This window comes from Falco rusticolus, chromosome W, assembly GCF_015220075.1.
Source record: "Falco rusticolus isolate bFalRus1 chromosome W, bFalRus1.pri, whole genome shotgun sequence".
NCBI lineage: Eukaryota > Metazoa > Chordata > Aves > Falconiformes > Falconidae > Falco > Falco rusticolus.
Window position 1 is genome coordinate 15,288,118 of NC_051209.1, and position 66,928 is coordinate 15,355,045.

General features: G+C 40.0%; 1 protein-coding gene across 1 annotated transcript; it reads left to right on the plus strand.

Moving 5' to 3' along the window:
• The first annotated feature begins 42,780 nt into the window (after positions 1-42,780).
• LOC119140879 (GTP-binding protein Rit2-like) lies at positions 42,781-60,425 on the plus strand. Its single transcript, XM_037372534.1, has 2 exons — positions 42,781-42,969; positions 59,825-60,425. The coding sequence occupies exons 1-2, from the start codon at positions 42,793-42,795 to the stop codon at positions 60,101-60,103; spliced, it is 456 nt and encodes a 151-aa protein (XP_037228431.1). The 5' UTR covers positions 42,781-42,792; the 3' UTR covers positions 60,104-60,425.
• Positions 60,426-66,928: the final 6,503 nt, after the last annotated feature.

The window sequence follows — 66,928 nt, forward strand, 5'->3', positions numbered from 1 at the left end:
GAGTTACAATGAATTTATAATGCTGCTTCTTAACATTTATATTTGTCTACACTAAAGATGGAATAATTTATTAACATGTTAATAAATATTTTATACTCCTTGTCTGTATCACTTTGTAAAACTATCTCCTTAACCCCCTGATTCTTGAAAATATAAGAAGAACAAACATTAAACTAAAACAATGTTGTTTTAAAACCGGTGTGTGTTTATAGGCAGAATTTTTAAAATGTCGCACTTCTTGTTCATAATCTCTGCTATTGAAAGTAACTGAGATGTTCAAGTCATAAGGCAGAATCTCGTCTTTGATTGAATGTGTTGTGACTGATAGTTATTAAGGTGGGGTACTTTTTTAAAACAAATGTCCACATAGCAGCTATAGAAGAATTTTAATGCAGGCATTAAAAAAAACATGAAAAATTAAAATTATGAAATCGGCTTACAAATCAAGCAATATTTTTTAAAAATATGTTAGATCATGTGGGTTTTTTTTCCCTTCTGTTCAACTGGAATTCACCTGTTTCACTTCTGAAGGTCTTGTCGTCACATCTTTCAGTGTTAGGTAGATACCTTTACTTTTCAAACGAGCTTAATTTCAAACTCCTGAGGAAAACCAACAAAGATAACATAATTTCCCATGTTCTGATAACTGATGGTATTCCTGTGATCACTGAATACCCAAGCCTACTTGGGTGGTTATTTGAAGTCCATGAACTTTAGATGTCATGTTGGAAACATACGGGTTGGTCAGGATAAGAGAATGTTTCTGGCTTTCTACATAAATTAGATTTTCACTTCCAGAGTGCCACCTGTTCCAAATGATGCAAAGCAATATTCCTGAAGACTCATGACTTTCCTAAAATTTCTGAAAGCCGGTAAAACCCAGCTGTAAAAGTCTGTTCAGAAGAAACCAAGCTCTAGGTGGTTAACAGAAGAATTTGTCTGCTGCATCAAGTTTAATGTGTTAGGTATTCCTAAAACACACCAGAAATCAAATCAGATACTGCAGTTAGTGGCATTTTGTAACACCATGAAAACTTTTCTGAATCAGTCCTGTAAACTGAATTTTATGTTTTCTTTAGGACCAATTTTCATCTGTGTGCACTATCAGGTATTAACAATATTTACCAAGTGTTAAAAAGATGTAATGTTTTAATATGGAAATTGATAAAATGCAGTTTAAAAAGGAAGAAATTAAGATAAATAAATAAATTTAATTCATATTTTGCCATTTATCAGCTCTTAGTTATCACTATAATGTCAATGCGTTCTTGCAGCTGTAAACCTAAACCAGACTTTTGACTGACTTTCCAAGCTGATACTTGGATGAGTGAATTCTCTGCTTGTTCTTCTCCCTATTGTAATTTAAAGACAGCAATGTCATTCTTTTATCTTCCCTCTGTGTTTTTTCTCTCCAGCAATGCCAATGCAGTTCATAAGCCATCAGTTCCCTGACTATCATGATACAACTATAGGTGAGTAGAGATTATTTCTCTTCTTTATCCCTTTCAATCTCTGCCTGTTCAAGGTTGTCATACAGTGAGAAGCTGCTCCTAAATAGAACTTAGAAAGAAGCCAGATTTGTATACTTTAGATTAAACCTTAATTTTGTGTTGACAATTAGATTGTGTCATGGTTATACCATAGTTACTTCTTCCTGAAATGCTTTGTACAACAACAGATTTGTGGCTTCATGCCCTGTGCAATTATAAGCACAGAATACAAACCACAAACGTTACAAGATAGAAAATAGTCTTTCAAAACACTAAAATAATGTAAAAACTCCAGTCTGAAGTGTGTTTTTAAACATTTTGTTATTTTAGTACTGTTTTCCACTATTAACTTTCTGTAGAAAAATCAAGTGACTACTGAATTTAATATACTACATTTGTGCTCTGGGTTCACATACTCTGCTGACTCCATTGGGTTTACCTGTGTTATAAACAAGTAATGATAAATATTCACATGTATCTGCAATACACCGAAATACACTTTAGCTGCTGGCTGTTATGTGACTATATGGCTGGAGTAAAATGGGACAGTCTGAGCTGGAAGAAAGATCTGGGATTAATTCTAGTTGAGTGAGTTTCAATTTCTAAACCAGTTAATTCAAAAAGGCTGTGGCAATAAATGTGTCTCTAAAATAATTCAACTGTTTTTCTTCTTTTTAATTTGGGTACAAATTTGGAAAATATTTACAGGGAATAACCCCAAACAATTTAATGCCTTGAGCAGCCCTGGATTGCTGTTGTTGCATTGGTTATCATCTATGCACATCTTGCCAGACACCTGGTGAACACTAAGTTGAGCATGAGCCAGCAAGGTGCCCTTAAGGCAAAGAAAGCTCATGGTATCCTGGACTGCATTAGGAGGGTTGACAGCAGGTGGAGGGAGGTGATCCTTATCTGTAGAAGAATGGCTGCAGAAGCGTGGCCATAGAATCCCCAAAGATCTGCACAATCCAGGCCTGAAATTAGAATAGGCCTGGAATTAGAATTGTGCTGAAGTTGTGCTGAAGTTAACAAGAAAGTGGCCTTGATCTATTCTTGAATCCTGAGACCAAGTAACTTTGTTGTACTAACAGGCCTTGGCTGTAACAAGCTGCAGCTGTTAGGGAAGACAGGTGCAAGGCCAAGGGAGATAGGGAGCGGAATGGGAATAAAGGGAGTAACAAACCGCAAGGCTAAAACATAGCTAATGCAAATAGCTGCATGGATAGAATGCTTGTTCTAATCATGATAATTAGTGGTGTGAGAGCAGCACACGCTTAGGGGCTAATAACCAATTATATGTTTGCTTTGGGAGCATGCTTGTGTATTGAGGCTATATAAAAGTGTTAGAAACCAATAAAGATGAGCAAGATGCATAACTCATATTGAGTAATTTCTTGACTCTGGTGGACCCCTCTCCCAACACTTATCCTCTCTGCTCAGTACTGTTGAGGCCATATCTGGCTATGGGCTCCCCAGTACACGAGAGCATTGGCATAGTTTGGCCAGAGTCTGTGGAGCCTCTAACCTTGGAGATACTAACAACTGTATAGACATAGTTCTGGGCAGCTTGCTCTAGGTGTCCCTGTTTGAGCAGAGTTTTGGACCAGGTGACCTCCAGAGGTCCCTCCCAACCTCAGAAATTATGTGAATTTGTGATGTCAAGAATGGTTGTCAAAAGACTTCTGTCTATTGAGCATCATTTGGGCACTACTATAATTATTAATTGTAGTGCAAGGCCTCAAGGATGAGAGTCTGAGCACTGTTAGCCTGATGAATGGAATCCCCTGGCCTTGGAGTTTGTCTGAAATGTCGGAAAGGGCGTCACTTTGCTAATCAATGTCGATCTAAGTATGACTTTCAGGGACAACCGATACAGGGAAACTGACCGCGGAGCGCGGGGCAGCGACGCACGCAGACACAAGTGCCACAGCTGACATTTCAACAACCTCGGAGAGAAGTACCAACACCTCAAGTCTCTGTCCAGCAACCTCAGGCAGCGCCGGATTGGACCTGGCAACCTCCCACACAGTAACGTTGCTCGATTCCTCAGTTCATTTATTATCAACAGATGTCAAAGGACCATTACCCCCCAATACACAAGCTTTACTAATTGGCAGGTCCTCCACAACACTGTCCGGTCTCTTTGTTTTGCCAGGTGTTGTTGACTCTGACAGTGTTGATGAAATCAAAATTATGGCATGGACTCCATTTCCGCCTTGTACGATACCTCAGGGTAGTCGAATAGCACAATTGATTCTGATCCCAGCAAGGGTAGGCTCCCTTATCGCTGACCACCCTCCACAGAGGAAAGGAGGTTTTGGGTCCACAGGGTCACCCCACATTTTGTGGGTACAATCCATTTCTCCACAGCGACCTATGTATCAGTGTACCCTTATTTATCATGACCAACAAATAGTACTAAATGGAATCATTGATACTGGAGCTGATGTCACAGTAATTTCTCAAGCTAAATAGCCTCCACAATGGCCACTGACTAATGTCTCTCAGACACTGGCTGGGATTGGGGGGACGGGTAACAGCTGTCAAATTTTGGGACTAATTCGAATTCGGGGACCAGAGGGACATGTGGCTTCTGTTAAACCTTTTGCGTTACCAGTCCCTATGGTTTTGTGGGGACGCGATGTATTGTCACAATAGGGAATGTCTATCCGTACACATTTTTAGATGGGGCCACTGAAGTGCTCAACACCCTAAAAATAACCTGGAAAACTGATGCTCCCATTTGGGTGGATCAATGGCCCCTCCCTCTGGAGAAACTTTGCACACTCCAAAATTTAGTCTCAGAACAACTGTCCAAAGGACATATTGTACCTTCTACTAGCCCCTGGAATTCACCTGTTTTTGTTATTAAAAAACAAACTGGCAAGTGGCGCTTGCTCCATGATCTCAGAAAAATTAATGATGCTATGGAAGATATGGGAGCCCTCCAACCCGGGCTCCCGTCCCCCACTATGATCCCTCGACATTGGCATCTGACTGTCATAGATCTTAAAGACTGTTTTTTCAGTATCCCATTGCATCCAGATAATGCCCCAACATTTGCTTTCTCAATTCCAAGTGTCAACATGCAAGCCCCGTTGCAGAGATACCAGTGGGTTGTACTGCCACAAGGTATGAAAAATAGTCCTACAATGTGTCAATGGTATGTTGCGAAAATACTTAGTCCTGTCCGAAACACTATGCCTAGTGTGTTGTTGTATCATTATATGGATGACCATTTGATGGCAGCACAACATCACGAAGTCATGGAGCCCTTGTCACAGATGCCGTGAATTCGGCAGGTCTCTGTATAGCACCAGAAAAGGTCCAAATGTTTCCCCCTTGGAAATATCTGGGCTGGCGAATAAGGGCACAAACTATTGTTTCTCAACCCTTGCAGATCAATACCAATGTAAGAAACCTGCATGATGCACAAAAATTACTGGGAACAATAAATTTGGCTCGACCACTATTGGGAATTTCTAATACAGACCTGAGTCCTCTGTTTGAACTACTAAAAGGAGACACTAATCTTTGTTCTCCACGTAGCTTTAACTCTGAGGCAGACACATCTTTACAAAAGGTTGCCTCAACTATCGCTTCTCGACAAGCCCATCGATGGGCTCCTGAACTACCTTTTTACTTGATTATTTTAAACCCTGCTCGACAGCCTCATGCCCTGATATTTCAATGGGACCTTCAGAACTCAGACCCCTTATTAATCATTGAATGGATCTTTTTACCTAACCAGTCTACAAAAACTATTTTGACACAACATGAAATGTTTGCCTCTCTGATTGTTAAAGCTAGATCACGCCTGTTAACCTTATCAGGGAAGGATTTTGTTTGTATTTGTTTACCAGTAACGACAGTATACTTACAATGGCTTTATCAGCAATCGGGTACCTTTGTTATGGGCCTTGCCGACTGTACAGGTCAAATCACTTCTCATCCGCCTTCACACAAACTGTTTAATATTGACTTTCGTCTGATGTTGAAACCCAAAAGAAGCGATCAACCTCTACAGGCGCTTACTGTGTTTACAGATGGATCAGACAAATCACATAAATCTGTTCTTTTATGGTGGGATGATCAACAGAGACATGGGACTCGGACATAGAGACAGTCTCTGGTTCACCCCAGATAGTTGAATTAAATACAGTAGTTCCGAGTTTTTCGAAAATGGAATGTACCGCTTAATATTGTTACTGATTCAGCCTATGTTGCAGGCATTGTTACAGGAGCTGAAGCTTCTGTGTTGCGTAATGTTTCTCATTTGCAGCTGTTTACCCTGTTACAGGAACTTATCTTCCTTTTGGATTCTCGCTCTGCTCCTTATTTTGTTATGCATATTAGGTCTCACACCTCACTACCTGGTTTTCTTACAGAAGGTAATCGGCGAGCTGATCTGTTGACGTTATCAGTTCAAGTATTGCCAGACTGCATTGCACAAGCTAAACTAAGCCACTCTTTTTTCCATCAAAATGCTGGAGCTCTTAAATGACAATTTGACCTTACTTCTCAACAAGCCTCAAGTATTATTGCTGTCTGTCCTGATTGTCAAAAACATTCTTTCCCAGCAATTGCTGCAGGAATTAACCCTAGAGGATTACAAAGCTTGCAGCTATGGCAAACAGATGTTACACATTATTCAGAATTTGGTAACCTTAAATATATCCACTCCTCCATTGATACGTTCTCAGGTGCCTTGTTCGCCTCTTGTCATACAGGAGAAAAGGTACGAGATGTTCGTAGACATTTAATGCGTGCTTTTGCCACTTTGGGTATCCCCTCTAAAATAAAGACAGATAATGGCCCAGCTTATATTTCAACAACTATAAAAACCTTTTTTGCCCTATGGGGTATAACTCATGTTACTAGCATTCCTCATTCTCCCACCGGTCAATCTCTCATTGAACGGTCTCATCAATCTCTAAAACGTTTATTACAACAACAAAAAGGGGGAAAGGGAATGGCTATTCCTGAAGAACGCTTACAGAAAGCATTGTATGTTTTTAATTTTTTAAATTGTTCTTTAATAGATAACAACCCACCGATAGTTCGACATTTTGCTGCAAATGCCTCCTTCGAGGCATGGGTTAAAGCCCCAGTATTGGTTCAAGATCCAGAAACAGGTAAAATTATGGGACCGTATCCTCTTGTTACATGGGGAAAAGGCTATGCTTGTGTCTCCACAGAAAAGGGACCCAGGTGTATCCCAGCAAAGAATGTACGACCTTTCCGTGAACCTTTACCACAGACAGCTGACACCAACACCGACCCTACAGAATGAAATGAGAATCTGCCCTTCAACACCGCTGCTGTGGACCAGATTGGGCAACGTCTCAATGTCTACAGTTATATTGTTATGAACATGGACCATTCTGTTGACCGTGGATAAAGATTCATTGTGAAATTTGTGATCAGGATCGTTGGCAAGTTGTAAGACTAAAGGACAAATGGGGTCATTGGATATGTTTTGGGTGTAATAATCAATTGTTACGGTTTTATCATATGATTTGGGCTGAATGCTTTTTGGGAAAGACTCTTTTGAAATTAGAGGGAGTTATAGGGTCAGGTTCTGAAATTTTACCAGACTTAGCTTTTGCAAATTTTTTTATCATTAATTGGAAGCCAAGAAGTATGGGCTATTGCATGATTATTGTTAGAATTTATTATATCAGCAGGCAGATATCACATTATTAGTAAGAACGTTATTGTAGGATTAGTGTGGTCAGTCAATTGCAGTACCTCAGTCGTGGACAGTACAACTAGAGGACTGGCTGGCTATAAAACGACGATGGGAAAAGAAAAGGAGAAACAGGCGTTGATATCACTTATATGGATAATGATGTTCACACCTGGACCTTGGCCTACTGAAGGTAGTTCTTACCCCCCTTTTTTACCAAAGGTAAATGTTTGGGTCACATTGGCAAACTTGACTGGACAGGATACCCTGTGTCTTGCTATGGCCACTCCAGATCAGCCTTTTTCCACATGTCTTGTGGGCTTACCGTTAGATGAGTGGCCTATACCTAAGAACCTTCAGAATGTTTTTCCACCCAAAAACATATCAAAAAATGTGACAGACAATTGGGATGTATGGACACCCTGTTATCGATTTGTTAATAAGTTAAGATTGATTGACTTTATTTGATTGATTAATTGATTTTATAAAATCATTTAATAAAATTAAAATATAGAAGGATAAGAAAAATTTAAATGAAACTTATAGCTGCACAGTAAAAGCTGTTATGAGATCCTCTGTACATCCTGTACCAAGGCTAGAAGAAGGGGCTAGAACCATTGTTAAAACTTAGGTAATAACTTTAGGGTTTGAAAGGTTTCTTTGTTTTTGACCAGTCTTCTGTATGTAGAAGTGTATTGAAATGTCAGAATATGAGATTAATGGAAACTGGGGAGAGTCGACTGGAACAGCTTGTAGTTACCTGCCAAGAAATCGTGAACTTTAGTAAAAGGTAATTCCGGCAGGGGGAGATCGCGACCACCGACTCATATACCACCTACCCAAATCGTACCCCAGACCCATTTCTAGACCTTTCTAAGCTCTACTGCGCAGAATCGGATATAGGAGGAGAATATGTTAATGATTTACAGGAAATATTATGGTTATGCATGAACACTTAATGAATATGTATGAATAAGTTCTATGTATGGTGTCTAATTTTGAGACCTGGAGTGCGTTGATCGTGAGAGGACTCGCTCATGCACCTGGCCGTCAATAAAGAAGTGTCTGCTTATCTACATCACATTGGTGTCGATAAGTTCTTCATTCCGAGATTTTGGTAACAGCCCCATCTCCCACTGGCCACTTTGGAACCACAGGAAATTGAACTCCTCGGTTCAGTAAACAGGAAGGGGGAGATGTAGGGCAAGGCCTCAAGGAGGAGAGTCTGAGCACTGTTAGCCTGATGAATGGAGACCTGTTAGGACTTGTAGGGCATAAGCCCTTGGAACAAAGGAACAAATTAACAGCAGACTCTTGAGCCATAGCAGTTGAGATGCCAACCCTATGGACAAAAGAGGGACATACATTAAGATAAGGGAAGGGATAGTGCTGATAAGGAACTTTGTTATTCAGGAAAGTCAAGTAGAAAGAAAACCCCTAATCTTAGAATAAAGATTGATGCTAAGATAAGATAGACTAATCAGCACCTATTGTTTAAATGATGCGTCTTAGAAGATAGCCAATCTGTGTAGTTCACGCTTAAGATTTAAACAATCAGTGTCTAACATGTAGAAGGTAGAAACGTATATTAATGTAAAAGAATCACTAATAAATCGACATCTTGCTTGCATCAAGCTACGTCTCTTCATTCGCCACAAATTAATATAAAAGAATATGTGACATCAAGGTAGAGATCAGCAGAATTGAATGTTTCTTCATTTAAGAGTGGCTTTATTAGTTGTACTTATACTAAAAAGTCCTTGCATTTGTGACGTGCGGAATTAGACTCTATAACTCGAAAGTCATAAAGTAGGTATGTTTATTGCGCGCAGATGCACGGGGGATCGCTCCTCCACAAGCGTGCATACCCACAGTGATGAACCATCTCACATTTATACAATGAACAAATGAATATTCAATTAACGCCTATACATATTCGTTACCTAAACCCCGCTTCGTACGTTAATTAGCTTATCAGTCCTTTGCCTGGAATGTGGTGGTCTTGCAGGTTTGTAGGTGATTCATGTTCTTGTGACCATCTGATCTTCTTCAGGTGATTCATGTCCTTGTGACCACCCGATCTTCTTCAGGTGATTGTGACCACCCAATCTTTTCCAGCAAGGAGACTTAGCACTCCCTCCCTCTAGATAGCATTTGAATGTCTCTCATCTTTTCTCATTCTCTTTTAAATAGCCCCTTTGTTAGAGAAAGAAGGGCAGGCGTCTCCCCTTTGTTAGAGGAAGAGGGGCAGGCGTCTCCTCAAAACTGTAGTTGTCACTGCACCCATGACTAGTCACCATACCCACATTCCTTATCAGACACATACAATCACAATCCATGTCCTTTATCCCCATTTCACATTATTTCTCCATATCATTTGAATATATCCATGTGTAATATTTAGTTATGCCAAAGAGAAGATAGCAGAATCTGGGCCTGATAAGTGGGATGCACTAAAAATAGTAATATATACAAAGAATACTTAGAAAAAAATAGTTGATCCACCCCCCTCAGTCAAAAAGATTTTTTTTTATTTTTGAAATTTTAAAATATTTCAAACTAAGGTTTAACCTCTATAAAATTACTACTTTGCTAAATAGAGCATCTGACAGTACTATTTATTTTATTTTTTTATTTCTATAGTATTCCACATTTCCTGTAGAGTAACTCCTAGTAAATTGTAATATTTTAATGATGAAAAAAAAATAAACTCTTTGTGCCACTAGTAATTTTATAACCATTAAAAATATTGCAGAATAAAAAAGAGATGTGTCAACTCTAAAGAAGACAAAACTACTATGAAATTGCTACAAATTCATTTGTTGCACTCAGGAAAAAAACAATCATTACATCAAATTTGAAAAAAGGAACATTAGTAGTTACTGACATCATTAAGTTATGTACATACACCCATCTTTATTATTAACTATTCACCTGCCAGCTGTATTTATCCATATATTGTATCTTGTCATAATCTCCAATTTATCGGTCTCTAGAAACTACCACAATATGAATAATAGATAATCATAAAGAGAAGGAAAGCTTATGATGCATTGTAAGTACATACTGCAGGAATGCCTGGAGGACCTAGTCAGGATGAAAGTCTCCTTAAGTAAGAGACAGCCTCTGCTCAGGAAAATCAACACTCTAACGAGAGAAAAGAGGGGGAGATAAAGAACAGGAAATTAAATCTTGAATTCAAGCTCATACAGCTGGCTAGAGGAAGAACTAGAAGTATGACTTGAGTTTTCTCTGCTCAGCACTTCTGTCTCTCAGAACATGCTGAGGACATCCTGAGAAAAGCTTATTTGTTTTTGTTCTCTAAAACAGGTACTAAACAACAGAGTACAGTCTTGGGCTAAGTACATACATTTCCTCCTGGGTAAATTTGTGGTATGACCCCTCAAAATTGGACATTAAACCAAAAAAACCAGATAGAAGCAATCATTTGCTCTCTGACCTGTAATAACAAATACATTTTAAAGTCTCAGTACATTGAAAAAATTTATAACATTGAGATTACTTTTACTACTTTTCAGCTCTTAATCTCAAATCACAGAATTCATCTCATTACTTATTTGTAGAGGAATGAGGCCCTGGATGGAGAGGAGAGGAGAGGAGAGGAGAGGAGAGGAGAGGAGAGGAGAGGAGAGGAGAGGAACATTCTGGAACAAATGGATAAGAGCAATTTACACTCAGTACAGTCTTTGGCAATATCACAGAGAGTTAATGTGAGTAGAGTGGCAGGAAAGGAAGCATGACATAGTATAGAAACTGGACAGCCTCCAAGATGCTCTTTAACCATGTGACTAATCTTAAAATGAATACATAATGCAAACGAGATGCGAAAGCAGCTTCCTGTTTTTGTGAGATACCACTGAATGAGACTGTGTCAAATGAGCAGTTAAGGGCATTAAGGCTATGTCAATGTCAAACTTTAATTGAAATGGGTGTGGTATGGGAGGCACTCTAGCATTAAGCATATGAATTTCCATGAGGTTTCCTAACGAAGTAATGCATCCACCAATGCATCAAATAAAACACATTTAAACTCATCTTTAATAAGACAGTGGAAATGTGTGGGTGAATTTGAGAAAAAAGATAAAATGTGACTGAAAATATTCTGAGGTTATAAAATGTGTACCAAAAAATGTCTGTTATAAAGAATATTATAATTGTTTTCAAGGTACAATAATGAAAAAGGATAAAGCAAGGGAAATACAAACTCATTGGTAACGACAGAGTGAAAGAAGACAAAGATGGGACATACGTCCTAGATCAGGAGAGGGGCATCTTGCCACAAAAATACTATTCAAATACTCCAGTGCCATTCACGGGTTGAAGTGGTGATGACATGTGGGTACAGTCTGCCATATCAGTTGCAGTAACATTAACATATTCAACAGGTACAACGCTAGCCAATAGGTCTAACTCCTGCAATGGCAAATGATGTGGCTGATTTAAATTCTCAATAACCGTCTTCTGCCACGCTGCATTATGCATAGAAGGCCAAACATATTGCCCATTTGGACTCATACATGTACCATTCTGATTGGAAGTCAGATCCACTGCTTTAACATTCCAAAAACCATCAAAATTTGTTTCATTCTCTTGCAGGGGAATACCAATTAAACAAGTTCTAAAGGGGTTGTCTGCCTGTTGCAGACTTAAACAAAAGTCTGTTACTCCTGTGATATTTGCCCATGTCACCCATATGTTTGTCCTAGGCAAGGTGTCAAAAATACTTTGGCCAATGGGTAAAAAATTCAAGACCATAAGCCATGTCCACCACTCAAACATGTTTATTCCCGCAATTTTCACTTTTTTTTTTTTTTTTTTTTTTACATTCTACCCCACAAATCTGTGCTTTCATGGATTCTGATGATGTATACTGTCTCCAGTCAGCATGGTATTACACTAGTCGTATGTTTTCTCTTGCTTCATGCCCGGTTACTAATCAAACACATACACCCTTTACACCATTAACATTTAAGCTTTGGCTTACAGAACCGTTTTACCCCACATAGCATACATTGGCATAATACCCGCGGGTTACATCCCTTACAACATAGACAGTTTATTCTGTCTGCTCGCTCTGAGTCCTCCCTTCTGTCTTCTGATCTTGACATACAGGTCGCACAAACTTGCTAGGGACCCATATAGGTCCTTTATCTGTGGAGATAGAAAAAATAGCCTCTACCGATAAATAACACCGGATTAGGTCCTTCCCATGCACCTGAAGCCATATTTTTATGCAAAACATTCAAACCAGGAACTGTAGTTGTTTGGTTCCCTTGCGCTGTTTGGTGATGTATAACAACAGGTGGTCCCTCTCTATCCTCCGTAAGGGAGAGATAGTTTAAGGTAAACAACACCTTAGTCAACCGTTTAGTTACATCTATGTCCTGCGATACTTTCTGTCTCTGAAGATAATCCTTCAGGGTACGGTTTGCCCTTTCAACAAATGCTTGTCCCGTTGGGGAGTGAGGAATCCCTTTGATGTGTTTAATTCCCCAAGTTGTCATAAACCTAGCGACTCATTGACTACTATACACTGGACTATTGTCTGTCTTAATTTCTACAGGTACTCCCATGACAGCAAACCAAGACATTAAGTGTCTCTCCACATGTAATGCCTTTTCACCGGTTTGTGCAGTGGCCCATATAAAATGAGAATAGGTGTCAATTGTGACATGCACATACTTAAGCTTCCCAAAGTCAGGTACATGTGTTACATCCATTTGCCAAACCTGAAGTGCCTTCAGACCTTCTGGGTTAGTGCCCACCCCTAAACCAGGTCCATGATGACTGCATTGAGGACAGGAGCGGACAATACCCTTTGCATCTGCTATGGGTATTTGATACTGTCGATGTAAAGACTTTGCATTCTGATGAAATATCTCGTGGCTGTTACGAGCTTCTTCGAACTTATTTGTTGGAGGAGTTATTGCCAGACAGCTGACTGCTTCATCAGCTCTAGCATTACCTTCGCCAAAACCAATGGTCCACTGATGACTTCTAATACGCATAACACAAAATACATGTTTTCTCTGTCGAAGAGTACTACACAGTTGTAGAAACATTTCACCAAGGTGCTGGTTCTTTGTCTCTCTCAACAAGGCATCTTCAATGCGCTGTACTACACCAACTACGTACAATGAGTCTGATACTATGTTTACAGGTGTGTCGTTCCAGCTTCCCAATGCCCAACACACTGCTTTCAGTTCTAAGGTTTGAAGGTTGTCCCGTGGTTCACCGGTGATCACTTGTTTCTGCCACTGACTATCGGATTGCCAAAAACATGCAGCCTTCTTCATCTTTCGTCCTGCATCTGTAAACACCGTTGGCCCTTCAACCGGTCTTTTTGAGCATAATGGTCTCGCAATCCACTGGTAATGTTCTAACATCTTCCAGAGAGGTCCTTCTGGCTGGTTGTTGTGTACAACACCTGTATAACCCATCAAGGCTTCCTATATGGCTGTTGAATGTCTCAGGAGCCACTCATAATCATCACCACGGACTGGAATACTGATATCTGCCGGTTCAGTCCCATCAATTTCAACATTTTCCTGTCTCTTCCTTTTCTCACCAAGGCCGCTACTGCTTCAGGATGACTTAAAATACAATGTCTGGGTTGCAATGGCAAAAACAACCACTCTAAAACGATCGCCGTATTTTCCCCCTTTTTCTTTTGCCATTGCAAAATAAGGGCAAAAGGTGAAGTGGCAACATTACAAACCAAAAAAGATAACGGATGGTTTGCCATTCGGCGACCACACCAGCCAGATTGAATCTTGCGGGACACAACTTCTAGGGCAGCCCACTGCTCTGGTGAACAAGTTCAAGGACTGTTGGCTTCGGTGCCATGCAACCAGGATCGGAACGATTGCAAATCATCATTAGTGAGGCTCTTTGCGTGTCATCAGGGTGTAAGGGAATCGTGAAGAAACAGTCTTTCAATTCTATCACGACAATTTGCCAGTTCTGAGGGATCATCATAAAAGTTGGAAGACCAGGTTGCAACGCTCCCATCGCTCACATCTGATCATTAACCTACCGTAAATCATGTCCCAGTAATGTGTATCAAGATCATTAACCACTACTGGACAAACTAACGAGCTAGTCACCTGCCAGTCACCCTCCAAAACAGCATCACAAACAACACCAGACCAATGCTGTAGAATTGGATCTTTTCTCGAGTTCAGCATCGGAGGGGTAGTTGGGTTAACTGGAGGATCTACAGGTACTGAAGTAGTAGGCAGGTTCATTTCAACTCGCTTTTCCAGGTTTCTTAATTGATCTATTGCCTCCTGTAAGGATTTCTCTGTATTGTTATCACAAAGCTTCTCCCCGCCTTCCACCTCAAATTCGTCTGATGATGTTTCAGGAAGAGGAGGATACGACATCGGACAGCGCTTTTTCCCCCCCTGGTTTGACCTACGAGCTGTCGCCACCCTCCGTTTTGGCCTTGCTCCACCCACAGCTCCAATTGGTGCAGCATGACTCGCTGCTCCTCCTTCCTGGGGAGGCTCAACAGGCTCTTCCGGTTTCGGCTCAGTTACAACAGACCCCCGAGGAGAGTAACTTCCGGTTTGTCTGCTGTCTTATCTAAAAACTCCTGCACTGTTGAACATGCAGGGGCTGACATACCCTTCATGGGACGAGTATGCCCAACTCCAAAAAGTGTAGCCAAGAGAGAAGGCTTAGGCGAATCACCCTTCTGCTCTATTGGCTTTTCTACCACATCTCCTCCCAACGCTTCTATAGCTGCTGCCGCTACTTTTTTTTCCGCCTTCATAGTTTCCAGAGTGTTAATTATAGACCGCCACGTAGCTCCTAACGCTTTAGCTTCTTTTCCTTCTTTACCTCCCTCGATCGTAGTATCCCAGAGGCAATTTCCCACTCCATTCCATAATACTAAACAGTAATGTGGGCTCGGGAATCTTATCCTTTTTCGTGCCCAGCGAACTAAAGCCTCTACTTCTGTTTCTTTAGTGCTCTCACCTCTCTTAAAGAGGATACTAGTTAACAGTTTAATTTCTGCGTCTAATTCCATCGCTGTCTTCCTTAGTGCTCCCCCCTCTCACAGAAAGGGTATCAGTGGATAGCCCTGCCATGTTTCATTCGTCGCTTTTGTCTTTAGTGCCCTCCCCTCTCTCAGAGAGGGTATCAGTGGAGAGCCCTGCCGTGTTTTATTCGTCGCAGTCTTACATCTGGCAGGGCTGCGATCTGCAGCTCTACACCAAACTCTGGACTCCGCTTTTCGCCTTCCAGGTTCTGCCTGCCTCCGACCTCCAGCTCCCTAATCGGACAACTTCCCTTCGGGTCCGATGCACGGAGACTTCCACATTTAAGCGAATAGCTTTTAAGCTAAACCGCATTTAATTGAATAAATGGGTCCCTGTTCAGGCGCCAGATGAAGAGGGTCCCCCGTGGAGAGTCGGCCAAGTCACGACAATCACGCCAATATGGCTACATGCCGTGCTCACTTTATTAAACAAACAGGTCATATTTATAACTTAAACCAACCGCTCATGCAGCTCTACACACAGGTGATTGGATAAAAGTCTCTGGTCATGCGGGTGTCTGAGTCGCTGATTGGTAAGCATGCTGCATGTGCCTGATCAGAGTGTGCCAATGAGAGTGTGCTGATTCCGTGGTTCCCAGGACTTGCTCTGCACCTGGCTTCTTGTTTGTGCATAGCTTGTTTTCTTTCTCACACTGCTTCCTTCAAAGACAATTTGAAGTTGCTCTGCAGCTTCAACTAACAGGCCTGGGTTGTCCAACCCGGACAATGGTAACATATGTCCTCGGTCCTTTAAAAATCCCTCTACATAAAACCACATGGGGGAAATGGGAGCATAAGCGGGAATAATAGGAGAGAAGAGATCCTTTTATTTCTGGGACAGGCAATATGTGAAAACTGAGTCAAACATCTCATGCATGGTCACTGTTAGACACCAGCTCTTGATCTAAAATTTCTTCTCAAGTCAATGTCTTTTATCAAAAAGAATACCGATAACTATCTGTGCCAACAATTTAGATAACCATCAAGGGCTTTTGAAAACGAAGATTTTGCTTCCAGCTCAGAAAGTCCTTTGAGATGTAAATAACTCATAGATGAGAAAATATGTCAAGCAAAAATCATTGTGTTGGATTTCTTGGGCTATTGGTCACTCTCCAAAAGAGGAAAATGGTTTGAATGGACTGTTGATCTTCTGTGGCTCTACTTTTTATATTCTCATTTGGAGCATTTACCTAATCTGAATGACTTTAATTGATAATCTGGCCAGTGATTTGACTTCCCCTTCTCCCTTGTTTCAGAAAGCAAACAAACAGGTGAACAACTCTATCTATTCCTCAAACATCTCTTCCAAACATCTGCTTACCATGGCTAGAACATGAGAGAAAAGTGTTTCTCCTGTATGTTGCCATGAGACCTATGTTGCTTGTTCACATTAGCTCTTAATGGCTAATACTTATTATTTTCTATCCTCCATTAACTCTTTTTGTGTTAGAGGTAAGGTATATTCCTCACTTGGCCATTTTCTCTTTTCCACTGAATAAAGTGTCAATGGAGGATCAGAGCATGGTATATAACCCTTCTATTCCTCCTAGAAACCTCCGAAATTTAATTGTATGTCTGTTAAACAGAGAGAGAAGGAAAACAACCAAAAACAATCAACATGTGGCCTTGTGGCTGCTATTCTTATGCACTGATTAGCCAGCTGAAAATTTAGGAAGCGAAAAAAAAAGCCTTTTATCATAGCTGTAACAATATAAAAGCAGTTATGTGGTATATCTTTTAATAATAGAAATACTAGTAATAATGATAATAATGAAACAATTTTATGAGAATTATTTCATAATGATATCTATAATATTTAAAATATACAGTCCACTAAGATTATAAACCATTAAAAAATATTTTTCTGTCTTCTACACAAAATAGGCCATTTATTCTTTTTTCTTATCAGCTTCATACAGGTAGAAGACCTTAATCTCAGTAAGAGGTGTTTTTGATTTGACTCAGTGAAACAACCCTCAGTTCCCCGTGCTTTGATTCACCAAGTCTCTAATTGATCCACCTAATAAATTGGAGTGGCAAAAGGAGTTGAAGGGTGCTTCTTACCGCAGAAGAGCTTGTCCTCAGAGCAGAGCTTTTCATGCCTACAGTGATACTCTAAACATTGACGTATCATAGAGAATTGGGACAGCATCTCATTCTTAGGTTCTTAGCTATTGTACATTTTTAGTAGAGTTTTATATACATGCTCTCATTGAATTGAACCACTGATACAATCTGGGGAATTCAGCTCCTAGTCTATAGATCATGACTGGGTTTAAGTGTGAGCAAAGTGTCCATCTGGCTGGTGACATTAAGGCAGGAGAGTTTCTATGTTTATCTGGAATATTAAACCACAGTAAAGTCACATGCAGGTTGTGGGTTTTAATTCATAATGTAAATGTGCTGAAGTTCTATAGCATGATTCATCTCACCCTAACATCTGCATCTCACGTTAGTCAGATGAATAATGCTTTCAAATGTGAAATACTTTAAAGGAAAGCTTAGCTTCTTAGGGCTAAAACAGGGGTTATGTTATGTGGCAACTGAGGAGATTCAAAGATCCTAGGAATTAGATGACTGAAGTTAGGGTGAACACCTAAGTCATTCTGTGGCTTTAGCCCAGTAGTTCTGTCGTAGGTATCACAACCCACATACAGTGATGATAATTATTATTAGGATCCTGAACTTAGAAGGAGCTTGCAAGCCATAAATAGGGTCATCAGTGGAAAACATGCTTTCCTATTCCTTGTATATCATGATTTGTAAAAATATTCCTTACATGATTTTTGAAATTGTAAGAGGCACAGATACTATCGTTTCCTAGAGGTAGAGCAGGGGTCCTCAAACTACGGCCCGCGGTCCGGATATGGCCCCCCAGGGTCCTCAATCCGGCCCCCGGTATTTACAGAACCCCCCCGCCCCCCCGCCCCCCCCCGCTGGGGTTGGGGGGGGAAACCAAGCAGCCCCAGATGAATTCCTGCCACTTCATCCGCGCGCCGGCCTCCTGTTTAAAAAGTTTGAGGACCCCTGAGGTGGATGATTTATCGTGCTCAATTCAAAATTCTTCATCACAGGACAAATGTCTCCATTAACTTTTCTTTCATGGAAACCAGCAGCCATCTACACCTTACTAAATCCAAGGCACCATCCCTACTGATCCCCTGATGTATTCAACTTGTTAATTACTCCCCCTGACATGGTAAGAAGTGAAATCACATCCTCCCACTCAGTAGCACAATCATGGACTTGAAAGAGCAGTGAAATTGCTACCTGCTATTCTTGTTCCCCAAGATAAGGGTACTTGGACTCCTGTTAATTATCATGTTTTGATTAAACAGGAGTAATTTGTTCACTTTGTTCATGTACAACTTTGAAGCAAATGACATTTTTTTCTGGAAGCAGAGAAAGTAATGATATACCTTTATTAAATATTAGCATTATTTCAAGCGGTTTCTAACAGAAAAGCAAATGCCACAGCAAAGGTTTGCCTGAGTTATCTTTAGCCTTGATTTGCAAAAATGCTAACATTTGTAAGAAATCCTATTTTCTATTTGAGAGCTGGTTCTGAGAAAAATATTTGTTACTCAATCTTATTCACATGGGTGGGACACTTTATAAGCAACGTTTAGCCAGTTTGAAGGACTGCAGTACAGCCTAAAGAATAGCTCAGTGAAGTTTTTGGGCAGCAAGTCATATCCTGTGTATACACATTTAGTCACATCTGTGCATGTTTGCAGATTAAAATCATAAACGGTGGCTTTGTTGATAACAGCATTTGCGCCATGACTGATAGCTACTGTATTAGGCCAAATTATTCAGATGAATTTGTCAGTCTTTTACCCAATAGTTTGATGTATCCCAACCTCTCTACAGAAGCCCATCGTTTATAGGAGGTGACCTATATTACATCCAGGGGAATCCTACATTTCACAATATGTTATTATATAAGGATGCAATCAGCTTCTCCATCCACAAATCTATAGGAAGGAAGGAAGAGATGTGCATTATTTTCTAGACTTCTTCTTGTTTATATGAATTGTAGTTAGAACTTGATTAGAACTCCTAAGGATTCCGTTTTCATGGGCTCTTGTGAACATGCATTTTGCTTTTATTAATAATTACATTTTAAGGGGGGAAATGCATATTTGCAACTAGGAAAAAGTTGCAAATAGTAAAATATATATATATATATATACTGTAGTAATATAAAAATAGCCTACATTTCTATAGCAGAAGATATTTGTAGTGATTTTTTTGTGTTTAATTTTCAATCTGCTCCTGGACCTGATTTTTTCCAGGACTAGGTAAGTAGTTTGAGACATTGCAGGTACTCCACACAGGGATTCATTTACAATACTCTCTTCTTGCACATTGAGATACTCTTAGTCTTATATGCATCTTTGTGTTTGTATACACAGGTACATTCACAAACACATAAACCCCCACACAGATATATCTCTCTCTGTATATGGCTAATCACCCTACAGTGAAGCATCTCATGGGAATGGATAAATATCAGTACTCAGTTTAGAAAGATCTGTTGGCTTGTTGCATCAGAATACTGAGTTGGAAATGAAGCAAAAGAACTGAGGCATCCAAGTCAACAGTGAGAAAGTGTTCACTGTATGAGGGGTAAGTAGTAGGGGAGAGATGGTTCTTGTAGTCAGTATTGTTATAAACGATGGGTGAGCTTGGTTGATTTCTGTGGAGCATTTGCTACCATGAATGCAGGCTGAGGGTGTTATGTTCACATATACTGTTATAATTTATTTGCACCATATAAAAGCTTTGAGCCCTGACGACAGAGACCTGAAACTTTATATGTATGTATGTGATGTGTTTGCCTTGCTGGCCACTTAGGTCTTATATGTTTGACCTTCTTTGCCTGAAATTGGTATCTTACCTTGATTTTCTGTTGTATGTTGTGCTTTGCCTCCTTCTTGACAAGCACATGTAGATTAAAACCTCTTCCATGCAATACTTCACGCAACAAAATGATTCTTAATTTTGGTTCTTCTTGAAAGCCACTCAGGCCATTGCCTCCTTTTCCAAGTGTTTTGTTAGTAAACATCATGATAATAAGGACCCAAAGGGAGAAGAAAAACAAGATTTAAGTGACTCAAAAGTTCAATTCACTCAGATTTCTGTTCACACACAACCTTGTAGAGTGCAGGTGATGCTTCTTTTTTTGTGCTTACCACTAAGTGAGATTAAGTTGCTCTTGCTTCCCCTGCTTTTCAGCAGATAATGAAAGGGTACCACAGTAACGAAACTGCAAGCTGACATTGAAAAAGAGGTGCTTGTACACATCTATAGGTACAACTAGGGGGGGAAAAAAAGGAAAAAAAAAAGAAAAGAAAAAGAAAAGACAGCAGAAGTGCAATGGATAAGCGATTTTGCAGTTTGGAAGGCACTTTGTGCATTTCAGGTCACCAAGCAAGCTGCCACATAAGTACCCAAAGCTAAAAATCAATTAGGCTCCTTCAGCAGCTGTGTGTTATCAGTCTTGCCCTGCAGAGAGCACAGATCTGAAACATTAGGCAGCCCAACAAGAAGGAGAAACTTAATTTGAGAGCAGCTGTTTTAAGACAGATACATAATGGCATTAGAAGAGGAGGACTGCGGTGAGGTGAGAACCAAACAAAATGCTCATTAGGCTGAGGAAGCTTTTAGCTTTATTATTGTAACCAGATGCAGACAGGGTACAGGCAATGGCAGACAAAGCCTAAGTCAGAGGAGGGAGACAAGCGTATCACAGTGAAGGTGTCTCCATTAAAAACAACTAATAACAAATAGTCAGACTGCAAGGGACTTACTGGGCTTAAACTCAAATCTTTATTCTGGATGCTCAACTGGTAATTTTGCCCCTGTCACCTCCAGGTATTTAGGCACTTTTCCTTGATGGTAGCAGGATTAAGTGCAGAAGTTTATTTGAGCATCCAGGCATAGTCTAGTTATGCTTCTGCTTTCCACTGAAGATATTAGCAGTACTTATTTAAGGAGGACAAAATCAACTAAAAGTTATTTCAGTTGTTCTGCTCTTTTGTTTTCTGACTTACAAAATAGAAATACTTTGTTGTATTTCTGTTTGCATCATTATTTCTTGAAATCATGAATTATCTAATGAACACTGAAAGATTTATGTGCCACTGAAGATACCGGAACCTCTAAAACAGAACGCAGTAATTAGTTAAGAGCATGTCATAATGCTGAAGAAAAGCTAAATAAAGGAAACTAAGAATTGCATCTTCAACTGAAATTAATAAGGAGAATTGAAATGTACAACGGTAATATACATTTGAATTTAGCAGGGCCATTTGGAAACAATGTTACAGAATCTTTTCGGAAGACATATGTAGCCGAGACCTTGGTTTACTATTTTATCTGAAAATATGTTTATAGTAATTTGAATGCTAAAGTGAAACCTGAAAGATAGGAAGGGCTGTGTTTCTCATCATGCAACTGAATGTATAATGAATAAATATATAAATTCCTTTTATGATAAGCACTTAACATGACTAATGCTTTGGTTTTTCTTAGATTATTTTAATTTTCTCAAGGCCTTTGCTATAGTCTTTCTATAGGAATGAGGCTAGCAGAGAGGTACTATCTGCGTTAAATGCTGCATTACTTACCTCCTTTTTCATAGAAACAGTAGAGATGTTCAAAGTGTGTGGTTACTGAAGGAAGGGTTTCTGTCTGCATTTGGCAAAGCAGCAGTCATTTGTTCTCTGTTCTGAAAATCATCATCAAGATTCTTCTACCTGGAGTGATGATGTCTGTTACCATCACTTGTATAGGTGGGAGCTGGCAACTTCTTCTGTTAATGTAAAACTGAGCAAAGCCTGAAAGATCTGACAAAGACCTTACCAAACTAAACAACTGACAGCATAATGGCAAACATAGCTCAACACTAAGAAATAAAAAGCAGCAGCGCTGGAAAGAATAATCTGAAGTATCCTTAATTGCTGGTATAATGTCAAATTATGTAACACTACACAGAACTGGAAATGGGATATTTAAGTGTCCTAGCTACTAGTCTAGTACTAATTTTCCTACTTGACTCATTTTCAGGGATACAGCTATCTATGGATTTACAGAATACCAGGCAATCAAAGCTGCCAGTTCTACTATTCTAAGCCATTCGTTGCTTATAATGTGTGCATAGCTCATAGGAAGGCAACCTCTGTGACTTGGTGTCCTTGTCTGCAAAATGCTGATAGCAATGCTCACCCAAATTATAACATACTCGTACTCCAGGAAAATAATTATATGCTAAGGGAAATTGTAAGACCAATGTATTTTGATGGGCAATTCCTATGACTTATATTTTTATCTCACATAGAAGGAGTTTACGTGTAGTAGTTGGTACAGTGGTTTAAGTTGCTGTTCATCCACTCTCTTTTTATTTAATGATTCCTTGTTATAAATAGAAACAGCACACACCCAGCCAAAGGCGCATGATCATCCTACATTCAGGAGCGTCTCTGGATTAAAATGCGTATGTAGCAGATAATCTAAGCACATCAAGAGCTGGGTCTCCTGCTGTCTCTTTGGCACACAGAGAGAATAACGAGGCAGAACTCCAGGTGTGGCTGACTGAGCTTGGACTTCCTTCTTCTGGTTTGGCACCTCCTTAACCAAATAAAACATCTTTGGGCTCATCTACATATGTGAGAATCTGATTGGGTTTATCTGCAATTGATAGTATCTAAGAGAAGAAGAGAGAGTATTTATTTAGAAGGAATATAGAGTAGAATTAAGAAATGGAGGAAAGAGGCAGCTGACCTATATTTCAGGTACTGGAACATGTCTGTAATGCAGATGAAAAGCCCGTTCCAACTCCCCTTTAAATCATATACCATCCAAATCTATTTGTCATGAAGCAGTTACCTGCTCATAGCTGAAGAAGTGCTTTGGTATATTTTTTATGAATCTAGCTTCTCCAGCACTAAGATAACTGATTGCAACACAATCTTGCATTAATTATTGTACTTCTGTCTCCAGAATGATGTCCTATAAAAAAGGAAAGCTGAAAAACAAAGATTTATTCATTTTACAAAAAGAAAGCAAGATTAAAAAAAGGCTTAAGGAAGAAATTTTGTCTTTTTTTTCATAGTACTATAAAGGACAATCAATTAAAAAACCCACCTTAAAATGCTTTTTGAAAAAACCATTCTTTGTTGATTTCACTGAGATATTCAATAAAGGAGGAAAGAATTAATAATAATAAAAAAAGGTGCCATTCAGAAACCATTTGGAAGTCTCGGGTTTTTTTCCCATCTTGGAAAACAGTAAATGATCAGTAATAATTCAAGGCAAGTAGTATAATTTTTTAAGCTGAAATTTGTATCTCTTTTAATTTTTTTAATGTTTGTAAGAAATAAAATACTTAAGCCCATATTCTATATAAAAAAAGAGAATAATTATGTTTTAAAAAAAAGTTTTACCAGATATTTTAACTGTCCAGCTCATATTCATACATTTACAAATTATACAGATTATAGGGATGGAGAAGTTTATTTCAGTTTTATCTTTGGTACCCTAAAAAATGTTCATTCTTGTACTCTCTGTTTGAATCATAGTTATATCTTACGACATTATCAATAAAAACATTCCACTTTTTTTTTGTTTTGTTATTAAAATATTAAATCTTTCTGATACATTCTATCTAAACCAAAAGCTGCGATCTTAGTTAGACCCAGAAAAAAGAATAATACTGAACTTAATATAAGAAACATAGTTATTGTCTGATTTATTGACTGATGTCTGATTATTATTCTTGTCTCTTTTTATGTACATTATCTTAATGCTTTACTGAAATGGCAGCTGGAGTTTGGCTTTTTAATAAATTTCACTCCTATAGAGCTGCAGGATGTAAAGTTCAGATACACATGGCTTAGCAGCTCCCAATTAATTTTAAAGGGAACATTATATTACTATTATAAATTAATTAGGTGAAAGAAAATTTAATGTACTCAAACATTTTGACTAGTGTAAATATACCCGACAGCATTTGTAATAATGTGAATAATTTTTAAAGAGAGGCAATTAGACAGTGAGTTTGCTAGTGCTCCTGATGAAGACTTTCCTGCTGTGTTTTATATACACTCAGATGCCATTTCAGTGGAACATCTTCACTTCTGTTCTTCTCAGTCCATATGTAAAACTGTGTGTTTGTCTCAGATCTCAAGAGTTTCTGTTTCCTTAATGTGGCCATCATGTGTGCTATGTCTGGACTAAAAAGGCTAGCCACATAGTAGTCCCTTCTGATATCCTTAGGGAGTATGTGAAGTCACAAGGTTTCTGCTTAGCACTATAGCTACTAATTTAAAAAAAAAAAACAAACCACAAACAAAAAACCAAAACACACAACAAAAAACCCTGGATCCAACATACACACATACCCAGCTCTTGATCTCTAGGAGGCTAGTTTTTTTCCAGATTAATGCCTCCACTCCGTAGTCCAACAGTACAATAAAGATGTTTATGTAATCCCTCACTTAGATGTATTTCCATTACTTCCTGAGAGGAAATCATAGAAGTATAGAATTATAGAATGGTTAGGGTTGGAAGGGACCTTCAAAGACCACCCAGTTCCAATCCCCTGCCATGGGCAGGGACATCTTCCACCAGACCAGGTGGCTCCAAACCCCGTCCAGCCTGGCCTTGAGCACTGCCAGGGATGGGGCACCCACAGCTCCTCTGGGCAGCCTGTGCCAGCACCTCGCCACCCTCACAGTGAAGAATTTCTTCCTAATATCTAATCTAAATCTACCCACTTTTAGTTTAAAATCATCACCCTTTGCTCTATCGCTACAGCCCCTACTAAAGGTCTCAGTTTAAAAATGTTAACAGTAGACCAGAACTAAATGGTACAGCTCTTCCACTTCTCACTTGTCTTCTTGGTCCATGTGATGTGAGGTGGGAAATCTGCTTTTCCATTTATGCATCCCCCTTCTACCTCCTGTGCTGGAAAAATTCATTGTCCTAGTAGTCCAGGAGATGAGTGGATACACATGGTAAACAGAAAGATAGTGCCCCTCAAAAGACTTGGTTGTGTTTGAGCATTAAAAGCTGATAGGTCATAAATGGGTGTTATGGTCTGTTCTCTGGTTGAGGGTGTCTGCTTAAGATAACAATTCCCTTGATAAGTGTGGGCTTTAGGACTTCCTTTTAAATGAGCACCATGAGAAAAGTGGTCCTTAAATCTCCCATATATTTTCTATTCAAATACAGGTGGAGAATACCCCTGCTTGTCACACCCCAATTGAAGATATTGTTAAGCTTTTCTAAATTATCTGTACTATCCTGCTTTTTGCACATATGCAAAGAAAGAATATTGCAAAGGAAAGTCATATCTCCTTGTTTCATCTCTACATTTCTTGAGGCAAAGGCAAATCCTACAAGTGAAGAGCATCTTCCAAATAAAATTGCCTAGAAAACCATTTATATTCATGTGTTTGGTCAATGCTCAACAGAATGTTTTTCACTACCACCAACAGAAGATGTTAGCATATATTAATAATGAAAATGGGACAGTGATTCTGGCACATCTTTGTGGAAGTGTTTTAAGGTCAGTAGTTTGAGAAAACAAACCAAAAGAAAATAACACGTGTTTGTACATTCAGTGTTATCTTTGCAAAGTAAAAGGGTTATAAAAATAGCCTTGCTCCAGCTTTCAAGTTGAAACTTTACTGATTACAGTGGCGTGATATCAGGGTAAACCTGAAGTTGCTCAGGAGGGTATTAGATACAGATATCTTACATTTACTTACTGAAAGCTATGACTTACATCCAGAGGCCAATGGGTCTTTTAGATATAACTAACTCTGAACTCCCAATTAATTTCCTTAACAAATAAGAAGGATTTATTTAGGTTCCAGCTTCATTTTTATCCCAAGTACAAATGAAGTATACAAATGTCTCTCTGCATTACACTGTTTTAAAGCTACTGCATTAAAACTCACATCAGTTTAAGTAAAGAGAGAAACAGGACCATGGCATATCAGCTTTAAAGTATCCAGCTGCAGAGCCAAGAGTGCAGGCTAAATTTATGCAAGTCAAATGTTAATTATGTATGCATGAATTGAATGCAAATGGGCACTCACCTGCATGGAAATGTATTAATAATACCTTATAGTATTCATAGAATTCATATGAAGGAAATGTCGTATTTTACTTTACACATTTTCATATTTACTTTTTCATTTTTAGTTAAGAAAAAAGATATAAAAAAAATAAATTCTACTGCATGCATTATTGTCATGTCATAATAGATTACTTATATTGTAACTAGCCTAATTCATTCTATACAGTCCCTCTTTGGCACTGAGTTTCTTGTTCAGCAATCTCTAGAAAGAGGTCTATTGACTGAAATATATGTTGGTTAGAGAGATCTGGCTTTCTCAGCAAGGCAATGTATCACACAATTAAGTCTCTGGGTCATCCTATTATCAATGGGATGAAGTATTTGTTTGAAGCAAGTTATGTGCCTCTAATTTGCTGAGCTGAGTCACGTGCAGGACAACCAGAGGATCAGACCCAGCCAGCATGGGTTTGTGAAAGGCAGGTCCTGCTTAATGAATCTGATCTCCTTCTACAACAAGGTGATGCACCTGGTGGATGAGGGAAAGGTGGTGAATGTTGTCTGCCTGGACCTTAGTAAAACCTTTGACACCGTTTCCCACAGCATCTCCTGGAGAAACTGGCTGCTCGTGGCTGGGACGTGTGTGCTCTGCACTGAGTTAAAAGCTGGCTGGACGGCCGAGCTGGAAGAGTGGTGGGGAATGGAGTTACATCCAGCTGGCAGCTGGTCACAAGTGGTGTTCCCCAGGACTCAGTGCTGGGGCCAGTCCTGTTTAATGTCTTTACCGGTGATCTGGACAAGGGGACTGAGGGCACCTTCAGTCAGTTTGCAGATGACACCAGGCTGGGGGGTGGAGTGTTGATCTGCTGGAGGGCAGGAAGGCTCTGCAGAGGGATCTGGACAGGCTGGACCGATGGGCCAAGGCCAGCTGTATGAGGTTCAACAAGACTCAGTGCTGGGTCCTCCCCGTGGGTCACACCAGCTCCCTGCAGCACTATGGGCTGGGGGCAGAGCGGCTGGGGACTGCCTGGTAGGAAAGGGCCTGGGGGGCTGGTTGGCAGCCGGCTGGGCATGAGCCAGCCGTGTGCCCAGGTGGCCAAGGAGGCCAACAGCATCCTGGCTGGTGTCAGCAATGGTGTGGCCAGCAGGACCAGGGCAGTGCCCATCCCACTGCCCTCGGCACTGGTGAGGCCGCCCCTGGAATGGTGCGTTGGGTTCTGGGCCACTAGCTCCCAGACAGACCTTGAGGGGCTGGAGTGTGTCCAGAGCTGGGCAGCGGGGCTGGGGAAGGGGCTGGGGCACAAGGATGATGGGGAGCGTCTGGGTGAGCTGGGGGGGTTCAGCCTGGAGAGGAGGGGGCTGAGGGGAGACCTTCTCACTCTCTACAAATACCTGAACAGCGCTTGTAGGCAGGAGGGGTCAGTCTCTTCTCCCAGATAACAAGCAACACAATAAGAAAAAACAGCCTCAGATTGCACCAGGGGAGGTTTAGGTTGGGTATTTGGAAAAATGTCTTTATTGAAAGGGTTGTCAAGCACTGGAATGGGCTGCCCAAGGATGTGATGGAGTCACCAGCCCTGGGGAGTATTTAAAAGACATGTAGATGTGGTTCTTAGGGACATGGTTTAGTGATGGACTTTGCAGCGCTGGTTTAACAGTTGGACTTGATGATCTTAAAGGTCTTTTCCAACCTATATGATTCTATGATTCTGTGATTCTAAAGCAAGCAGGACAGTCACTGAAACTACTGTATGTGACTATGTCATTATAGACAGCTTGCCACTTGTGCAGGAGTGGGCTGAGTTTAGGCCATCCAGAATCCTTCATATCCAAATGCTTTAGTTTTTTCTTTGTGGAGGTAGGAAGCAGGTTTTTACATACTTTCATAAAGTGTCATATGATGATATGCTTTTTTTCTTAATTAGAAAAAGTTTTTTTTGAAATTTTTAACTTCATTTTTTAAATTAAAAAAAATGAGCGCAATCTTCAATCCCTTTGAAAGATTGTTTTAGATTCAGGAAAAAGATAAAATAACCCTATGCATTGAACTTTTAAGTAGCTGAAAATATTATGCTTTCCAATTTAAATAAAGCTCATCTTTTGTCACTTATGTTCACTTTTTAGGAAAAATTCTCCACAAAATTGTACAATTTTTACTTTTTTTTTCTTTTTACTTATATATAATTTTTTTATCATATACAACTGCTGGAACAAACCCTCATATTTAATTGGGGGACAGGATTATTGCAATATTATGATTTTTATCAGAACTGGGGGTTGTAAGGTAAGAAAAGAAATCAGAATAAAGCCATCAGTAAAAGCTGGTGAGAACAATGGTAGAGAAAGGCTGGAGAGTAGTAAGTTTTATTTCAAGAAGGGACCAAAACATCCATAATATGGCATGTAATGACTAGAGATTTTGGAGCAAGCAGAGACCCGTGGCAGCAGCACCACACTGCAGACCATCAGACCAGGACACCGGACAGCCTGGGTGTAGCTATTCCACTTCAAGGTCCAGTTTGAATTGATATGAGAAAATCTCTGCTTTAAATTTCCCCGTTTTTCCAGCGCTGACTGTCACCACTGAAACATGTCTCCGTGTATCTCTGCTAGGAAGATCTTCCCACATCCCTACACCCCTATTTTTCAGAAGCTGTCCATTCTAATCATCCTGGATTTAGCTGATTGTCTTTGCAGATGTCTTTGAATTTGCTGCCTCTCTTACCTACACAGCTCCCAAATAAATCAAGACCTAATAAATTCCCATTGAAGTCAACAGCTAAAATAGCCTCTTTCCTCACAGAGGGCTTAAAGGTGCTCTCACTGAAGTTCAAACTGAAATCTTGCTGGAACTTTGGTGACTCAGGGTGAAAATCGAAAGTGCCTAGTTGTGCTCATGATGGTGCGCTCTGAAGGTACATTTCCGGGTTTCATGTTAAAGCAGAGATGATGTTACAGCTTCTAAATCATGTAGTGGAAATCTCATTTCTCTTTGGATGTCCTTGCAGTCATAAATACTTCAAAGCAAACTTTGAATAATGACTTTAATCGCTTCAGAAGATCCAGGAGCTAAAACTGTAATTCTTCCCTATTTGGGAAACACAAGAAGTCAACAGAAAACTGACCAAATATTTTGATTTACTAATAATTAATATAGGGTTTTTTTTGTCAAGTCCAGGGTTAAAAATCCACATCTGATTTCACACCTAAAACTGGATAAAAATCTTTGCTATTTTAACTAATAGATATAGTTTGGAGCACTGAAACATAGATAGAACTTCAGAAATACATTTCTGGTTCTCAACTTTCTGAAGTTAAAAAACATTCAGACAAAGTGAAAACCAGAAATGTGAATAAACCATTAGTATTTCTTATCTAGTTATTGATCTTCTTCTTCTCATATGTATACATAGACACTATTAAATATGACAGATTGCTCCTCTCAGGAAGCAGCCTGATGTTCCACGGACTCTGGATAGATATTTTCTACATCAACATTTGTCCTCTAGTGCTCCTCCAATATTGTTTTTCCACTGCAGATACAACAGGAGGCACATTTTTAATGTATGTAGGGCTAGTGTAAGTAGTTACACTTCACTGAGCTCACTACCCCTGCTTTTCACCACCTGTTACCCCTGCCAGCAGGGTAGCCTGTCTCTGCTCACCACAATCAACTTCAGACAGAATAAGGTTACGTTTACATCAGAGAGTTTCAAGAGCAAATATTGCTGATGTAGCTGCTTGTAGCCCAATTGTCATAAACAGCACTTATTTGAGCAGTTCGTACCATAAGGCTTGAAAACGTGGTGTGCAGCAAGAAAGAAAAAGAACAAAAAATGGATGTTTGTTTTCTTTTTCAATGGCACAAGTGAATCTAAAAGATGTTTATCCTTAGCCTTGCATTTGCTTCTAGAAGATGCTATCAATGATGCCTTTGACTCTTGTTTAACCAGAAGTTCTCTTAAACCAAATAGTTTCTTTTTGTGTCTACATTTCAATTAAAACAAAATCAAAAAGTAGATAAAAACAAACAGAGAGAAAATGTGAGATTGAGCTTCAGGAGGAATTTTATGTAGTTAGTTTTTAACCCTCTAGGCTAGCTACAATTTAGCATGTGGAATAGAGAATAAAACCTTCATGGAAAACTATTATCCATAAAGCTTGAGCTTCCTTGTTCAACCATGTTGATGGGACATTTTTTGAATAATTCTCCCCTGAAATTCACCCATGAGCCTCTCTCTCTCCCTTAAGGTTGGGAGAGGTGTTGTGGCAGGGAGAGGTATTTCTGGGATGTCCCTTTCCTTATCCAATGTGTCATAAACCTCACCTGCTTTTACCTATAGTTGATTTAAACTAGTGTAAACTCTTTGCTTTCCAGGAAAGTTGTGGGTGCACATGAAACAACACTCAGACCTCAAGACTGTGTTCAGTTACGTCACAATTCTTCTCAGAGAGTGACAACCCCCAGCTGCTCCAACTGTGTACAAAAAAGCCTCCACACAGTTACAGAAACCTTCTGTTCACTCATTTATGCTTTCCCACTCTCTCGTCTCACTTAAAAATATGTTGCCGCTTCTGGAACCCAGTTTGAATTCCTCCTCATGGAGCAGACCCAGCAGTTCCCTCTCCTGCTGTATTTATAAACTGTTGACTGACACAGGCACTTTCATTCTTACACAGCTTTCCTCCTGACGACATGTTACCCAACCCCCCTATTTAGACCTTGTACCAAACTTTAAAAGAGCATCAGGGTTCCCTTCACCGAAAAACAATCTGAGATGACCCGATGTAGAAAAGGCAAAATCGTTCTCAGACACGAAGTAGGCAAGTATGCAGGAAAATGGATTTCTGTACCTGTCAGCGAGACAGTACATTTCAAGATTATTGCACCAATTTTTGCTTGTTAAAACATGAGCTTTTTATGATAAACTTAGTGCACCAGTATATTTCCCAGGTGTGAGCCAGAGACTTGAAAAACTGGTCTTAAAATGTGATGGCATGCCATTTCAGGGAGATTTTCCTTTGTCTGGAATGGTGTGCACATGAATTCATTTCCAGGCAGACACTTTTCAACCTGACAACAGTGTGCTCTGTAGTGAAATCCATCTCTCAAATTGCTAGCAAATCACAGGACACGTTTATCCTGCCAGCCTCCAGGACTATGATTTTTGCCCCCTGCTTCAAGCTTTGAAGAGGAACCATATTAGTCCCAAGAGCCCTTCAGACAAACACTCTTTCTCAGCCTAAACACTATAGTCCGATGACTCACTCAGGCTGTTCCCTGAGATCCTTCTGCTTATTATCTAAACATACCGCTCTAAACCTGAATCAATGGAAGTTGAATCTCAAACTACACTAGTGCAGCTTATCTCAAGGAAATGTAAAATGCCTTTTTGGCAGTAATTATATTTTAATGGCCCTTTACAGCATGTTCTATTAAGGGGAAAATAATTTTAGTGCGCTTTCTGCTAGGTGCTGTAGTGAGTAAATGAAATCCATTTTATTTTTAAAGAATAGTGGTAGTGAACTAAGTAGCAACCATTAACACTGTATTAGGTGAAGAACATGAATTTTATTTTCTTTATGTGTTCTTGTTTCACAGGCTGATGATGACATACTTAGAAAGTCAAACCGTAGCACTGAAAATGTGGTGGATTCTCAAGGCAAGCTGTTCTGTACTTTCTAGGAAGAACTAAAATCTCTGCTAAGTCATTTTATTTGGGAATGGACAAATTTTGAAGAAAAATTTATCTGGCACAGATATTGAGTGAAAAAACAGTTCCAGTAAATTCTAGATGAAATTGCAGATCTGACCCCAATTTCTTTCAGATTATGGACAAAATATTCTTTGGCTTCAGTGGGAAAGATCTAAGTATATACTGTCAAAAAAAGAATATATTAGTTTAGCAAGAAGAGGCAACTGGCAACTAAGATTCCCAAACTCCTTTCTGGTCCTTTTCAATGAATGAATCATGGGGTAATAAAGGATGAATCAGTTTGTATTTCTAGGTCTGCATTCTGATGAACCGGTGCAATAAGCTGTTGCAGAGAGCAGGCATTTAGGGTGAACATCAGGGTTTATTGAGTCTAGCGATGCTGAATTCCTGCCCCTCTCCACTGTTCCGCTTCAGTAAAGTCAATGCGAGTGGTTCCATATTGCAGGTGGAGGAATATTTTCCAGTGTTGGCTGTTCTTTCTCTATTAATTATTTTTTCTCTTGAAATGATTTCTCTCTTGCTGGTCTTTTTCTTTCTTTTACTAATTACTTCCAAAAATAGATAAATATACAGTGATACTGCTGAATGATTTATGACTTTTTTAATAAGAACCTTTAAAAGGAAAAAAAAATACTTTATTACAAATTCTGATTAAAGTAGCAAACTCCCTTTTTCTTCTTTCCAGGTCTTTCCTTGTAGTATTTCCTTGGGGAGGTGGGAGCTTGTGTTCTGGTGTACACTGTATGGAAAGCATTTATATAAAAAACATCCCATATGATTAAACTTCATTCAGATCCTCCACAAGACTGTGGTTATATAAATTTGCCTTTTTTTCTAACGTTATAAACTATATTGTATACTTCTTTCCACTACTGAATGGCACTGAAACCCTCTGAAGTTACTTCCAGCAGACGTTAGACATGCTATAAGTGTGTCCTGATTTTTATATATATATATATATATAACCATCCTAGATAATCTCACTAGGAATTCCATTCCACAGAGGTTCATCTATCAAAAGATACTTGTTACCAAGCAGCTGTACACAGACCAGGGATTCCAGTGGACAGAAAATTGTCTTCTACCTGTATCAGTTTTCACAAAATTCACATCAAAAAGGTATTTCCAGGACTAAAAACTTGGCTTGCATGCTGAGAAAAACAGCACATGTAACAGTGACCTCCTGGTGCCATTTGACTTGAAAATAACAAATGACCAAGAGAAAGGTCTTTTGCTGAGCAGGGTGTTAATGCTTCTCAGGAAAAGTAGGTTATCCCAAAGAACCATAATTTTCAAAACTTATTTCTCTTTTATGCTATTCTCTAGCTACTGGATACTCTACCAATGCATTGAATGGTGGTGTCTCCAGACAAAAACAAGAGAGCAAAATGTTGCAAAGTTTTATCTGAATTACCCAAACCTTTGAATTGCATAACTGCATATTTGGCTGAAATAGGCTTTCTAAAGATGCTATTTCCATTTCACACAAGCAAGAGGGAGTTGGAAACGCCTAAAAATGAAAGACATCTTTCATAGCTGAAGTTCCAATAGTTTTGCCCCAGAATCTGGAAATAGCATCACCCCCCAAAAGAAAAGAAAAGAAAAGAAAAGAAAAGAAAAGAAAAGAAAAGAAAAGAAAAGAAAAGAAAACTCAAAAAACCTACAAAACCAACAAAGAACGAAAAAAGTAAGCCTCAGTAAATTTTGAACTCCATTGTTTGTCACCTCTCCTTCATAATCTTAGGAATGTTAATGCATCTATACAAATTTTAAAAGGAGGAAATTAAGAACAAAGTAGAAATTGAAGAAAATACTTCAGTAAAATATGGAATATTTTGTTTTCTTTTTTAAACTGAACATATTTCAGATATGTATTTTTCTTACTTCCACAGAAGAAAGCTTGCATAGATTGCATAGATTTTTGTGCCTGCTTTTATTTTGTCCTAATGGCTGAGGAGAATAAATTGTTGCCATGGGAGTTCCATGTCATTATCAGAGCAGCAGGATGATGTGAAACAAACTAAGCCAGGGAGCAGTCTTTTCTTTTAAAAAGACAAACCCCAAAAGCTTAGCAGTAGCTGCATAGCTGTACCTGTGTAGGAAATCAGATCTTCTCTTACTTACAGTGGGGTACCTGACTCACACTGTGAAGCAAGCTGAAGAAGTCATATTCCACTGAATTTCAGAATTGCAGACGAGTTGTGTCCCTGTGCTGGACAGTCTTGGCATATCTCAGAAGCTACTCAGCATCTTTCAGGATCTATTGATCTAAGCTAGATACCTCATAAGTTGCAGTTTTGGAGCTCTTCCTTTGTCCTCAAAGCTTTTTTCTAAAAAAATAATAACTATTTCCCTGTTCTATAGGCAGGCACAGAGGCTATGGATCTGAAAATGGGTGTCATTTCCCCCACCAGAAGTGAATTAGCCTCAGTTAAATTATTCCTGATTTACTTTAAGGGCTGGATATTATAGAAAATGGCTCTGGATGCAATCTTCAGTGTATGTTGAATGTATGAAGTGATAATCAACTCCTTAAAAAGTTAGACATTCATTTGAATTTTTAGAGAAGAATTGGTCCCAGTCCCACTGAACATCTGATGTTCACATCATATGAAGTTACCTTAGAGACATTCTGTGAACTGCTCAGTGGCAGCGACACACATCCCTGCTATTTCAGCTAAGGCTCTGTTCCCACAAGCCCCCAGAAGGTCACTGAGAGCAACCTTGCAGGACTGTATATCTGTATATATAGATGTATATATACAGGACTGTATATATAGATGCCAATCCAGTGCTTATCACTGTGCATATAATGCTACCTAGCCATCTGTCTTGCACCAGAAAATACTTGTGCAAATGCAAAGAAAAAAGAATGGTGGGATCTCCTTCGTGCTGCCAGTCACAGGGGTGTGACAACTTAGCCCATTTGTGTCACAGAATCCTACCAGGTTTTAATATTGCAAGTAATACAAAATCAGCACAGCTGTAACAGCTGTTTTGCATTCATATTGGTGATGGTTTGTGTAGTCCCCAGGGAGCATATCCCTTAGACAAACACTGAACTAAATTTCAATGGCAGAAGAGAGCGCGTAATTGATTAAATGCTACAAAAGTCTAAAATAACCACTCGGCAGATTCTTTGCTTCTTCCCCCCCACCCCTCCCCTCTCTTTTCATATTCTTAGCTCATATTATATCTCTGGTGATGAGTAGGGCACAGGGGAGGGGAAAGAAATACCGGTGTTGTGGATTTTTAAGGTTATGGAAGTCATCATGAGATAATATATATGCAAGACAGAATCTCATTTGCAGTCATTTATCAGAGCAATAATGTGTCTGACTCCACAGTCTCTTGCTTCACGTCTGCAAGGCTGCACAAGCCTCACTGGGGAAGATGACAAGTCTGCAGTGCCCATGTAAGCTGACAAGAGCTTGTTTAAATCCCTGGTGAGACCTTGCTCGCAGCTGCAGTCATTACCTCTTCACTGGTGGGTTGTTGTCTTTTTTTTTTCCCCTCTCTGCTGTTTACTAAAATGTAATTACCAAGCTATTAATTCTTTCCCTTTACCATTTATGATGCATTTGTGATAAAAGGTGAACATTAGCTTTATTTTTTCTTGCATACTAATGAGGAGGGGGGAAAAGTGTTATATGGTGAGCAATAAACCAAATGCAGTTGGGGGTTTTAGAGGTAGTTAACAATGAAGTTTGCTTCAGTGCCTGCATTTAGGAGAAAATTACTAAGGTGTTTAAGAGAGAAACCATTAGCATTAATATGAAAGAAAAAGACAGTTCTCTGAGTTAGGGAGTGTAGCACTGAGGCATTTTTACTGGCATTGTGGAAAACTGATACGGTGATTTCATCCATATTTAGGGGTGTATGAAAAGTAGATATCTTCTCCCAGGTGATGGACTGCATATTTTCATTACAACATATGACAAACCATCTTTGGAAGAGTAGGATTAATAAAGTTAACAAAAGCACAGTTGCAACAAACTGGCAAATATATTATCACCTGAAGGCAGGAGGGCAATTGGAGTGGGAACATTGGGAACATTAGTGCAGAGAGGCTTCTCCTGGAGGGAGGGTCTGAGTGCCAGTGCAGGTTATTTAGTAGTTCTTTAGTGAGAGAGAAGGGTCAGTGTATGATGCTATTTTTGGAAGTCCCGAGTTATTTTATTGGGAGTTGATCTCATTTGTCTTTTTTTCCTTATTTATTTTTCTTTCCTTATTTTTTCCTACCAGGCTGATGTGGTTCAATCTCACTTCATAAGCCAGCCATGATGCAGAACAGTATGTGAATACAGAATAGCAAGTGCATGTAAAGTGTTCTGCAGTTAGCGAATGGGGCAGTGCGATAGTGATCCAGCAGCGTTCAGAATGTGAAGGAGCAACTACCCCTGCCTTTCATGGGACTTAATTCTGCACAGTCTGTGACTGTGAGCAATACCAGATACGATGGGGAGAGGTATCAGAGCTGAAAGGAGAAGTTAAACCTAAGCCTTTAAGCCCACAGGTGGGAAATGTCATGAGTTCACGAATGATGAAAACAGATTGTGTCCCACAATGATTTAAGGAAGTCAATAACCAAACTAACCTCACAAACTAGTGATTTTCAGAAAGGGTGAGAATTTGGATGTACTAATTCAGTCTCAGACTCATCTGAATGAAGATGAGACTAATGTCCTCATGAATTAACCAGATCTAGTAACTCAGATTAAGAAATTAAAGGATTTATTTTCAATTAATTCATTCTTTCTATTTAGGACTTTAAAGGTTCATAAAGTCTCTCCAGTAGTCAGAGATTAAAGATTTATTAACCGGTGTGAAAGGAAACCATCTCTTTCCCTGCAAATACATTGGTCTTCAGAAGGAATCCTGACCTGAGGTCTGGTGTAATACCAGCTCCTGTCTGGGGCTGAAGACTTGTTTCTAGAGGGAGCAGGTTGATGCTGAGGAATGCAAGTGTGGGGGAAGGGTAGGAAGGGGAAACTATTTTAGAAAGTTTTTGGCCAAAATGTTGTGTAAATTAGGGATGTATGACTCTGCTTGCATTTCATGTTCAGTATGAGTGTAGTCCTATTTCTGATTGTCAACGATCCATTCAGGTGACTCACTCAGCTTGGACCATCTCCTTGCCCATAGGCAAGGTTTTGAGCTGCTCCCTGTCATTCAGTCTACCTAGGTGGAGAGCTTATCTCCTCCATTTCCAGCCTGTACACTGACCCCCAGAAAACCCTGGAAACGAGCAGCTAAGAAGTAACGCTGCTATTGTCACAAAAGTGAAAATCATGCCTGTGTCTTCCAGCAAAGATCACCTCTCATGAATATTCTCCTTCTGCCTGTGTCCCTTTCCAGGTAAATAAATTAGCCTAAACTGGGAGTGACCAGATAAATAAGCACTGATTTCAACAGTGTTGATATTTTTGCTGCTGGTTGTTTTCTAAATTACAGCTTAATTTCAGTATCTCTCTCTGCTTTTTACTTGTACGCTGCCAGAGTTAAGCAAAGCCTACTGATTTTGTACAATGTGGAGTTCGAAATATTGCCTTGGAAGGCTGTCAGATTAGGTTCAGACAGGCACTAGTCTACTAGGAACATGGACCACATCTTTTATGTTATCTTTATACTGTGCCCATCATCAGTGATGTGCATTTTGTCCCTGGTATAAATTCACAGAAGGAAAGGGATATTGCTGTTTTATAACAGAAGCAAAGATTCCTTCCTGTAATTATAAGGCATGAGACACAGACTGATCATTAATCAAGGGACTGATTATAATAATAATCCACTTCCACTGCAGGTTTATGGGCTAATTCTCATTTATACTAATCCCATTTTGAACAGTTCCTGGATCATTACTAGAGCAGGCAAAAAGGCTTGTAAGAGAGGGGTTTGATGTACAACCAGAACAGTGTAGAGATTCAGTGCAAAGAAGAATCAATCCCTGTCCTCCAGTATTTAAGCCAGAGCCCTTGAATTTTCTTTGGTCTGTGTCTGAACTGTTTTTCAGCTCTCTTCCTTCCTCCCAGTGATGTGACAGATGGTTTAGGCTGGCACAGGTGGCTGGGTACTACCTGCTGCAAATTTTTCTGTATCTTTTGCTATATAACTCCTTTTGTTGCTGTTTGCAAAGGATGACTGGAAATAGGAGGGAAGCAAGAAGAGTGTGGAGTTATGCTGATATTGTTCAGTGTTTTCTTGTTTTCTGTTGTGTTGCTGGGATCCTACAGCTGATGCATGCTGGAATCCTGTGAGCAAAGGCAGGAGATTTGGAACTTTGACTTCTGAGATTGAAAAAGTGATCTTTACGCTAGGAGTGTAACACTTACACTAGGAGTTATCATCTCCTAGTGTAACTTATCGCATGCTGAGGGATAACATTTCCCACTGCTGAGTGTTGCGAATGGAAAAATCCTTTATTGGCTTTAGGCTTTAGATGTTACATCCTCCCGACCTTTTGAACTCCATTGGAAATAAAACTGCCTTGCAGAAACTAATGAAAAGTTTAAAATGAAGAGGAGAACAAGTGGGCTGTGGCTGATATTGTGGACCTCAGAGGATTTGTATTTAGTCTCTGTTGAGGTAGCAAGAGAGCTACACTACCTAGGAGTGACTTAGATGACTAAGGAAAGTCACCCCTCGCATCTTAAACACTTCTCTGATGATGGATTTAATTACTCTCTTGAGGTGATCATCTCTCTGTCCTGACTGTAGAGAATGACTTGAAGACTAATGTAGAACAGGTGACCACCTGTTCAGTGGCAGAAAACAGATGAAAGAAGTCCCACCCTTTGCATCTAGATTAGTAATGGTATTATGGTGGTTATAAGGTATAATCCACCCAACTTCCTATCTGGATGCTTTCTCATTCAAAATGTAACTGCTGCAGGTTTCTTGATGCTTCCTTTTACAGCTGATCTTTTTAAAGGTTACTTGCTTTTATACCCTTTCCCACCCCCTGCAAAAAAAAAAAAAAAAAAAAAGTGAAAACCAAATAATTATCACAGCACTTCTCACCAGGGTACTTTTCTTAGGTAAATCTATTCCAGGAGAGAAAAGCAAAGCAAAGAACACTTTATGACAAGCAGTGCCCAGTGAATGATGTGTAATACCAATTAAGTCAACTGTGATGTTTATGTGCACGAGACAATTTATTAACAAGGATATGGGAGGATTGTACTTTGGCTTTAAAAGAATCATTTGCTGCTAAAAATAATCTTTGACCATATTGGCAAAAACTTTCCTGAAGTAGAAAAAATTTGCAACATTTTTGTAAAAAAAATTCTTTTTCTTAAGTGAACAATGTATTTTCATATATTTCTTTTATGTTGTACAGTCTTTACTTTTGATTATCTCGCTATTTGAAATAGTTGTTTTTCCCCACTGAGTTTCATGTGTCCTTTTTGTTCATTTTACTCTTGTTTGTTCATTTTCATAGATGAACAATATACTGCCTGTTTCCAAGATCATAGCCACCCCCTCACCCCCTTCACCAGTGTTCACTAGAAATGTGAAAAAAGCCGTCATAATAAGAATGACCCCTGTGGTAATCAGGGAGACAGCTTTAATTAAGAACATCTGTTAGCAGATTCCCAGTTCTAAAGTCAAGCAGAACATAAGACAAGAAGATATAGAAAGTGGCATTTCTAAAACTGTGAGGCTGGTAACCGATGAAAGGCAAATGTGACATCTATTTAGGAGTAAAATAATTATTGAGACATTTTCTTGCTAAATTTCAACAAGCAGACATATATATAATCATATGAGGATTAGTATCAGGGGTTTTCTGCATTCAATTATAATGGAAAAAGGAAAAGGTTATGCTGCCTTCTTTCAACTTTTAGAAAAGTTTTATTTTGTTTCTATTCAGACTTGATGCTTGTTCTCAAGTATAACATCTCTCTCAAGAAGAATGGTGATTCTGTTTCAAAAGATTTCTTACCACACTTTTCAGTTAAGTTCTAGTCATAATACACAAGAGTATTTGAGACCGATGTCAAGCTGCAAAGTGCTATAAGCATGACAAATCTTCACTTTAATTTATGAATTGATTTCCTTTTGAGGAAGTGTGATTTCCTTCTGTCTCTTCCCTATGGCATTTACTGTCTTGGGAATGTTTCATATTTTCCCCTTATTAAGTAGAAAATGGCATCTAGTACAATTCCTGAATATTTTTTAAGCCATTTTTACATTAGGAAACAATTAAAAAAGATATTAGTGTGCCAGCTGCACAGATACACTGTTGCTTATTTTATAAGAGAACCAGGCAAAATATAAAAATGAAACCACTGTAAAATCTGTAAAACCTTTGGGCTTATCTCCATTTACCTCTCAACATCCACAAAACCCAGGTGAACTTGGATTTTGGTTCTGCTTACTGTAGATACACACATAAACTGTGAAATCAAGTAGGACTTGAATTAAAAAATGAACAAAGATTTAATTGCATCTTAGTCCTTTGTCTTGTATATATAATATGCATACATTATTACAAACATTATAGTATGTTTATTGGAAATTGTATTTTTTATTTTTTCTTAGTATGTTTTATGTTGGGGTTCTTGGTGAACAGAGAAAAAAACAACACTTTTTTTGAAATCCAAAAAAAGGGTTATTTATGTTTGACCTTGCAGACCTTGACTCTGTAATGAGAAATCATGCCAAGGGAAAAAAGCTGAGAAGTAAAAGTCAATATCAAAAAATAAGAATGGGAACGACTAACTGAATTAACAACAGAAAACCAAGTGGATGTCCCCAATCCCATTTCTATAGAATAATTAATACCTCTGAAAATGGATCACTGCAAACATGACACTAAAATATTTTGGCTGCTTAGTCTAATACATCAGCAGCAATAACATGTCATAATAAAAAATTGCAGAAGTAAATTAATTCATATCCCTAAAGTCATAACTATGCCCAGGCATGAACCAGAACACGTAGGTAAATGACTGACGCAGGAATGGCAGTGCCTAAAAGTTGATCACTTTGTCCCTTTGGACTGATTCAGTGTGTAAAATTAGGAACCCAGAGTCTCCTGGCAGTCAAGGAAAGCCATTAAGCATTCCTGTGAAGTGATCCGGGGAGTCCTCATGCTGCAGAAAGTCACTTACTGTGAGTGACTTAAACAGGGATATGTGACCCAATTCCTTCTTAGTTTGCCATCTATAAAGGAGTGTGTGAAGCTCTGAGCACTTCCTAGATCTTCTGCGTTTCTCCCCATCATTGCCCTACTTCTTACACATCCAGTTTCAAGAGGATGGGATAGAACGTGACTTGATCCACTCTATGCTATAGCTTGGTAGTTAATAAACTCTCCTGGGAGGCCAGTGGTGATAGTTTCGAGATTTTAAAATTCTTAGTAAATACCAAAGAAAAATCCTACCCTTAAAATGCCTATTAGCCTGCTATTTTGGAGCTTAGTCTATGAACTTTTTCCTGTAGCAGGTGAAATATTTTGAATGATATATGAGAAAGGCCTTGGGTAAAAGATACATCAAGAATAAATGATAATGGTCAACATGAAAGTCTATTCACAGGAAGTATTATCAATCAACACAAGTGACTATTGAGAGAAATTTAAGGCTGAGACTTTTAAAAGAGCATAAGCAATCTATTTCCCTTCAATTTTCAGCAAGAACTGAGGAGATATAGATATATATTTAACCTAAATGTTTAAAAAATCCTAGCATAAATTCTCAACTGAGTAAAAAATGCAGGACTTAATATTGCATCCTGCTGCTCATAGAAATGGTCCAATGTTGATATGTGTATTCCTTGCTTTATCAGACCTTCCTGCATCTTAATATCTCTGGAGAACTGATTCTGTCGAGAGGATTCTGATCCTGACTGACTGTTGCCATGGTATTGGGTTATTCTGGGCTGTGATCAAGAAGAGCAAACAAACTTGAAAAAGAAACTGGCTTTAAAACATATTCTCCATCCATAGTGCCTGAGACTAGTTTTTGAAAACTAAATCTAGATTTTTGTATAACGTGGCAGTTGTTAAATACTTCTGAAAAACCATACCGGTCACCAGAAGTGTTGCTGTGAAAATAAATACATACATAAATAGAGAAAATTGCAGGAGGAGAAAATTGGGCCAATTCTCACAGTATTTGAAATTTTTTGTTTTCATTTAGTGGTACTATCCCACACTGAACTGAAACCCCTCTCTTCTCTGAGAGCACTGGAAAGAGAAGGACTTTTTGTAGATTATATTCCTGTATTGCTAGGCACTATTCAAAAGCTGGTGGGATTCAATAAACGTCACTTTGATATTCCTGAGCTTTTGAATTGAGTGCTTAATAAGGAGTTTGTACCTGTCTCCGACCCATAGACAATAATATAGCTCTTCTTTTGCACCTGTTAGTATTAATTCAACTGCAAGTCATCGTTGTGTACCAAAAGTGCTGCAGAAGGTTCTAGAAATACTTAAGACAGTACTTTCTCTATGCAGGCACTGGCATAATAAGCTCATATTCTTAGAGTTCCCTTGATGGGAAAAGGGGAAAAAAAGGTCCTAAGAGAAATCCTGGTGATGTATTATGCAGGATGATGACCCCAGAAGGATGCACAAGTTTCAGCAAGCAGTATTTAAAACAATAAAACAAGCAATGTGAAATTATGCAGGGAATGGGAGAAGTTTTCAGCAACTTCTTTATTTACAGATGAATAATTTTGTTTGTGAAATTACTGAGCGTGTTCATCCTATTCCACAGGCAGAATTCACAGCCATGAGGGACCAATACATGCGAGGTGGAGAAGACTTCATTATCTGCTATTCCATCACGGACCGCCAATCCTTTCAAGAAGCTTCTGAATTTAAGGAACTGATTTATCGTGTCCAGCACACCTATGACATCCCCTTGGTGCTGGTGGGAAACAAAATAGATCTGGAAGAGTTCAGACAGGTAAGCAACTTATCTGCTGGTTTTGGCCAGATTTTCCTTGGCTACCTCAGAGGTTTCTGTAGCATATGTTGTAGACTACCGCTAAGAATCAGTAGCACAAGATGTGGTTTAATTAAAGAGCAACACACTACGATTGGTAATAAATTAATGACTTAACAGTATTTTTCATTCATATCTTATGGATCTTAAAGCAGCCTTGGCCAATCACATCCAAATGTTCTTTGTTTTCACTTCAAAAGGGATCACACTATTTTTGTTGGAGATTATCATGGTCAACATGGGAAAAGATGCAGTCAGGATTTTCATGGAAAAAACCCCTGTTTTCTTTGGAAGTTACCAGCCATTAAATACAGGTTTTTAATTTTTAATTTTTTTCTCATAAATATGTAGATTTAATTAAAGGTTTCTTAAACTCAGACTGAAAAAAAAAAAGAGTTAAAATACAGAAATACATGTGAGATTATCTTTGCCTGAAAAGCCAGTGGCCGTGTTATTAGTGTTCAGGTAAGATGGGGACATGCAAGACTTGAATTCACTTTGATTTATACACAAGCTTTGAGCCACCACCACCCATAAAGCAGATTTCTTTGACTATGAGAGCACTGACTGTGGCACTCCCAAAGTCTGTAGCAATCTTGGCTCCCTTTTCCTTTTGCTTCCTCTCCACTTCCCCCTTGCTGTTTGTATCGATGTGTGTGTTTGTGCCAGGGAGTGAGTTACAGAGAGACCATCTTAGAAACAGCTTGGCTGTGACCTGTTACTGAACAGAAAATGTCCTTATTCTTAAGCAGAAACTTTGAAATGGGAGGTGGGGGGAGTTTTCCTATATGGAAATCTTAAGAGGGTCTTTATACACACTATGATTGCTTTCAAATGACTGGCTTCTGTGCAGACATATGTAACAGATAAATAAAATGGTGTTTTTCAGTTCATTAGCATCTGTGCTCACATGATCCTGTCTACTCTTTTCCACTTATCCTGTCACTCTTCTCCCCATTTCTTTGTCTTCTTTCATCTACTTGAAGAAAATCCCAGGCAGTGTTAAGCCTGAATTAGTCCTGATGATCTGATGATGTACATTTAAAACTTCACATCTGTTTCCAGATCATCGTTTCTCTCCCTAAATCAGACTGTGACAAAGCCTTAATGGTGACAATCCAGCTGCAGTTTAACACGCAGCTTGAGGCTTCAAACAACAGTGCCATATGCAAAGTGCAATCCAATCTGTGCAGCTTCTGGGCTACTTATATACAGATGGGGAGGGAGGTGGATTCAGTTGCTCTGCTGAGAAAACAGGACATTGCACCTGATCCCATCAGAAATGGGATATGATAGATTACCTAGAATTACCTATAGATGAGATTTTCAGGATTACTCTGTTGATTAAAGGATATGAAGACACTCTTCCAGTGATATTTGGCTCTGTTGGGCTTTTATATTTTAATCACTGTCAATGCATATAAAAATTTATGCCTGATTAAAATGTTTTACATGGTCTTTGATGATCTTGTCAGCTCTCCCAAACAGGAAAACTAGTGTGCATGAATGCCCAAATTGGATATCACAAACGGCACTCAAGATACTCAAGATTAAAGGACATGGGGAGGCTCTTGGATATATTAGAAATTGTATCTTTGAGATGTGACAAACACACAAAAAGCTATTATTCAGGGTTGTCACTGAAGACTCTGCCTGAATGTGTCTCAAGGGAATCCCAAATCATGGTCCTATATTTTTTTAAAAGCTTTCAATGAGCTGGGATTTTGGTCTTCAGAATCTTCCTCCATAAGCCCTTTACAACTGTCAAGTACGGCAATGTCAGAAGGGTTTTCTCAAATATTTTGCAATCCAGACACTGAGCCATGGGACACCAAAGACTAATAAGATGACACAGCGCAGATCTGCTGCTTTGAATAAAGCGCTTGAATATGACTATGTCTACAGAAGCAAGTAGTATGAATCAGCAGGAGCAGAGCTGTAGGACAAAACAGTTTATTCTGAACTCCACATTTCAGGAATTGATTTTTAACTTTGGACTAGCTCTACTCCAGGCCCCTTGTCTCCATGATTATTTGGTGCTGAGATGGATTAGTTGTGCTCCTGGGGCATATCTTCACTTAAATGTCATCCATAGTTCAGGTCATGTTCTCAGCTACCACTCCTCGATTCAAAGCAATGCACAGTTAAGTGGAGGTGATTAGAAGATATTGCTTGGAGTGCCTCTGACCTAAATGAAAGTACTAGGGTGGGGGAGGTCATCTATGTGCCCAGCTTTAAGCAAATGTTTAATAGGTTTCAACAGCTCATTGTTTCAGAACTGGGACCTGAGGTTGTGCTATATGTTTAACAAACACCGAAATAAGTAATATCTATACTTACTTGTTAGGTTAAGCAACATCTAAGTAACTTGATGAACTGTGGGAAGGTAGATTGAAAGGAATCTTTTCAAGGTCATGTATGTAATTATGGGTTGGATGGTCAAGAGTGGTAACCAACTAACTCTGGGGTGACAGACAGCCATGAGCTGACCCTGTATGGCACTAACATATCCATGGACAAACACTGAGGTACAGACACATACAAAATTCAAACAGCTGAGAAACAGTAGGTGTCAGAATGCAATTAGCCAGACTGGAATTTAACCAGGGCACCAGGGCTCATATTGTTGCTTTTTAAAATGAAATTTTTCTCCTATGAAATTCATTAAAGCTGCTGTAATGTTATTCATGATATTTGGAAACATAACATTAAGTTCAGCATTCCAAGGCACCATTTCCATTTAATGACAATTCTGCAACAATCAGACAGACTGTAGTAGCTTGGTCAGACAAAGCTCTTATTTGGAACGTGATCCCCTACACAATACATTCAATGTTGTATGTCACTTGCCTCAAATCCATCAACAGGATGACAAGAATAAAATTAATCTGCAATTACAATTTTCTGTTAGGAGAAATATTACAGAAAATCAAAACCAACAAATTTATTATTTTAAAATAATGTTTTTATTTTCTGATGGCTTCAGTGAAATTATTGTTGTACTTAAAGTATGCCTGTAATTTTTAAACTTTTAAGAAATGGGTTTGTCTGTACTCCTTAAAACAGGTTTTAATTACATTCATCAACATAAAGAATAAACACTTCCCATTTTCTCTGAAACAATGTGGGGGAACAAGTGTGTAAAAACTGTGGGAGGAATAAAAAACCAAACCTCCTTATCTCATTGTTCATATCCAATCTGGTGGCAAGGCTCCCTCCATCCTCCATTCCCTTCCACCCATTTGTACTGCAGCTGTGTCCAGTCCTTTCTGAATTTGATCTCTTTTGTGTTTAGAGATTAACTGGGAAAGTGAATGGGCGTGAATGGTTAAGTCATTCTGCCTCCATTCTTTGATTTTTAGCCATTGATTTAAGCAATATTTAAGTATTATATTTATTTTATCCCATAGATATTTGATGTAAAAAACAGAGCACTAACTGCTTGATTAGATACCATTTTAATTTCAGTGTTTTCTAGCATTAAATTCATTAGATTAATAAAGATAGGCTGTATGTCTTTTAATGTCACTAGAGTTTCAGAAACACTTAGAACCACCTTATATGAAGTACCATAAATCCTTTTATTTCAGGTAAGCTTTATCGCTTTACCCCAGATGAACATCAGGTTCTTACTGAAGTTTAAAATCTGTATAGTAGATAGATATCTAATTAAAACAAATTCATCTTTAAAAAATACAATAAACAGAGTGCATTTTATTTCAGTTTTCATAATCCAGTCACCGGAACCCCCTGATGGTTCTTCAGCTTAGGGCAATCTCGCTTCCAGTGTCCACTTTCCCTACAATATGCACAGTGATCAGGTCCCATAGGAGAGGTTTCACTCTTTCGCTTCTGCCTGACATTCCTCCTCTGCCTCTGCCTTGTCTCCTCTACCAGTTTAGCATGACCCAGCTCTTCTTCTCTTACCTTCTGTACATGTTCCCTGTTGCTTCTATCAACTTTTCCACATCACGATTACCTAGTAACAATCAACTCAAACCTTTTTCTAATCCTATTAGATCGTCCATCAGTCTTTCACAACCAACTTCCAAGCATCTAAATTTCCCCATACACATCTGCCTCTGCAACAGTATTTCTGCTTCATGCCTTTGCAGGCAAACAACAAATAGCCTGCCATGTGTCCAGCAGGACTCAGTCGCACTTCTGAGTGGGTATGGGGGTTTGTACAAACTCACCCCAATACTTTGACACTTCCATAGGGTCCTTGACTCCCCCAGTTAAGGATATGTGCCACGTACTCTGTTTTGGATTCTTTAGGAAGACATCCATACTCTCTTTTCAGTTTGGCTAGCTCAGTGGCAGTATATGGTATCTCTTTGGTTGTAATGTGAGGATAATCATCATCCTCATTCAGATAAGTATATTCTGTTTTAATTAAGGGTCTCACTTGAGGGTTTTCCACATACGTTTTCTCGCCTCCTCTAATTCCTTCTGAGGGTATATTGGGTGAATACCCTTTTCCTCTACTTCCAGCTCTATTTCACTCAGGGCTTCAGTGTCTTTTTAGAACATTCTGCCTTCAGAGTGGTTTTTAATAAGCAGTTTTCTTCCCTTTCTTTCTCTAATTGTTCTAAGTCATAATTCATTTTTTGCAGAACTTTCACCAAATTTTCAAGGGATTCTATAATTTTGTTTCCATTGCTACGTTTTCTAAGGCGATCTTCGATTGCTTCAACTAGGCTAGCTCCTAAAATAGCACAGACTATAGATTTGCCCTTATCTGATCTAACTTTAGCTTGTCTGTAAAGAGGTCACTCGGTCCACTACATTCCGCAAGTTTGTCCAATTATGTCGAGCCTAATCTTCTCCGGGTACAGAGGGACGATCCACATACTTTACCAGAAATGTGTAAAACATGTCCTGATCTTTCATTAACAAAGGATTTTGTTTATCAGCCTTTTCAGCCATTCTCACTACGAAGGGACCCAACCCACTTTAGGGAGGCTAGACTTAGTTACAAACACACAGCCACTGCTGTGTCGCCCTTCTCTTCCCCGAATGGTTGAAGGGACCAAAAATCTGCTTCGAGAAGGCAGCTTATAGTTACTACAAGGTTGTCCCTTCACTTTCCCGAGCAGAGCAGACAAATTATCATTAACACGAGGGCAGCCCCCCTTTTTAGCACTTTCCCTCTTGCACTTCGAGTTCTTTTAGTTGGATCCCAACAGACAGAGCCCTCAATCAGAGTTTGGAGTGCTAAGTCCTAGGCGTGTGTGGTATGCAGGAAATTCGAATCATCCCCCTCGCTTTCTGGACACCTCTCACCCTGCTGAGTGTAGGGCCAGGTGTGGCTAGAATGAAACATCCTTCCCCTGTTACAAATCACATACAACCTACACACCTCTGTCTCTCAGGATCCTGTCCGTGATGCCAATTTAATGTCATGGTCCACTCAGTGGACTTGTGAAGGTTCGTTTACTATGATCTCGAAGCTCAAAAAAATCAAGGCGACCACGCCAAGGGGTTATGCTTCAATCAAACAGCACAATTTTATTGTTTGCCCGTAAAGCGGCATACGATAGGTAGAAAGACAGAAAGTGAAGGAAAAGGTAAAGTAAAAAGAAAAAAGGAAAGAAGATTATAGCTACCGCCATGAGTCCAAGGCGTTCCTATGGTCCCAGGTCTAGGCAGCGTCCCACTGTCCTTCCGATCGTCGTGATCCTTGGTGGGGAAGATCTCCAAAGTTCGGTTGCTAAGGAGTCATCTTTTATGCTGAGCAACACACGTTGCTCCTCCTCTGGTCCATGGATTGTTGTCAGTCTCTGCCTTCTCGAGCAAGGTTATCACACATGTTCTGGTTCGTTGTTATGACAACAGTTGTGATTCTTCTTCCAGACAGTTGTTATGCGGCCTTATCATAGTTGTTCCTTTCAGTGCTGGGTATCAAGGAGCGGCATAGTACTCCTCGTACCATGCAGTTCTCTTTCAGGGTCACTGGGTCTCGGTGTCCATGAGGACCACATTCCATCTCCAGGTCTCTGTTAGCAATGTTGAGACAATATCATTCTCTTTAGACCGACTCTTACAGTAGGGCTGTGCTATGTGTTATTTCCCTGGTATCCAGTCTGTCAGTGCATAAGTACACCGAGACCACATCTTCTCCTTGGGCCAGCCTGCTAATCCTGTCCTACACCCATGGCCATTCACAATAGACCCCATTCTGGTCACCAAAAATTCTTAAGTGTGAAATCAGTAAAAAGTGTCACAGAGTGACAAGGTGGGGAGGAAAACATGGAAAACTCTTCTGAGATGCCATTTTCCATGTAACTCTGGGGAGGGAGAAAGAGGAACAGAACTAATTGCAATACCCTCGTGATAATGATTAATTGTACGGCAGCTTTTATCTAATCTAACCTTGTAATCTAGAAAGCCAGCAAACCTGAGCCTGCAGAACTGCCTGCCATGAAGTCAGAGTGAGGTTTGTTCAACTAATTACTTCTGAAGACTTCCAAATAGATTTAAGAGTAATGGTGTTGACATGAAATTCTCCTCTCATATTTCTGTAGCAGGTTACTCGTTTGCTGCTCAAGCTGCTGAAAAGAGGTGCCTGCTTCCCCAGGGACTAAGGAAAAAACATAAGGTGCACATATTTGGTTGAATGAAAAATACTGATTTCTGCCAGTGGAAACAGTTGTGAATTCTAGTGGAATATTGGCCAAATCAAATTGATGACCACAGTGTATACATTTACAAAAGGGTTCATACATAAATGTAAAAATGTTTATGTTTGAAAAAGGAAAAGTTTCACCATTATATTTTTAAGCAATAATTCTGTTTAAAATCCATTTTAAATTCTGAAACAAAGCAGAATATTTATGTTGAGGGAGATGGAAACTAGAGATTTTAACACCAAGGGTTTCTGTATTACTTTTGCTTTTACTGTGCATTTGTTTAGACCTGAAACATAGTTATACTGAATGTCTGGCCAGAAAGATAAAACACTGGTTTCTGACAAAGCCTAGCCTTCAACATTTCTTTCAGTCTGAATTGATTTCCACTTGATCTTGTTTTCCCCCCTGTCCTGGTTTCAGCTGGGATAGAGTTAATGTTCTTAGTACCTGGAGCAGTGTCTTGGAGTCGGTGTGAGAACAATTTTGATAACACATGGATGGTTTTAGTTGTTGCTGGGTAATGTTTATACTAAGTCAAAGACTTTTCAGATTCTCAGGCCCTGCCAGTGAGAGGGCTGGAAGGGCACAGGGAATGGGGAGGGGACACAGGCAGGACAGCTGACCCCAACTAGCCAAAGGGGTATTCCAGGCCATGGGATGTCATGTTCGGTATATAAACTGGGTAGGGGGGGTGTTGGCTGGGGGTCACTGATCGTTGCTTGGGGACTGTCTGGGCATCGGTCAGCCGGTGGTGAGCAGCTGAATTGTGCATCAATTCTTTTCTTTTCTCCCTTCCCTTTGGATTTCATTCCTCTCCCCTTCTCCTTCCTTTTCATTATAACCGATTATTATTGTTATTGCTAGTATTCTTTTTGTTGTTATGGTGGTTGTTATTTTATTTCAATTATTAAATTGTTCTTATCTCAATTCTCGAGTTTTACATTCCTTTCTGATTTTCCTCCCCATCCCTTGGGATGAGGGAGGAGTGAGTGAGTGGCTGTGTTACTTAGTTACTGGCTGGGGTTAAACCACGACAGTCCTTTTTGGTGCCCAATGTGGGGCACCAAGGGTTCAGATAGCACCAGGTCCAACTGGAGTTTGTTAGAACAAAATTTTTGTCGGTATTGTTTGTGTTGGATTAATAATTTCTGGCCACAACGCTGATTTCTCTGCTCTTAAAGTTGCTGCCCATGGTCTCAGGGTGGTGTTATTTACTTTACTTGCACTATGTGTTCCCTGTTATGCTGTTTGTTGTCCTTGGGACCTGAGCTAGTTATCATAGTGCTGTACTATATTGTACTGGTTTATTATATGGTGGACTCTCTGGTCATAAGACTGATCTGGTCTGTGTACTTAGTGGTGTTGTCACCCCTGTGTGTCGGGTGGTCCCTGATGAGGAATGCCAACTGCACCTTTGGCTTTTCTTTTCCTGAAAGTCAACCTATGGATAAGGTCTAAACCTCCCTCTTCTCCCCAGGGTTAATTACTGAAGCATTTAGAATTTTTGCATATTCTGACTATCTTTGGACCGTTGGAACCACCATAGCACAGGTCCTGATCCTGTTGCTAGGAATACTGAATGTGGTTTTCACCTCCTCGATGTGGTGGAGAATTAAGCGACTAATTGTAACTACTCCAGCCTCTGTGGCAGAAACAACAGTTGCTCCAGCCCCTGTTGCTACTCCAGCCCCTGTTGCTACTCCAGCCCCCACAGCAGGCATTGTGGCTACTCCAGCCCCTGTGGTGGTCACTGTGGTTGCTGTGGACCCCACAAGTGATGCAGAAGACCAGCCCATGGCAGTATCAGTGGCCCTGATACAGAAGAAGAAATGGAAATGGAAAGCAGCTTGTTTGGTCCAGGAGAATGATGAAGCAGGCCCATCACAGGAACAAGATGGAGAAGATGAACAATAGGTAACCTCTTAATCCCTGTCTCTGAATGAACTGTGAGATATGTGGAAAGATTATGCCTGTCAACCAAGTGAATACCTGGTTGCTTCAACATTGGGATAATGGGGCTAATAGTGTAGAATTAGACAGCAGGGAAGCCAAGCAGCTAGGATCACTTATTAAAAACGGAGGAATTGACAAGGAAATTGGAAAAGGAATGCAGGTTCTCAGCCTCTGGAAGTGACTCCTGTCAAGGTTTAAGGAAAGATATCCCTACAAAGAGGATATTACATGTTGCCCAGGCAAGTGGACTACAATAAAAGTATCCAGTACTTGACAGAATTAACTGTGAAAGAGATTATTTATTATGATCAGGATGATCCACAGTCACCCACAGATCCTGACAAAGTCCTATGCACACAATCCATGTAACAGAAATTGGTATGGAGTGCACCATCATCATATGCTAACTGGATGGCAATAGTGGGCTGGAGACACAACACACCACCAACAGTGGATGAAATGGTTTGCCATCTCCAGGACTATGAAGATAGCGTTTCTGCCTCCACCATCTCAGCTGTGGAGAGACTGGTCCAGTGGTTTGATAAGGATATATCCTACTCTCCACCTGTACAGACCCACATTTCAGCTATCAACTGTAGAAGTGCTTCTGTTTGGGAGGGAGAATACAGGAGATACCACGGGGTACCCTGTGATTTTACCTGTGGGACCACAGAGAAAACATGAGGTGGGATGGAAAGCCTACCTCATTCCTGGAGGCGTGGGTGTATGAATTACAAAGAAAACCAATCACAAATAGGGGTCTTCCTGGAAGGCTTCTGCTCCAGTCTCCAGAGGGCAGTCATCCAGACGGAGTGATAGGGCTGACATTCCAGGGGTGTCATTGCTCAGTGGCAAGAATATGATAGGCAGTTTATAAATGTAAATAACTGAAGAAAGAGAAGGGTAAAAGGGCTTGGAATATTTTTTTCTTCTTTCTAAAAAAAATATTCCATGAAAAATATTATGTGAACAAATTACAACAGTACTGCTTCTCTTAAAAAGACAGAAAGATTGAGTTTCCTGTTTTGTCCGGTTCTGCTCAGGTTTTCAACACTAGCTACTGCTGTAATATCCAAGTATTTGAGCTTTGACCTGAACAGTAGCATTTCACGCTTGGAAAGATCCTTTTACCAGTGTGTAGAAAGTCTCTGCCACCATGCCTGTTGATACAACACTTATGCAATGAAAAAATGAATAACTGTCAAAAATGACATAGGTATAATAGGCCTGCTTTGGGGTTAATGGATTGGGTTGTATGTTTCTCAAAACAAGAATCAAATGCTTACAGTGAAAGCCTTTGGCTGTAGGAAAGGCAGATGGCAATGCAGGAATGCTCAACTCAGTCTTTGATGGACCTAGTCCCATCTATCAAAATACTGAGCTTGTCCCTGTCCAGATTGCTGGGGAGGTCCCTGACACTTGTCAGTGCTGGGTGGCTGGGAGTCACCTAATTTCTTCCTGGTACCTTATACATAGAGTGATGAACTGAGAATAGTGAAAAATGGTCAGTCCTGGTTGTTGCTCATCATTAATGAGAGAATTTGCAGGTGCTGTGTGGGAGTACCTTCAGCATAAACTCAATGGTCAGTGATGAGATTAAACAAAATTATTATTCATTTCAGATAGGCAATACCCATTTTTTGCTTTTTGTTATCTGGGATGGCATTCATTTTCTAGACCCATGAGACGACTCCTATGTTTCTCCTAGCAAATTTATTTATTAAAGACTGAGAAAATTGTGAATACCTTTGATTTCTTTTTTTTTTTTCTGTTATATTACAGGTTTGCACTTGTACTAAAAGCTTATTATGTTTGTACTGATATGCTGAGGGAATGGACTGTGATGGGAAGGGACCTAAACATTTATGTGGATTCTTCTGGGTCGCCTGCCTGTCTCTAAACTGATATCCAGGTGTTAATACACAACCTGGCATCTGGTTCTTGTTTTCTGGAATGGGGTCCATTGGGAAACAGAAAAAAACACCAGAGATGAAGGAAGAGGACGTGGATCTTTCCTAGACATCATTCAGAGTACTTTTAGCTTTTCCCACTATTATTATTATTTTCTGTGGTGCAAACAAGACTGCTTAAGATGCTGCTTTCCTCCTTATGTTCTTAAAAAGTACCTTTTGTTTTTTACAGTTCACATAAATTATTGCCTGCCAAAAATACAGAGCTTGATCAAAAACCACTGGAATTCCTCCTATTAGCCTTAGTGGGTTTTAGACAAGCAGCCCCCTTCTATCTCCAATTAGTGATCAAGACCACATGTCTTCAGCACAAAAAAAAAAACCACCCAAAAATATTCGTAGAACAAAGCTTTTGGGTCTATAATTATCAGTTTCCCATTGCAAGGTTTATGAGGACTTCCAGGGTGGAAGTCTGTAACAAAAATTTAGAAGAATCCTTTCAACCCTCAGCACTCCACCTGCAGCTTCCAGACATCTCCATGGCAACCTGGAGGTGCCAATCACGGGGGTAAAAATGTAAAAGCCATTTGAAGTAGACCATGCTATTGCAGGGATGAGATGTACGAGTGGTAGTGCATTGCTATCCTGCATGATGACCACTGCTAGCTCACCCAAGGTCATGCTGTTGATTCTGCTAATACGATCTCTGTCGATGAAAACTACTTTGGTATGCTTCTGTTGCTGCCTTGACCAAAGGAGAGACAAAGCTGAAAACAAAATTGTCTGATCCTGATGGAGATTTTCCAGCTAATGACAGTCCAAGGGCAGAGGTCGACTATTGATCTGTTTAGTTTCTTTGCACTTTCCTTATCAGATACAGATATTTTTATGCTCTGCCTATGGGGGCCAATGATTGCCACTGCCTCCCCACCCACCACCCAGCCCAAGTGGGTTTGTGCTCTCATTGTGGTTGTGCAGAAACTGACCTTAGAGGAGAACCGGCTGTCTTAAAGATGGCAGCTCATCCATCATGGCTTTCACAGGCTGTCAGCATTGCATTTAATCTCACTTGTAATTTTCCAAGGGAGGTTTGCAAAAGCCACAAACAGAATCTTGATGCAATAAAATGCAGTTTGCAGCCAAGTTTGTTTTCCTGGGGCTCACACATCATGGTCATGAGGCTTCACTGCCCATTTTATGGACTTGTTCTTCTAGGGGAATCTTGCTCTTTGGTTACGCTGCAAGCTTCATTCCCTGCTTCTGTAAGTCCTGATTCAAACCCTGCCCAGTCACAGTTTTTGAAGTTTGTGTCAAACTCAGGAAGCTCCTGCCAGCTCTTAAATTTTTATTTTTCATTATCTTCACTACACCAGTCTTCCACCTTCAATACCTTCTTAAGGTTTACCAGCAAAGAAATGAGCTGAATTGGAATCAAGATAACCAGAATTATGCTCTGAGAAACAATGCTAGATTCAATTAGGGAGGGTTATTCTAAAGATGAGATGTAAAGCTCTGCTTCCCAGATATATATTCAATAGCATGACCTCGCTCCCTGACCTGTCTGTCCATGTCGTACTGACAGATCATATCTTCTACTGACACAGACCTGCAGGAGCTACAATTTGTTGACAAGTCACTGAGCTGTGCAGATCTGGGATGGATTTCTATGATATAGTTTCTCTTCTGGCAATAAGATGGGAACAAGGTAAGTCCCTGGAATTATGTGGGCATCAGTGACCTCATCAAGGGCTTTGTTCCTTGTTTCTCATTCTAGAGGTGTCCAGTATCTTGACTGAATTATGAACCAAAAGAAAAATGTGTGTTTTTCCTCTAGACATATCTCTATATTTACAGTTGCTTCAGCAAACAGATTAATTAAATCACTATATCTATATTTTCATTGGTGCTGGAAGCAGTAATGGGAATTATGACAGCATTAGATTTTAGAAAAGCCTGTCTTCAGCCTTGAAGCTGAAAAACTTAGGCTGAAAATCCTGAAATTGTGCCAAGTGTCCTCTTCATGCAGATTAGTTCATAAAATTTCACCAAAACAGTTAATCAGTTCCTGAGGGCAAGATTTTAGAAAAATACCACGCTTTGAAATGAACTATTGCCATTAATAACTTTAATGTTGTCTCTGTAATTTGGCAGGAAGCTGAAGTCCAAAACAGAACTTTTGTCGTTTTTTATAGAAATTCAGCCAAATTTGGCCATCACAAGCCTCCGACCACATAGAGACTGTGAGGAAGTTTTTCTGCACAATTTATTTCTCCTGAGTATTCACCCATCCTCACAGCTCTTAGCAGTCTTGTTTCATTACAGAGCATAGCATGTCTTCCCTGTAGTTGTTCTTCTTTACAGGTGGGAGAAAACATAGTTTGCATCCTAGAAAAGAAAAGGAAAAAAAAAAAGGAGGAATTAGAGGAACAAAGACGAGGAAAATCACAGAGCAAAAAGAAGGGCAATTTTTAATATTTGAGTATTGCTGTGCTTGCACTCTAATTATATTTACAACCTTACCATTCTTTAACATAAGGATGTTTCAATTTATGTGGATTTTTTTTTTTCCTTTTAGGTAATGAATGTATAAAATCTTCACTGAAACTGCAGCTCTGTGTAATCATTTGCTCAGAATTGCAGTGTCTTTAACAAAATAAAATAATAATTTAAAAAATCCTTCTTCAGCTCAAACAAGGCATAGCAAGGGAAAAAATGATTATAAAGTCCAAAATAGACCAAAATAGTCTTCTATCCAGACAATCAATTACTCAATGGTGCCCAATAGACATATTGAATCACGCCTTTTGCTTGCACAGCTGCCCAGAGGAAAATAAGGACCATATTGCTACCCATCTCCTTTTGCTAAAGGTTGGTAATTACAGCAGTTGGAAAGTGGTAACAATCTTTCATTGTGTCAGCCAGTATTATTCAGGTTGGCATACAACTTCCCTGCTTACCCTTACAATATTCTTAATTAAATTAGGATTATGACTGTAACGTAGAGGAATGATCCTGCTGATGTTACAAAGTGTGTGACTCAATGCAAAGGTGATGTGTAGGAATTGTGTGGTCTGTGTTAGGCAGGTAGATGCTCACTGCAGACTTCCCTTCAGGCTGGAATGAACTGATTTTCTGTTTCATCCCAAATCCTGTTTCTAACTGTGTCCAGTTTTACAGACAGATGGAAAAAAATGAATTGGTGTCATAACTTGAGCATAAATGGCATTTTCCCATGGTAGGTATGAAAGAGTTTGTATCTTCAAACATCAGGGTTAATTTCCCTAATAGATATAAATGGCACTTTGCGTACATGAAGGTAGAAATAAGAAAAATGAAAGCCAAAATTAGTTTTGTTGTAGACAGTAGCAATCAAGACTTTTCATAACCTATTCTTTACCCTTTCACAAGACTGTTCAAAGGAATTTTTTGCCTTTTTATTCAGATAGTTGGAAAGTTACTTGAATAAATCATGTTACACAAATAAAATGAAAGGCTGGAATTTCTGTCCTAGAATTTGAATATAGAATCATAGAATCTTTTAGGTTATAAAAGACCTTTAAGATCATCGAGTCCAACCATTAACCCAGCGCTGCCAAGCCCACCACTAAACCATGTCCCTAAGCACCGCATCTACGCATTTTTTAAACACCTCCAGGAGTGGTGATTCTACCACCTCCCTGGGCACCCTGGTCCAATGCTTGACCACTCTTTCAGGGAAGAAATTTTTCCTAATATCTAATCTAAACCTCCCCTAGTGCAACTTGAGGCCAATTCCTCTTGTCCTGTCACCAGTTATCTGGGAGAAGAGATAGACCCCACTTGGCTACAACCTCCTTTTGAGTAGTTGTAGTGAGCAAGACAGTCTCCCCTCAACCTCTTTTTCTTTCTCCATGCTAAACAATACCAGTTCCCTCCACTGCTCCTCATAAGACTTGTGCTCCAGCCCCTTCCCCAGCCCCGCTGCCTGGCTCTGAACACACTCCAGCCCCTCAAGGTCTGTCTGGGAGCAAGGGGCCCAGAACCCAACACGCCATTCCAGGGGCAGCCTCACCAGTGCCGAGGGCAAGGGGATGGGCGCTGCCCTGGTCCTGTTGGCCACACCATTGCTGACACAAGCCAGGATGCTGTTGGCCTCCTTGGTCACCTGGGCACATGGCTGGCTCATGTCCAGCCAGCTGTCGACCAGCTCCCCCAGGCCCTTTCCCACCAGGCAGTTCCCAGCCGCTCTGCCCCCAGCCCGCAGCACTGTTTGGGATTGGTACGACCTAAGGGTAGAACCTGGCACTGAGCCTTGTTGAACCTCTTACAGCTGGCCTTGGCCCATCGATCCAGTCTGTCCAGATTCCTCTGCAGGGCCTTTCTGCCCTCCAGCAGATCAACACTCCACCCCCCAGCCTGGTGTCATCTGCAAACTGACTGAAGGTGCCCTCAATCCCCTTGTCCAGATAATTGATAAAGACATTAAACAGGACTGGCCCCAGCACTGAGTCCTGGGGAACACCTCTTGTGACCAGCCACCAGCTGGATGTAACTCCATTCCCCACTACCCTTTGTGCTCACCCATCCAGCCAGGTTTTAATTCAGTGTAGAGCACACCCACCCCAACCATGAGCAGCCAGTTTCTCCAGGAGAATGTTGTGGGACACAGTGTCAAAGGCTTTACTAGTGTCCAGGTAGGCAATGTCCACAACCTTTCCCTCATCCACTAGGCGGGTCATCTTTTCATAGAAGGAGATCAAGTTTGTCAAGCAGGACCTGCCTTTCATAAACCCATGCTGTCTGGGCCTGATCCCCTGGTTGTCCTGCACGTGCTGTGTGATGGCACTCAGGTTGATCTGCCCCATCACCTACCCTGGCACCGAGGTCAGGCTGACAGGCCTGTAAGTTCCCCGGATCATCCTTCCAGCCCTTCATGTAGATGGGCATCACACTGGCTAACCTCCAGTCAACTGGGACCTCCACAGTTTGCCAGGACTGTTGATAAATGATGGAAAGCAACTTGGCAAGTTTTTTGTCTAGCTCCCTACAGTACCCTTGGGTAGATCCCATCCGGCCCCACATCCAGGTGGAGGAGCAGGTTACTAATCGGTTCCTCCTGGACTGTGGGGACTCCATTCTGCTCCTCTTCATCCCTGTCTTCCAGCTCAGGGGGCTGGGTACCCAGAGGGAAGCTGGTCTTGCTGTTAAAGACTGAGGCAAAAAAGCATTAAGTACCTCAGCCTTTTCCTCTTCCTTTGTGGCGATGTTCCCTGACGCATCCAGTAATGGATGAATATACACCATACATGGTATTCATACAGTTCATTCATTCAGTTTTATGTTCAGAGACTGAAAAGGATGGATAGCCTGTTAGCTGGAAACCTGGCTTAGCATTTAGAAGCTCATACGGTTTGCTCCTTGTTTTGCTGCAGCCTTGCTACATGTTACTGGTTGAACTCCTGAAACATGAAAAATACCTTAAGTGGTCGGCAGTTATACTCTTATGATAAGCATTCAAACTATTTAAACCAGATGTTAATCAGCATGCTGAGCACCCTTCCATTTCAGAAGCTGGCGGGTCAAAAGCCAAGAGGTAGCTGATATGGAAATTTTAGGAGTAAGACCCCTGTTTCAACATGCAGGCAAATTTAAAAACAGCTGCCTTGGTTCCCTCTAGATTTCTGGTGATTTCTCCCCTTACAGCTCCTCAAAATACAAAGACACATTTTGTCCATGTTCTCTGAGAACAATAAGTACATGAAGTCACTTAGGGGAGGTGAGCTGAAAAACAAATAGATTTTGGATCTTCATACAGCTCAGGCATGAACTAAGTGGTAAGATTACAGGCTTGCCAAGACCAGAACACTTCAAGGCATGTTCAGAAATTAATGTGACTGAAAAAACTTAAGCTATGAAAGCTCTGTTTAAAGAGTCAAGTTGCCTTGAGGATTAGGTTAATGGTGAACAGGGATTTTCCATAACCTTAATTCTATGTAGTCTGTACCAATCTATGGAATAAAGGTACCAGCACTATCAAACTAAAAGTTTACTGCACTAAAGAGAGGAAGTGCATGGAAAAATTGATGCATCAGTATTAGGGAAATAATATAGCTGAGCACATGAATATTGCCTGTATGCTCTGTTCAAATATCTCATGGATTCAGTCTGATCCTTTCACTCTTGAATCTTCTCTGTCAGGTGCTGTTAGAATATTTTCCTATAAAATTAAAGGTCAGTGATTTGCAGTATCCAAAAAGTCAGACTGTACATACTGTAATGTTCTCGTATTGATTCATGCTCTGGGCATTAGGCAATATTTATGGACTTTTCTTTTCTTTATAGGTCTCAACTGAAGAAGGAATGAGCTTAGCCAGAGAATACTCCTGCTCCTTTTTTGAGACTTCAGCTGCCCTCCGCTTCTACATTGATGATGTCTTTCATGGACTAGTGAGGGAAATCCGAAGGAAAGAGTCCTCACTGCCCATGGTAGAGAAGAAGATGAAAAGGAAAGATAGCCTGTGGTGGAAACTAAAAGGATCTCTGAAGAAAAAAAAGGAAGGTACTACCTTATGGCAGTTCCCCATGAGCCACCCATCAGGAGCTGACCACAGAAACATGTAACAGTTTAAAAAGACAGCACTGACACAGCTTCTTCCAGACTAGGTCCTGGAGTTCCTTCCCTTCAGCCCTCATGCAGAAGTAGCACCCTGAAAGCCCAATTCATGGTTGCCCTGTGGTTCCTCTGTATTACAGATAAAGTCGCTTAGCATACCCTTTCATCCCTTCTCTGCAAATCTGAGTGGAGAAAATACTGTGGTTTTTCACCTGTGGTCCCTGGCTGGTCTTTGAACACTAGGAGTTAAGCCAGCATCCAAGGCAGAAGCAGCTTCCACCAGCTCTAGGACAAGGGATGCATTTATTGCCTCCTCTCTACATGCATGGTTCATTGCACCATCCCAGGAATGAATAACATTGATATCAATGGACATTTTGACTGTTTAAGGACTTTAGTATTTGACCTTCAGCTTTGCATTCACATGTAGGTTTAGGATTAGACTGTGCTCAGCCCACATGCGTGTGTCTGTGTGCAAATATGTGTGTGAACCAGGCCCAAAGGGAACGCTGGGGGGCTCCCAATTTTGACACTGTAGCCCTATACTCATTGTGTTCTTTTCATTTAGCAGGAAGGGTTAGCAAGCATAGCACAAGTCATGCACCAGCCATCCAGAGGCTCCCAGGCTTCTCGCTGCTCTGTCTTCTCTACCCACTCACCAGGACTGGCTAGCAGAGGTGCCATGTCCTGCAGACATGCAGTGCATTGGAATCATAGAATAGTTTGGGTAGGAAAGTGTAGAGGGATTTTTAAAAGACCGAGGACATATGTTACCATTGTCCGGGTTGGACAACCCAGGCCTGTTAGTTGAAGCTGCAGAGCAACTTCAAATTGTCCTTGGAACAAGCAGGGTGAGAAAGAAAACAAGCTATGCGCAAACAAGAAGCCAGGTGCAGAGCAAGCCCTGGGAACCACGGAATCAGCACACTCTCATCGGCACACTCTGATCAGGCACATGCAGCATGCTCACCAATCAGTGACACGGACGCCCGCGTGACCAGAGACTTTTATCCAATCACCTGTGTGTAGAGTCAGGTGAGTGGTTGGTTAAAGTTATAAATATGACCTGTTTGTTTAATAAAGTGAGCATGGCATGTAGCCATATTGGTGTGATTGTCGTGACTTGGCCGACTCTCCACGGGGGACCCTCTTCGGGAAAGGAAATTTTAAGGTTATCTAGTCCACCCCCTTTGCAATGAACATCTTCAAATAGATTAGGTTGCTGAGAGCCCCATAAAACCTGACCTTGAATGTTGCCAGGGATAGGGCATCAACCACCTCTCTGGGCAGCCTGTGCCAGGGTTTCAGCATTGGCCACCGTCCTGCATCCCACCAAGGAGCGCACAAAGGCACTGTCTGTCTGATGCTTCCCATAGCCCTCCCTAGAGCAGTGAAGCTCTGTCCCAGCCTGTTGTAACATGCAATATAGAATTCAGCTCTCCTCTTACTAGAGGATTGCATCAGGTCAGTCACCATATTTCATAGCCCTTAACCATCCAAGTGAGTCATTTGATCAAGCAGTTGTACAGATCTTTTAAATATCCCTTTTTAAAGCTGGCATGAAGTAGAGTATAGTCTCATCGACTTTTTTTTCCCAGACTTCTTTTACTATTGACTTTATTTACAATTTTACATTTAAAACATGCATACATTTTGTCAAAAATAAATATTGTGATTTCCATGAAACCATACTAGTAGTCAGTGTCATTTGTGTCTGTCCTGGAGTGACACTTAATATCATTAGAAAAATATGTATGCTTGTTAGTAAATGTTCATTTCTTCACTTCCCTTTTACTATTTTGAATGCGTTTAACTAATTATATATTATATGATTTGCGGGGCAGTTGATTTGTTTTGCTCTGTTAAACTCAAAAAGTTTATGGTTTCATAAAGAATTTCAGTTCATTACAATCTGATGTTTTGTTCTCCACTTTCCCTTCCTTTCAACAAAATCCAGTGACATTTTTTGACTTGTCAAAAATTCTCCATCAAAAGTACTACTTTACTGTATATAGTTAGTTAATATGTGGCTATATTTCTATTTTGGAAAGAGTATTTCAGAGGAATACAAACACATGCACACATTTAAGGTGAATATTGTTTCCTGCCTCCAACAGTTGAAGTCTGCATTTACAGTATTGTAATTATTATTATTATTTAACCTGTACTGCCAAAGATTTTAGGTCAAACATCCTAGAGACAAAGAGATGTGTTTTTCCAAAGAGTTTATGAGCTAAGTATTGGTGGAGAGATGACAGGAGGCTGCACTGAACAGATGGCAGCTATGAGACAATAAATAACAAGGGGAAACATCTGTGACTGTTCCGATACTGCACACTACATAGGGGGGAATGAAGGAGTCATTCGTAAGAGGTCATGAAGGTCATGCGTAAGAGACCATAGAAATTACTGTTTTGAGAAACCTTGAGGGATGCTCATTGGCCTTTTTCAGGCAGATGCCTAAGCTTTGAGTCAATTGAAAACCATTTAGTATTGGTTATTATGTCATTTCACCCACTGAGGGACATACTGTATCAACACTGGCTTGGTTCCATAGTTTCAGGGGTACCTTGCTCCAAGGCAGTTTGCAATACAGAAAAGCTTGCAGAAGAGGGCACAGATACAGTCTGAGGTTAAGCCTTAAATGGATTCATATATTAAGCATGCACATTCTCTGACATTAAGGTCATCTGGCATGGAGCAACAACTTTCCATACTATTAAACTCTCAGACTCCACAGCAGGCTTACCACACACAAACTGCTGTTGGAAGTGGTCCCTGGACTATGCTAGGTTCTGCACCATGCTCAGCAGCTGGTTACAAAAGTGACAATCTGCCATGGTCTGAAACCAAACTGGGGATCATTTTAACAATTTAACAATATGTGCTTAGGCGCCTGCCTAAATTTTAATTTCAAATTACTAGTACAGACACAGGTTACATAGCCATATTTTTAGGTGTACCAAGCCCATGAAATCTCCATGTTCTGAGTATCTCCACAACCAGCCTCTATATGCCATATTTTGAAAAATATTTGGCACTAGGTTTGTCTCTTCAAAAAGAATGAGAAGTGCTAGATTCAAGATTTGTTTTGTAAATGATGGTTGTGACTTTATTCAGCCCCTTCCAACCCTGACAGAGATTCCTCAGCTGTTTCTTCCATTAGTTTCTCCACAACCTCAAAAATCAAGGCTAACCTCTCCACCTTGAGCTCCATCCAGACAAACTCACTCTTTTTCATTTTTATTTCACTTGGTCTGTTGCATCACTCTCAGCAATGTAAAAGATGGTCTTGGTTGCTTTTAACAAACTAAAGACACTGCATCTATTGCCTTCTTCATAAATTTCCCATTAATTCAATGTTCATACTGAGAAGAATGAGCAATATTTTTAATGATGAAGTTTTGCAAAGTCACTCAGCTTTCTGAATAAGAAGCTGACAGCTCCTGCAAACTGACTTTGCCTCCACTGCTGACTAATTACAGATGCCTCTTTAGCTAGGACATTGAATGAAAAAGCTTGAACACTTAAGGTATTCAGTCAGTGTAAGTGAGCAGCTCTTCTGAAGGCAATAGAAAACCTTAGAGTTGATTCACATCTGTCTCCAGAAAAGAATTACACATTATCACATGATGATGAATATACCTCAGTCACACAGAGGAAGGTGAGGTTTCTGTCCCTGAAAACTTACAAAAGCCATAACCCAAAGCAAAACACAATTTAAGGAAGACAGAATAAACAGACTATTAGCAATGGGAAGGATAGACAGTAACAGTAAAGGAGAATACAGTATGAGTGAATGTATGAAAATAAGTGAACCTGGGATGCCTTACACCATTCTCCACACTGGATGTGTCTTAATGCCTTCTAGAAGGGGATTAAGAGGAGGTATAATGGCAAAAAGGAACAAGAAAAGCTCCAGAGATTTGATTCAAGTGCACACACCATAGGAGTTTGATGGAGGCTATTAAGAGAAGATGGGTGATACTAAGAGCTATAGAAATTGATAATTTGCTTCATCCTGTGGATGATGCAATTTAGTTGGCCTAGAAAATAAGGGAAGAGAATTCACAGAGAAATGTGAATATGCAAGACAGTTTGGGAACACAATGAAAAGAAAAAATAGGAAAACATGGCACAGAACGGAAAATTTAACTGGAAGAAACAACACAAAAACTCACTTAAGTCAGTGGGAAACTGATCTGCACTATGCATCAGGTTTCTGAGAATCTGACTATAGGTGACTATGGAATAAGTTGCCCCTTCACTGAAGCTTCTTTGGATACTTAGGAGAACAAATCTCTCTGTGGTGTCTGCTGGCTCCTCCCTGTATTACGTATGCTTCAGAAACTGAGAGCAGCTGGTTTCAACTGAAAAGTTGGGGGAAAGGTAGGATGCTCAGCTCTGTGATTTGGAAGGGTAGTAGCAAACCCCTCATTTATATGCCTCATAACTAACACAAAAGATGGTATGATAGCTCCCTGCTGAAGAATTTAAATGGTACTTCAAATATATAGTTTCCTCTGGGACAGCAGCTACCAGTTTGCAACCAGTACATGCAAATCATTTGCTGCTGGCTTTTTTCCTCCCACTGCTCTCAGACCAGATGTTAGTGAAAAATGTAAGAACCTGTTTCTGCTCTCCTGTTTAGTTAACGTGTTCACCAACTACTCCGAAGTCTTTATCTAGCAAAACTGGATGAGATCCAAGTTATCAGAGAATACAGCAGGGATGTCTTTAAGGAGGCAGTTGTTCAAAGGAGGTCTTTGAAGAGTTCTTCGACCTGTGTGGAGTTGATTACCATGATGGGGATTAAAGATGAGAAGAAAAATAGATGAAACCACAAAGCCTAGGAGAATATGCTATACCTGCCAACAATAAACTTCAGAAAGACTTAAGTTATAGAAGCTATAAAATATTGCTGTGGTAAAACTTCTGAGCCAGGATAGACCTCCAGGGACTGCCGAGATATTTGAGAGCAGTCAGTACCATATCAGTTCTTTCACCTGACAGAGACTTTTCAATACACTTGCCACTGAGTGATAAAAATCCTTACAGGGAATCACAGTGATTCAAATAGACAAGAGAAGAAAAGACACACTAAGACACAAAAGGACCTTCACATTTCATAGCCAAAGAGGTCTGAGTGGCTTGCAGACTGCCCACCTTGTGTCAGATTTTGTAAGTTAAGAACAGGTTTGAAGAACACTGTTAAAAGCCTTTGGTATACTATGGACGTAAATCAGTATCAATAATTTCACTGATACACAAGTATCTGTGCTGATCCTCAGCCTGATATTGAAGCAGACTGTCTTCCATGGACAGCACCTTCCAGATACCATATAAAGTGCAGCCCCAGATATATTTGTTTGTTGCCATGTGTTTCACCGGCAGTGTTGCGTTGATGCTGAGCACTAAACCTCAGGCTCTGCCTTACAAAGCTGCTGTTGGGCCCATGGTCACCTGTGGGTGTCACTTAGGGAACAGAGGCTAACAGAGCTGAATCCTACAGGAGGAATTCCCCTTGTTTCATCCATCACAGCTCTCTGGGCTGCAGCTGGTCCGTTCCCCTGGGGTGGGTGTGAGCAGGAGCAGGAGCACCAGCACCGCTGGGAAGGCATCTGGAGGCAGATGCTCTTACCCAACCACCCCTCAGCTGTGCTGATCAAACAGCAGGGTGATGACAAGTCTTCTTGACACATTTTTTCCTGAAAAAAAATGACAAAATGCTAGAGTAATATAAAATGCTTTTTGCCATTTTGGAGCTATATGTATTCTTTTCATCTTGTAAAGCAGGGCAGGCACAATGTGACTGATTTCTCACTGGAAAATATATACTCTATACATCCTCAATAATCTTAGAGACACACACGTATAATCACACAACAGACACTGTGTTAAAACTCCAGAATTTCATCTGTCCCCATCTATCATGCAGCCTGTATCTGAAGAAAAGCTAGGGTGAAAAATAAAAAGAAAAATATTTTTTTCTCTACATCATTGTGTCACCAGAGGAAAAGAGAGACCATGCTCTTGATGGTATTACTGGTAATACCCACTGCATGTATATTCAATCATGACCCTCCTTTGGTGTCTTTCAGTTACTGTTTTCCTAAACTTACAAGCCAGAATACTTACTTTCATTGTAGAGAAAGCCAGGAAAATTAGCTTAAATTAAATGTACAGCTTTCATCTGGCCATATTTACCTAAAAGAAGTACTAAACATGTGCAAGTGCATAACAGTTCATGGTGAGGATGAGCAGGCTATTGGCACTTAGTGGAGTACTTGCATATGACTTATCTTAGAGTTGTATTCTCTGTAATAAAAGTGGGCCAGAGAGAGAGAGGAGTTTGCTGGGATGGCTTTGGCTATGTACATTAATCAGCAGTAATAGAAAGAGGTAAATAGCAGTTCAATATCTGGCTAAGTTCCAATGGTGAGACACATTTGATGGCAGGCCAGGCTTCCAAGGGAACTGGTAAAAGTCTTTACATTTAAGTCACCTATATTTAGACAAAATAAAGCACTATGTCTTGTCCTACTAAGAACTGTCCCAGCTTAATAGATCATTTCTCTCTGCAGCTTTCACATTTCTACAGGGGGCTGCTGTGATGCCGACTGCAAAACAATGCCTGAATTTTAAAGAAGTACAAGTATTATTTACCTAGAAATAAAATGCATTTATCTTTAAAAAATGATAACTTGAAAGGGATAATGATCTACTTCGTTCTGATCAATTAATAGTATTTTTGCAGGATATTATTTGATTGGGTTTCTGAGTTTAAGCACTTGCAATGACTTAGATAACACGACTAACATCTGTATGGTTTC

What these genes read in the sequence shown, in the direction of transcription:
- LOC119140879 (XM_037372534.1), top strand. Translation starts at nt 42,793, where the DNA reads ATGAGGGACCAATACATGCGAGGTGGAGAAGACTTCATTATCTGCTAT. An exon ending in ATCTGGAAGAGTTCAGACAG is followed by an intron (nt 42,970 to 59,824) that starts GTAAGCAACTTA and finishes TTTTCTTTATAG; the next exon opens with GTCTCAACTGAAGAAGGAAT.